General features: G+C 41.4%; 1 protein-coding gene across 1 annotated transcript; it reads left to right on the top strand.

The window, feature by feature from the left end:
• Window positions 1-36266: 36266 nt before the first annotated feature.
• MYLIP (myosin regulatory light chain interacting protein) lies at window positions 36267-57307 on the top strand. Its single transcript, XM_058555219.1, has 7 exons — window positions 36267-36502; window positions 37618-37808; window positions 49839-50024; window positions 51269-51466; window positions 51931-52095; window positions 53246-53666; window positions 55087-57307. The coding sequence occupies exons 1-7, from the start codon at window positions 36416-36418 to the stop codon at window positions 55174-55176; spliced, it is 1338 nt and encodes a 445-aa protein (XP_058411202.1). The 5' UTR covers window positions 36267-36415; the 3' UTR covers window positions 55177-57307.
• Window positions 57308-72089: the final 14782 nt, after the last annotated feature.

Below are 72089 nucleotides of genomic sequence, written 5' to 3'. Positions count from 1 at the left end.
TGACATATCCCCAAGCCCTTCTAATTGACTGCAACGCACTTCAAATATATAGAAACCTCCTGTTGAGCCCATGAGGAAAAAGAAACACATAGCCTGTTGAATGACTTACCTAAGGTAATTCAGCTCCTTAAGTGCCTTTTCCCTGCAAAACACTACTGTCTATCTATGTATACACCTTTTTCTTACCAGGACTCTCTCTTCTGCTTGGGGAATGGGGAAAAGCCCCAGTCAGCTTCAGGTGAGATTTTCACGGTTTTGCAGAACTCATTCTTAATTTTCATTGCCTTGAGGAACTCAGAAAACTCCTCTGTTATTTTTGTCACTCTGTTTACTGCATACCTTTACTGTCTTCTCTGCAATCTTGTTTTGAATCTCAACAGTCTGTTTACTGTAGACCGTCTGTGCATTGGGTTCTCTGAGAGAGTAACTCACTTGCTGGCGAAACTGTCCTTTATCCCCAGTGATAAATAGCAGTAGTAATAATAACAACAACAATAATACGGCTCACACTTACATAGCACTTACTATGCACTAGGTGTTATTCTAGGCACTTTACACTTAATAACTCACATTCACCCTCTGGGGAAGGTATTATTATCCCCATTTTGCAGGTGAGAACATTGAGGTTAAGTAACTTGATCAAAGCCCCACATCTGGAAAGCAATGGACCTGGAATTTGAACCCAGGCAGTCTATCAGAATGAGTCCTATAACCATCACACTCTACTGCCCTGGAGTACAATGAACACAGTGGATCAGCTACATTTAGAGCTTAATCCATACAGACACAGGGCCTGCATATGCCAGTGGAGAATTCCTTTGGACAGTACCAGGACTCTGTGAGCATCACGTAGCCCATCACAAACCTAGAGGAAGTCCACATTTCTGCTGTACTGCCATCATGCCTAGCATCAGCATTGTATGCAGGCACAGCCCAAGATATGGCTGTAGTCTGTACAGATGCTCAGTAAGTACTTGCAAAATGCAAAGACATTATTAAATACAAAAGAGAGACAGCAACTCTTTCATGGTTGTAACCAGTACCTCTCCCACTTATGAGATAAGGAATTATTTTATAAGGTCAACGTCGTTTTTCTATATATTCCTGTATGCAACATAATATAGTGATATTCTCAAAGTGAGTACAAGTGTTTGCTGCACAAAGCATATTACTCACAGGCCCTTTATTTACACTGGATTATTGTAATTTAAGTTGGCTGCTGTTGTAGTTTGATGTTCAGCCACTTGCAATCTTGGTTAGCCAAAATCAACTAAGAAGTTTGGAATAAAAATGAAGATTCTTGTTTCCAATATGTATGCACTATAGTGATGGGGTGTGGGGATGTCAATTTGATTACTTCATTATCTGTTACTTAAATATCTCAAAAAGAAATAGAGTCTGTTTCAGTCTTATCTTGTAGACTGTTATAAAACCAAATGAGATCATGTCTGTAAACTGCTTTGAGCTCTTTGGTAGAAAATACATTATAAACAGTGCGTCTTCTTATTATACATAATAACTTGTTGCTGGTAAAGAGCTCGAAATTACCTTATAGGGAATGCAATTTGGAAATTAATTTCAGTCTCCTTTGTACTTATTTTTGGAAATGGCAAATTTCTAAAATAAGAAATAGAAAGTTCCAGGGGCAAGTATAGACTATTAGAATAAAGTTTTCCTTTATTTAAAATTCTTCCCAAAACTAAACAAACAAAACCAACTGTGTGTGTGTGTGTGCATGTGCACATGTGTGAGTAATTCTCATGGAACAAACTGGGTCCACTGATTTCACAAAATATTCAATCGCTATATAGTCACGGGAGGAGAGGGTTACTGTTATCTCGCGTGGTTGTTGTTTCTGAACTACTTACTATATTGCGTTTCTATCACACACATTGATACGTATCCTGAGGTTTATGCTACATTTGCAAAACAAACTGATGAGCAAGCCAATATTCAAGATAATCTGAGTGACAATAATGTCACAAATGTGTCACAACTTTCTGACCATACCAGATCCCGGCATATTGGAAATTGCCAGAGGCCAATTCTGGGCCCACTGCACCGGTAACTGGGATCCAAGGTTGTCTGCAACCCTGCAGGCAATGTCATGAGCAGGCAGCGTGATTGTCATGACTGGTCAGGCAAGGCAGGTGCAGAGAGTCCTACTACATCCTTCTGAGAGGCCACAGTCCAGGTGTGAAGCTGAGGTGGGAACCAGAAGAGTGACCAAGGACCTGGCATGTAGAGCCCTGCATGGATTCAGCAGAACATTCTGTGTGGCCATTTCAACTGGCTTCTTTGCCACCCTGCTTGGACAAAGGCTTTCACCGCTAGGCAACTTACAGGTACCAGACGAACTCTGGCCAGATATTTTGGGCAAACAGAAGCAATTGTACAAGTTAGTATTGTAATTATTCCCTTTATATGGCTGGATAAAACATGGTACCAGAACTTTGTTCAATGGAAATAAGTTATTCCTTCCAGGATTTTCTAAATTCATGTCTCAATAGATTTCATTGAAACAGAGCAAAGTTACTCAACAGGACAGATATGGAAGTGTAGGCTGACATGAATGGAAAACTACTCTCAGTGCTATCTGATGGGTGTTGATAACCCCAGTGAGGCAATCCAAGTTAGGCCAAAGGTCTGTGTGTCCAGCGAGGTGAGGGGAGGTGCTCAACACAAAGTTAGGGTAGGGCAGGACTCGAGAGGAAGCCTGACCAACAGGAAGAATCATTGTTGTCTGTTTCACAACTCGACCTTGGGTCTAAAGGGTCTGGGTGGGGATGGCCCTGAAGAAGCTTACATTTCCTCTGTTTTTGGGCAAAGACAGACTCTCTCATTTGAATTGTAAGGCTGAAAAAAAAAGACCTTAACCATACCATTCAAAATATTTCACCTTGTAGAACAAATGCCTTTTGTTGAACCACGTGAAATTGTCATTATTTAAATGTGATCTTAAATATTTCATATTGCTCAAACTAATGTTCCTGTTGAGTGTCGTTATTTAATCATATTGGTATTGTTGATTTATTTATTGTAACATGAAAGAAATAGAAAGTAGTAAATGTAAACATATCATTAGATGATGTTTTTGACTCAAGAGAATGATCAGTAGAATGCCCTATCTTTGTCTAACCTCAAGTTAGACAAAGCCCTGTAAAGAGCCCCAAATTCAACTGAATATCATTTTAAGTATCTTTAAGTGTTGTATGGTCCTAAAAATATGAAAGAATGCAGGAATCCATCAAGTTCCAAGATCTTTAAAATGGCATTTCTTAGGATCCCATCAAGTTTAAAGGTGTAGAGAGTTAGAAGGAGAATATGTTTGTGTGTCTTAGGGACTTACTGACTTGAGTGGAGGCTGCAGGCTCCTAGTGGTAGACAGAAGAACAGGTCATGAATTTAACTTGAATCTAGGAAAGGGGCGGGTGATCACTCCCCTCTTGAACTTAAGGAACTATTGACAAAACACCTGTAAATAGGCTAAGCACCGCACCTTGGAGTCACAAAGGAGAATCCAACCAGCTTCCCACCTTAATCTCGATTAGTAGATATCATCAGTTGCAACAAAACAGGCCACAAGTGACCTGAGACCCTTCTGCTTGTGATGATGAACGTGTGGGCTACATTTCAAAGGACTCTGGAGCTAAGCCCGGAGGTTTCAATTCTCTTTCAGCTGTTGTCTTCCAACACCTGGAGGATACTTGCTGTCATCACCAATGATCACTTGTATTCCAAGTCCTTTCTGTGCAAAAGGGTGGGCTGCCAGGCCAACACTGGACTCTCACCAATATAGCCATACTGGCCAGGAGACTGTGGCTACAGAGATTCTGGAAAAAGACCACCTTGGCCCCAATGGACTGTGTCCTATGAAATTCTCTTGACCATCCTCAGGGATATACGCATCTTATTCTAAATCAGCCCTACACTACTTCCAGAGACCCTACACTACTAACAAGCCACAACCACACGCAAATTGCCATCAAAACAAGATGATGCGAGTATGCCAAAATATTCAAAAAACCAAACAATATGGCCCTTGGTATAAATAGACTTTATTATTCTCTAGTTAGGGAGATAAACTGACACACATGCCACCATTAAGGGGTTGACAAACTGTACTAAAAATGTAATATGTACTTAGAACATTTTTCAGTAATCTGTGAGGTCACTATCAACTTGATTTATAATGTCCTACATTTCAGATATTGACATTGAAACAGATGAAAAATAACTTTATTAAAGTTTTTTTTCATTTTTCCTTTAGAAAAAAAAAAGATGATGCTGACTTGTGCAAATTTTGGATCCCATTATGACCTCAGAAAGCCTAGAGGACCTTCCACAGCCTTGTGGCAGCTTCAGACTAAGAGGTAAAGTGGCATGCCCCCATGACTGAACCACAACCAAGTGCTGAAGAACTGTGTAGGGAGGCAGAACACACAACCTCAGGGCTGTTAGCATGAACTGGAAAACCGCCAGGACGTAAGTCTTGCTGACAGTTGTAGTTGGCTGCTCCCTAACTGGAAGGTCCTCATCCCCTTCTTCTCACCTCGACCACTTTCCTCAAGTGTCTCTTACAGTGACAGTGAATAACTATAAACCTTGGAAAGGTATGATCATAGCTTCATGACTACACAGATATAAATGTGTAGATTCATATACCCAGGGACCGGGTGGTGAGGGAAACCAGCCACTCCATAATCAAAATAACTTGATAACGCACATCATATATTTTAAATGTTTAAAACATAATTAACAAAAATACTCCTGATATTTCAAGGTCATAGCCCCTTTGTTCTTCAACAAATACCATGACTCTCTTTCTTTTAAAGTGTATACCTGAATCTCTTTTCAGACATATACCTTGATTTCAAAATGTATGCTTAAATCTGGTTTCAAAACATGTGTTAGAGTTTGTATTATGTGTTTGTTAACTTGTGAGTACAAAGACCTAACTAACTCCGTTGTGGGCTGCAGAACAATCTCCAGGATGGTGGTGAGGAGGGGTCTTAAGTTGTGCTCAAAACAGAAGAATTGTGAAAACAATGTGTTAAAAATTCAGATGAAGTCGTGACCTGGCTCCTGGCTTTTGAATGCCCCCCTAATTTCTTCTTGCATGCAGATATTTTTTAGGGAAAAGCAAAAGCCATATTTTTTTTTTCTATTTTTCACTAATTGCGGGAATGTTTGCTAACACAGATCTTCAAAAGACCTTAAAAGCTTATTTAATGTGTTCATAAATCCAAAGCATGAAAATGTGAACAAAAGTGCCATGGAGAGCTGATTCCAGCTACTGTCATCTTTTCATCTCTTATGTTAACAAGACCTATCTGTGTTGTTGCATTTACACTACAAATTGGAAGAAAGTTGATGTCAGACAGGCTGAAAAGGCTTTTAAATAGCAAGAGTGAGGACAAAGAGCAAAGTCAATTAGTCAAGTTATTTATTACAGCATTCATTCACTCATCCATTCAAGATTTACAGATGCCTTCTGTGGGCCAGACCCCATGCCCAGCACCATAGTTATAAAGCTTAGCAGGATAAGTACTAAATGACAAGCAAAATAATGGAAAGATATACGAGATATAAGAGAAGTACAGAGAAAAGATTGCTTAATTTTACTTGGGAGAAATTACTCAGAGAAGGTCTCTGGGTACTTTAGCTGGTTTTAAAGAATGAGAATTTTTTTCCATTGGGTTTAGAGGGAAGGAAGGAAGAAATTCTAGGCAAAGACAAGCACATGCTCGAGAGCACAGAGGCGTGATTCAGCATGGCACATATGAAATATCAACTATCACTGGAGCAGAGTTTGCAAAAGAGAGAGCAGCTGTAGAAAAGGCTAAAATTTTAGCTAATATCTGACCTTAAGTCAAAGTTATTTTAGAAGCAATGGAAGCTATGGAAGGTTTTCAAGTAGGGCATGCTCTGGTCAGATGTTTGTTCAGAGATATTAGTCTGGTGACAGGCTGGGGGGCTGGATTAGAAAGAGAAGAAGCAGAGAGGCAATCAGCAATAGTCCATGTGAAAGAGGTTGAGGCCTAAGCTAAGGCTGGAGCAGTGATCTTATATTCAACAAATAGTTAGGAGGTAGCACTGACAGGCTTTCTAACATAGACGGCTAGCGCAGTTAGCCAGGCAGAAAGTCAGGGTGGCCTGCCAGAGTTTCAGTTGGTGGCTTGTACTCATTATGGTATGCTAGACTAGTGCTTCTCACACAGCACTCGTTTTTTCTTTTCTATTTCCGATACATGAAAAACAATTTGTGATCCCACTCACCGCACATGACTAGTATATGGCTTGCACCATATGCAACTCACCATGTGATTTCGTCAGTTCTCAAACTGGTTATACTCTGTTCAACAAGATGAATCCACTCATCACACACTTAGATGTAACAACAGTGTCAAATTGTTATAAAAGCTTGTTAATGTTTACTCTCAAATTTCTGTACTTCTCTTCTTGTTGACTAGTAATAAATTGTTCACAAATGAGCACCAGTTCATGGACTATGCTTTGAGTAGCTACAAAATCAAAATAAATTTTAAATAGTCCCCAAATCTCAGTGGCTTAACACAATAGAAGTATGTTCTCTGCTCACTGCCCACTTAACTGTCTGAGGTGGATGCTCGTGGTTGATGGCTGGTTCTTCTCCACCTGGTGACTCAGGGACCCAGGCTCCTTCCATATTTTGGTCCACTGTCCTATAGGGCCTCCTCTTGGACTAGATTCATCTGGCAAAAAGGAAAGAAGATGAATGGGAAACACTTACTTCTTAAAAATTGTGGCTCAGAATGGTACATATCACTTCCACTCACACCCCATGGGCTAGAAACTCAATCACATTGCCCCACCTAACTGCAAGGAAGACTGGGAAATGTGGTCCAGCAGTATATCCAGGAAGAGGAGGAAGTGGATTTGGGGGGAACAGCCCAAAGACTTCTGCCACATGGCTATTCCAGATGGTACTCAGAATGGCTACTAACAAACCACTTAATTCCTTCCATAGAACGTGTTCAGCCTGGGATTGTGGTGAAACCAAAGTCGTACTACTCAGAGGAGCTCAAGGCTTCCCCACAGTTCTGAGCTTCAACATATCTTACAGCTCTATTTGGATTATGGACAGTTCAGATACAAGCAAAAGCACATCTATACGTGTGCAGAAGGCACAAGTGCATGCTTAATTAAATATGCAGGGGGTACCACATGCATATGCATGGCAGCTCAGAGGTAAAATCTAATGGTTCTCAGTGTGCAGGTCTGGATACTTTTTATATAAGTCCATAGATGTACGATCTTTATATCTATACACATAGCTTTTACTTCTTGGCTTCATTTGGCCGTCCTACAAGTCAAAAGCATACCTTTAAGCATGGGTCAAGTTGATTGCTCTTTAAGAACAGACCAGGGGCTTCATGAGAAGATCATTTCCCTACAGCAAAAACAGAGCCTACCAAAATGTCCAGTGTGATTTTAGACTTATTTGTCCTACACGCATTCACTGACTAGATAGCCTCTTGGCTCATTAGTTTTAAGTGCTAGAGTTAAATCATTCACATTTCACAGAAAATTTAATGTGTCATTTAAAATGTCACCAAAAGAAAGAAATCTAAACATATCGCCACTGCTCTCTGTATCATCTTTATTCTTTTTCCCAATTCAACAACTAGTTTCCTTTATTCCTTTTCCACTTTCTCTGCAATTACTTAAAAAGTGGAATCAGGGCAAATGTATTTTATGGGTCACTGGGTTAAATTCCAGACATGTAAGGAAAATATTGCCACCTGCCACCCTCAGAAACCACCTCCTGGTGCCCCTATGTGACATGCCATCAGATATTCCAGTATGATTGCGAAGAAGATGGTGGTCTTCTTTCAAGGTGCAGAGTTGGGATCCCTATCCTAGCTTCTCCATCTGTGAGCTCTGTGCCCGGGCCAGTTACTGAATCTGAGCCCCAGCTTCCTCTTCTGTGAGATCTGGGCAGCCTCATAGGGTTGTTGTCTTTTTGTTTTTGTTTTTGTGAGGAAGATCAGCCCTGAGCTAATATCCATGCTAATCCTCCTCTTTTTGCTGAGGAAGACTGGCCCTGGGCTAACATCTGTGCCATCTTCCTCCACTTTATATGGGATGCCGCCACAGCATCGCCTGACAGGCAGTGTATCGGTGTGCGCCCGGGATCCGAACCCAGGCGCCAGCAGCGGAGTGCGCCCACTTAATCGCTACGCCATGGGGCCGGCCCGGGGGTTGTTGTCTTAAGTAACACATAAAGCCCTTCAGACAGAGCCGGGCACGTAGCAAGCACTCATTGAACGGCGGCTCTACTATTGTGGTGGTGATTCCTGCCGACACAGACTTTGGAGGCCAAGCCGCACTCTGCAATCTTCAAGCAACAAAGAGACACTGCTGCACCCTTTCTCCCAACTACTGTTCTGTGGAAGAGAAGAGAGAAAGCTGAACTTGGTTACTCTCTTGCTATATGACAGGGTGTATTCACTTCCTGTGGCTGCTGTAATAAAACCACAAACTGGGTGGCTTATAATAACAGAAATGTAGCCTGTCATAGTTCTGGAAGCTAGAAGTCTGAAACCAAGGTGTTGGCAGGGTTGGTTCGTACTAGAGGCTCTGAGAGAGAATCTACTTCATGCTTCTCTCCTCCCTTCTGGTGGTTGCTGGCAATCCTTGGCATCCCTTGGTCTGTAGATGCATCACTCTAATCTGTCTCCATCTTCACAGGACGTTCTCCTCTGTGTGTGTCTCGTCTCTGTTTTCTCTTCTTTTAAGGACACTATCCATTGGATTAGGGCGTACCCCAATGTAGTATTAGCTCAACCTGGTTATATCTGCAAAGACTCCTTTTACAAATAAGGTCACATTCACAAGTTCTGGGGATTAGGACTTCAACGTGTCTTTTGGGGGACACCATTCAAACCATATCATAGGATGGCACAGAAAGAGTCATTGTTTCTGTTTAGTGTTCCATTTCCTCCAGTGCCCTGGAATACGTTTCACCCTTTGCCTTGGCAAAGGCATAGCAGGAAAGAGAGAGCATTTCCCATAGAAAACCTGAGTTCAGTTCACCTACACCAAGCAGCACTTGGGCCAGTTCCTCTGAAAGCAGAGCAATGCCTGGCAGGATCTTAAATGAGAGCTTATCTGCCTCTTTTTTCTTGACAAGTTTTGAAGAGGAGGACCTAGTGTTGTCCACTGGTTGTCTCTATATCTTTTCATGATCCTCTCTCTTGACTGACAGCGTGAAAATAAAAAAGAGCATGTGGAAATCCCTAACTACCCCTGAGGGACAGTGGCATGGGCACATAGAAGATTGTCCCCATGAAATATGCTGTCTTCTTCCAACTCTGCTCCATTCAGGTAGGAAGAAGCTCAAGGGCTTCATCAAATGGTGTCTTTATTAAAACTTGCTCAACTCTCTGAGTTAACACTCTAGCTTTAGATAGAATGGATAAGACTTCTTGGTTACGCTTGTCAACACCCAAAGGTTGGTACACATTGCCACACCTCAATTATTTTATTTTCTTCTTGGTCCATTAAACTCTTCTATATCTGTCATGAGAAATAACATTGGGAAAGAAAGATATACAGGGTATTAAAAATATCAAATTATTTGCATGCATAATTAAAAATATTTTTTTAGTCATTTAAAATAACATAATTGCTTTGAGAAAAGTTTTTAATTCTGAATTGTGAGCACATTGCAAGATCTTGGGCTGAGGACCAGGTGCCTGCGGCAGCCGTTTGAATTTTATCAAGATCAGCAATGAACCAAAAGCCCACGGTAGTAACCCTTACTGACAAGTTGTCTTAAAATACAAGAAAATAAGAGGGCTTACCTCCTCAAATTCATCTTGAGCACCATTTTAATTGTTAAAATGATTTTATCTTACAGATAATGAAAGGAAAGTAGACCATGGTGTCTGCATTACTGGCTTGTTGAATACTATTATTCAGACTTTCTTTGTAATTATAAGAGAAGAATAAAAGGCATACAGCATAGAATTCTTTGGAAGCAGCAATGCACTCCTATTTCCCATAAATATTTTATTGGATTCTTTTAAATTGCTCAGAACCTTCAAGAGGGGCTACTTTCACATCAAAACACTTTGACCAAATGAAGGCATAATCAATACCAATCTTTAAGCCCAGTTCAACAACAATATCTGATCTAAGGCACAACTGTGAAGTCAGCCTGCGAAAGATTAAAGCTGGTAGGCGGTACAGCTACAGGTTAATCTTACTTCAAAGGTAAGACTGAAAGGCCAGAAGACCAAAAAATGTGTGAAGTCTGGTAGGTTAAAGGCCTTTCAGTAGCTATAGTATGAAAAAAAAGTCAGAGCAAAGCTTTGGTTGAGACTAGTTAACTACGACCATAGAGGTAAGAGTTGAGTTTGGATGTTGCATTACTCTCCTAGTTTGTTCAGGCTGTTATAACAAAAATACCATAGACTGGGTGGCTTATAAACAACAGAAATTTATTTCTCACAATTCTGGAGGCTGGGAAGTCCAAGATCAAGGGGTTGGCAGGTTCAGTGTCGGATGAGGGCTCACTTCCTGGTTCATAGACGTCTTTTCCTGCATCCTCACATGGCAGAAGAGACAAGGGAAGTCTCTGGGATCTCTTTTATAAGGGCATTAATCCCACTCACAAGGGGTCCACCCTCATGACCTAAATACCTCCCAAAGGCCCCATCTCCTAATACTATCACATTGGGGGTTAAGATTTTAAGATACGAATTTTGGGGAACACTTTCAGTCCATAACATGTCCCAAGTGTATTCCAAGAAGCTTCTTGACTTAATTGTCTCTAGTGCTCAGAGATCTTTAAGATATGGCTGACACACAAAGGTAGGTACCAATGTGGTTAGATCAAGCAAGGAAATTTTTATATCAATTGAAAATATAACATTTTAGCTTTTCTTAGATCACTAGATACATTGCTATGTATTTACGCTGCATGAAATGTCCAGAGGAAGAATATCAAATCCACGTTATATTAGTTACACAGGAAGCCAAGCTATTATTCTTATTGTTGTTTTTGTATGATAAAACTTACCAAAAAATGAAACCATGACTTTTGTAAGAACAAACAACAAAACATCTAAAAGCACAGAATATCTTTCCTTTTAAAAATATTGTTCTAAATTAGGAGACTAGAACTGTTGTCTTAAAACTGAATTGCCTCCTCTTTTAGTCTAACATATTGCTGAAATTTATGGCTTTACCCTACAGTAGAATTGACTAAAATTTAGAATGTAGAGAAAGTATAAAGATTTTTAAATAAGCATTTAAAATCTAGGCACTGAGAAGTTTCTGAAGCAAATATTTTATTATAGTTAGGTAGTTAAATGATAGCTAAGGAGAGGGAAGCATTCCAAGGTGAGTTTTAGATGATATCTTAATTCATCATTGACTTCAAGCTAACGTGTAATATATAAGGATGAATTTTTCCCATTTGTTTTATTCACCACAAGAATATTTTCCATTGTAGTGCTGGGAAGAGCGGGATAATATCTTTCTTTGGCAGGCATAAAATGCCAAATAGTATCGTCAGTCAAAACTTGTGGTACAAGTATTCAGATCACAGAAATATACTGTGTGGTCATTTCCATTTTTATTTTCAGTATTGTAAATGGAAAATAACAGAGTAGATGGTCATCTCTCTGGTCTCCACCCTCACAGATGCTCTGCCAGATGTCTGAGAAAGCACATGGTAAATGTGTTACCTAGGGGATGGCATCTTTCAGATGTTCAGGCCCTGGGTCTCGAGTATGGGACAAAGGATCTGATCACATTGTGATCGTATTTCAACCAGCGGATGCCAGGAGTATTCCAGCTAGAGGTCTTGTGAATTGCCATAGCAGATGGTGCATGTCACAGTCTTCTCCAATGAGGACTCAGTTTTATTGCTGGCAAATGCAAAACAGTGATTGATGCAATAATAGCTGACAAGAATTATTCCCCCTAATTCCAGCCACTGTTTATTTCAGCACCAGTAAACATTAATTTCCTTAAGTAAACTGGGAATCACTGGTTACGGGTGGCTGCAACAGTGACAGAAAGAATTTTGTTGACTCCCTTGGGTCCTGGTAAGGAAATCCAATAAGAGCACACTCTTATTGTGGCCTGAAAGTTGATTAGGTCTCAGTCTACCCAAAGAAGCAAAACTTTCCATGCTAATTTCTGTCTGACTGCTGCCCCGAGATGAACATCAAGTTAATGAAGTATTGTACTATCACAATTATTTGTTGCAAAGTACCATCCTGATTTGACGAGGGTAGGAGGAGGGATGGGAGTGATCCTAACACGAAACCAGGGGTTTATTTATGAACCATTATGCCCGTGTCATTAATGACTAATTTTTCCATTTTGGAGATACAGCCAGGAGTAGGTTCACTTTCTGCTAAGCTGCTAAGGTTGTACTCACCAGTTACAAGAGAAACAAGCAAACGCGAACGCCACCTCCCAGTAGATTGCAAACAAGGAGTGGAAGAGAGATTCTGTTTCTCACCACTCTGCAGGGGTCACTGAGCATGCAGAGGGTGGGAGAGGGAAATGTCCTCCAAGCCTGTGGGCACATCTCAGGGGACAGGCAGCACTCCTGCAACAGGTCTCGGCAGGTGCCTCAGAGCAACTCAGACCGGGTGACTGCTCTATCGCCTCAGTCTGCCCCACAGAGAGAGGGCCACCAGGTTCTCTCTATTTAAGGAGTCATCTGTCCTTGAGAATCCCCAGGCACAAGCAAGCCACCAGATTTTTAAGAATATATTGCTACACACCAAAAATACTCCTTAGATTTTAATATAGCGTTTGCAAGCGAAATTCAAGCTGCTGCCCTAAATTCAAGCTGTATGGACCAGCTGCACACGTTAGGCTCACCAGCTTCAGCTAACTCAGGATAGTCTGCTGACCGAAGGAAGGAAGTCTGTTAGAAAGTGGTATTTGGTTGAGAAAAAGACACATCTCAAAAGTTCCAGGATTCGTCTGCTAAAACGCAGAGTTAGCATCCAAGCTCTCAGAGTTTCGCTGGACATTTGGAGAGCAGCCTCCGTGACAAGGTCAGTGAAGGTATGCTTTCCCCAGCTGTTTACTCTTGGGTACAACCTAAAAATGTCCTCAGAAAGGGAATTTTGACCCACTTCAGTTTATGAGGCATAAGATCACTTTCTGATTAAAGCTGCATTCCTTCAGAACCTCCTCTTCTACTGTATACATAGCAGGTAATTAATGCATGGATTCCTTCTCGTGGAGACGGAAGGAAAGAGGAGGATATCCTGGAGACAATTCTAGGAATGGGAGCTGCGCGTTCTTCTGCTGGCCCAAAATTTGTTGTGTGATCTTAGGCAAGTGTCTTTAAATCTCTGGGCCTACTCTCCCAGTCTGCACAGTGAGAAATTATGTCTGGGTCTCCCAAGATCTGACTCAGTGCTAAAACTCTAGAAATATCTAATTGTGCTATAGCCTAGAAAAATTGTTTAGCATTTTATTTTCAGATCTTATATCTAGAAATAGACTTTCGAAGTTTCCTTTACTTGTTGAATCAACATTTGCATAAAAGAACTTCCACAATAATATTTTAAAGGAATAGTCGCTCTATGCAGAAATGCAGGACTCTTAAGTGTTTCATCACATTACATATTTTTGTGTTCACATTGTGCTTTTCACAAGACTGTTGCTTTTTCCTTTTACTCTTGAACTTTAAAATATTGTTCATGATTATGTCAGCTGGGAGGCCACAGTTGTGAACCAGGATTGAGTTTGCCTGCATGAGAAAGAGTCAATGTTACCCTTTGAGAGTATTTCACTCTCTCCTGTTATAAATTTTGGATTTTACAACAAGGTGATAGTAAGTAAACACTTCTAACCAGTCATGGGAGGTTAAAACACACACACACACACACACACACACGTGTACGTATGTATGTATATATGTGCATATGTGTACATGTGTATATACAAGCCGTTACAATTTTCATCAGAAGTTAAAAGCAAATTACTGTACTCCATTAAATGATGCTATAGAAATATCTGTCATGCAAAACATATAATATTTATAAGAAAGAGGCTTTAGTGGGCAAAAATTCTAAAACCACAGATATCATATTCAAATCAAGACTTTAAATCCTTTTCTTAAATCTCTACCTGTCTCATTTCAGACCCCAGTAAACCAGCCTTACTTCTACTGGTCTTACAACTTGGAAAATGATTTGACATGTTTTCTAGAAGATTCTATCCAGAGAAGTTTCCCCACGATCTCAATATTATTATGAAAGTCTCACATTTAAGAAGGCTGCTCTAAGCAAGTCTAGATTCCAACAACTAGGGATTCTCCTCCCCCCACACTATACAACTCCAGACAGTTTTTAGGTGAGTGTGTGTGTGTCCATGTGTGCACACACATTCTCGCTCTCCTTTTAGCTTAAGCAAACCAAAGCAGTACATGCCAACTATTTATTTATAATTCCAGCATCCCTAAATAAGATTCCATAAAAATATTTTAACCTATTTTATCACAGTAGCTATAATACCAATCTTCCAGTTATATTCAGCATCTGTCACGTCACATTAATTTTTCATATGAGCTCAATTTTACTCATATGTCTATAACATAGAACCATTTTTAACATTTATAGTAGTATCATTTATGCACTGTACAAATATTTATGTAGCTCTTTGTATATGCCAGGTAATTTGCTGAACATTGAGTACTCAAAAAACAAACCCTCCCAAAAAAATAAAGATATTATACTAAAGGCGGTCACAAGCCACATTCTCATAGGCACTCGCTTCATCCAGATTTTGTTTCCTCACATTCCCTTCAGAAACAGATCCTAAAATGTATAGAATCCAAGCAATGTGTGAGGTTTGAGCCATATCTTCTTTCCACGCCAGGCTACTTTAAAAATATGTAGACTGTTGATGTGTGTAAATAAGGTCAAAATTTATACAGCAGATTCCAACATGCAAAAAAAAGAAACTTTGTTTCCTTTAATTGATCTTATCTTGCTCTTGAGCTCTCAAGTGCTTCATTTTTGTCAATTAAAAAGTGACGAATTATTTTAACATCCTGTGCAGAAAAGACTCATTGTAGCAGGCCTGAGATTGCCATCTTTAGAAAGCCCTGCTTGCAAGGCTGGCCCTTGGCTGGTGTCTGAGAATTTGGATTTGGGGAAGGTTTCCAGCATTTCCAGAACTGATAAGAATAATTCACTGTGCCTGCAATTTTTATGCAAACAATAGGGTTAACGCGGAACACCTACTTTCCTTTGGGGAGTCTGAAACTTTGGTACCTGCTGGACAGAGGGTGCCTATGTTATCAACCTGTAATAAAAACCCTGAGCACCAACTCGCTCATGAAATTTCCTGCACATGTATGGTACAACTCATCGCTGGAGGAACTAAGCGCGTCCTGTGTAACTCCACTGGGAGAGGACCCTGGGAAGCTCGTGCCTGGTGTCCCTGGACTTCGCCCCAAGTGCCTTTTCCCTTTGCTAATTGTGCCAGGGATCCTTTCACTGCAAGAACTCAGCTGTGAGTATGACTCTATGCTGAGTTCTGCTGGTCCTCCTAGCAAATCACCAAACCTGGGCGTGGTCTTGGGGACCCTCAACACACACACACTTTGAGTATCTCCCATGTGCCAAGCACTTTTCCAGCAGCTGAGGATACAGCCATGAGCAAAACAAAAGTGCCTGCCCCATGGAGCTTATGTTCTATTTGGAGGGTCTGGGAGGAGGATAGAGGAGGAAGGAGACAGGCAATAAAAAATAAACAAGCAAATTATATAATGTGCCTGATGGTAAGAAGTGCTATGGAGAATAATGAGCAGGAAAGGGGGCATGGGATGCTGGCTTTGCTGATTGCCATTTTAAACAAGGAAGTCATAGAATTCTTTGAGTTCAGAGCTGAGGGAGATAAAGAAGTGAGTCATGGGAATACCTGGGGACAGAGCCTTCTAAGTAGAGAGAATAGCTGGTGCAAAGGCCCTGAAGTATAAGCATGCTTGGTTCAGGAACAGCAAGGAGGCCAGTGTGGCTGCCAGGCAGTGAGCAATGAGGAAGAGGGGTAGGATAGGGGTCGGAGAATGCAAGGGACCAGCTCAGGTAGGCCGTTGCCAGCTTTCTGGCTTTTATTCCAAGTGAGAAAGGAAGCCATTAGAGAGAGACATTAAAAGATTAGTTCTTAAAAGCATGACTGGGGCTATTTGTGGAAGATACACTGTAGAGCAGCAAAAGCAGAAGCAGGAAGGACGGTTAGGCGATGATTGCAATAGCCCAGGATTTGTGGATGGATTAGATGTGGGGGGTGTGAAAAACAGAAGAGTCGATGAGGATTCCAGAGCTGTCAGCCTGAGCAGTTGATGAAGTTGACATTTACTGAGGTGGGAAACTGAGGAAGGAAGTTTGGCAGGGTGTGGGAGTAGAGGGGAATCAGGAGCTTGGTTTTGGATGTGTGAAGTTTGAGAAGCCTAACAATCTAGTGAAAATGTACAACTATTTCCATTTTGTAGATGAGGAAACTGAGGCTCAGAGAGGTTAAGTGATTTGCTCAGGGTCACACTTGCAATCATCAAAACTAAAATGACTCTCCCATGGTACAATAATGAGCACATTTTTAATAATAAATACATAAACATTATTTAAATAATACTAATAGAATATAATAAATACAATGTAATAAAAAACAAATATCGTTGTCATTAATACACTGCAGTTTATCAGTATATGGCTGGTGGCTAAGTAATCTATTAAGGGCTAATTTTCCCCAGAGGATTGTCTACTGGAAACAAAAGTTCTAGGACTATGCATTGCCATTTGATACTGTTGTCCAGGCTTGACAAATGATAACCTTAGCAAATGATAACCTAAAAGTACAATAAAGAGAACGGAGGAGGGGCCAGCCTGGTGGCGCAAGCGGTTAAGTGCCGCGCTCTGCTGAGGGGGCCCAGTGTTCGCTGGTTCGGATCCCAGGGCGCGCACCGACGCACCACTTGGCAAGCCATGCTGTGGCGGCATCCCATATAAAGTGGAAGAAGATGGGCATGGATGTTAGCCCACAGCCAGTCTTCTTCAGCAAAAAGAGGAGGATTGGCAGATGTTAGCTCAGGGCTGATCTTCCTCACAAAAGAAAAAAGAGAGAGAGAGAACGGAGGAAAGAGAAAAGATACTATTTTAAAACCTCAGAATGCTCCCACACTAAGAGGGTACATATGCACAAGGTTGTTCACTGCAGTGTTGTCTGTAATTGCAAAACACTGGAGCCATCCTAAATGCCCAAACAGGAGAGGGGTTAAATGAACTATGGTATACCCACACAATGAAGAACAATGAAGCTGTAAAAAAGGATAAAGAAGATATTTATGAGCTGATAAAGAGTGATTTCCAGGATATATTTAGTGAAAAAAGGAAGGTGTAAAATGATGTTCTATAGAATGCTACTTTTTACGTAAGAAAGAAGGAAAATAAAAATATATATAAGAATCTGCTTATTTTTGCAAAAACAAATACAAGAAAGATAGACCAGGAATGGATAATATTGGTTACCTACTGGAACAGGATGGAAGGGATGAGGGAGAAGTGCCACTTTTTTGAGTATAACTTTTGATACAGGTTTTTTTTTTTTGAGGAAGTTTGGCCCTGAGCTAACATCTGTTGCCAATCTTCCTCCTTTTTTCCTTTTTTCTCCCCAAAGCCCCAGTAGATAGTTGTATGTCATAGTTGTACATCCTTCTAGTTGCTCTATGTGGGACACCGCCTCAGCATGGCTTGATAAGCTGTGCGCAGGTCCGCGCCCAGGATCCAAACTAGGGAACCCTGGGCCCCCAAAGCGGAAAGCACGAACTTAACCGCTACGCCACCAGGCTGGCCCCTTTGTATGTAGTTTTGATATTTGATCCATGTAAATGTTTTACATACCCCCCAAATATTAATAACAATAACATCAACACGAATGAAGGAAAGTCCTAAAAAGGAAAACACACAGAAACAAGTGAACCCAACTGCGTTTCAGATGAATAACCAACCATTTGGTGGGGGGAGGGGAGAGCCAACCCAATTAACTTTTGAACACGGTATTTCAATTATAGACTCTCAGACTAAAGACAAAAAGAACTCTAAAAAGGAAGAACTCAGATTTTTCCTTCCTGTGTAGGGAAAAACTCAACTCTTCCCTACTGTGTTTCTCCCCTGTGAGTCTCCTTTACTACTCACACAGGACATTTCACTTATGACACTTCCAGTCACCAAATGTGTGGAGGTTTTTCCCCACAGCAAGCAATTCTCTGCAACACCAGCTGGGTGTCCTACGTAACTCAATTCTGACATTATCTACCTGGAGATAGTGTCAGATCCCACAGGCTAAGGGTTCAGTCCCACAAGACTGCTCCCACCCCACTTCAGATGCCAATGGCAAGCAGCAGGTCCCCAGATGACCCACAACTTCTGTCCCATTTGGCTACAAATCAGAGGTTCCCACGATGCCCTTCTCAGGTTGGATTAATTCACTCGAGTGGCTCACAAAACTCAGGGAAACTCTTACTTATGTTTACCAGTTTATTAAAGGATATGATAAAGGATACAGATGAATAGCCAGATGAAGAGATATATGGGTGAGGTCTGGGAGGGTTCTGAGCACAGGAGCTGCTGTCCCGGTGGAGTTGGGTGTGGATGTGTTTGCCAGCCTGGAAGCTCTCTGAACCTCACTGTTTGTATTTTATGAAGGCTTCCTCGCGTAGGCATGCTTGATCATTAACTCCATTTCCAGTCCCTCTCCCCTCTCGGGAAAAGAGGGGCGGGTGGGGCTGAAACTTCCAAGCTTCTAATCATGGTTTGGCCTTTCTGGTGATCAGCTGCCATCCAGGAGCTATCCAGGAGCCCACCCAGAGTCACCTCATTAGAACAAAGATGTTCCTAGTGCTCTTATCACTTAGGAATTACAAGGGTTTTAGGAACTCTGTACCAGAGACTGGGGGCAGAGACCAATACATATTTTCTATTATGTCACAAACTCTATACAAATACTGAACTCTAGTTAGTAGGTTTGTTTTTGCAGTGGAATTGCTGAGCAATTCTGAAAGTACTTTCAGTGAATTCTAGGATGGAGCCTAGACTGACAGTAGGTGCCAGGTTTCTCACTATCAGAAATAGGAGTTACAAATATGGAAAGGCGAAATTACAGAATGAATCTTGAGCTGTTGGATTGGAATCAGAAGTATCACTATAAACTCCTGGTTTTTAAGATAGGTAGGTAGATAGATATATGGTTGGATGGATGGGTGGGTGGGTGGGTGGATGGGTGGATGGATGGATGGATGGGTGGATGGATGGATGGATGGATGGATGGAAGGATGGATGGCTAGAAGGATGCACGGATGGATGGATGGATGGATGGATGGATGGATGGATGGATGGATGGATGGATGGAAGGTTGGATAGATAGATGGAAAGATGGAAGGATGGATGGGTGGATGGATGAAAGACAGATCTATAGACAGAGACAAGCACGTGTGAGGATTTGCATGAATACTCTATGCTGCCCAGACTCTTTTCAGAACTGGAGGATTTATTACCAAAAATGCTGGGAACATTGTTGACTAACAGCTCTCAGCTGTTACCCCTCTGTAGAATTGCCTCAGCTGAACAGAGCCACCTTGCCCAACTTCATGACTCCTTCTCTTGCAGCCCATGTTCAATGAATGATCGATGCAGGGGTATAAAGGTCTAAACCTCTCACTCCAACTCAGAACAACTCTGAAGGACCATCCAGGATCAGAGCTCCCATGGGGTTAGCTGAGGCCTTTGTGGATACCACATCAGAGCCCCATCTTCTCCCTTTGCCCTATCCTGCTTCCTTTCCTTGCATTCCACGAGAGTTCATCCCTGGAGTGCTCCCTAATAAACCTTCTGCTCACTAATGTCTGTCTCAGGGTTTGATTCTCAGGGAACTCAACCTGCAAAACACACACACACACACACACACACACACACAAATATCCTAGCTTGAAACGGCCTAGAAGCAATGACACCCCAGTGGCAATGAACACACTTAGTGCCCAAATATTAATTTCTAGACATTATTGTCCACTAAAAGGAACCAGGCCTCTTTGGAGAAGTGGCTGATTCCAGGGTTGGGAAAGAGAAAATAAAAGATGAGCCTGAAACATCTTGCATCAGAAAGAAATGTTTGTTCAAAGAAGGATGAGGCCATACCAAAAGGACACGGGAAACAGCTTGAAGGGTTCTCACTGGCCAAATCTGGTACAATTTTAGCATCAAAATAAATAACGATAGAGCCAGCCTTAATGGCCTAGAGGTTAAAGTTCGGTACTCTCACCTCTTCAGTGGCCGGGGTTCATTTCCCAGTCACGGAACTACACCACCCATCTGTCAGTTGTCATGCTGTGGTGGCGGCTCACGTAGACGACCTAGAAGGATTTACAACTAGGATATACAACCATGCACTGGGGCTTTGAAGAGGGGAAAAAAAGAGGAAGATTGGCAACAGATGTTAGCTGAGGGTGAATCTTTAAAATAAATAAATAATAATAGTAGCGAATTATGAGCCATTGAATAAAATAGGAATTCACAAGTCTATACTGTTGTAAGTACATAAATGAACAAATAAACGAATGAATGAGAAGGAAAAGCTCTTCCCTATAGTAGAATACCAAGAAATAAATGCAGAAAGAATGATGGAATGAGAATAATCACCATTTGACAAATCTTACAGCAATGATTGATTTGGGCAAGAATCATCAGTGGATGCTAAAAACTATTGGGTGAGAATTTGGTGAGGAATAAGATATCTACGTAATCTCATAACATCTCCCCACAAGGTCCTTATTGACTACAAAGGGGGAAATAGTAGCTTTACAGAGGGAAACTGGGTAGATACCACCTTAACCAAGTGACCCATGTTAACATTACCCGTAATAGAACAAACTGACATCCTGCCTTCTGATACAAATGCATTGAGGACACAGCATCATTTTAGTGGTATTCCTGCCAAAAAAGCATAACCTCAATCTAATCTGAGGAAACATCAGATGCACTCAATTGAGAGACATTATACAAAATAACTAGCCTGTACTTGTCAAAAATATCAAGGTCATAAAAGACAAAGACAGACTGGGGAACTATTCCAGATTAAAGAGATTTGGCAATGTGTGATCCCAGAGCGGACCCTGGACCACATTCTTTGCTTCCTCTACTTTATCTTATTTTTGCTATAAAGGACATTATTGGGACAACTGGCAAAGTTTGAATAAGGTCTGTTGATCAGATGATAGTATTTATCAGTGTTCATTTCCTGATTTTAATAAATCACACTGTGGTTATTTAAGAGAATGCCCTTGTTCTTAGGAAGTACACACTGAAGTGTTTAAGGATAAGGGAGAATCATGTCTGCAATCTACTCTCAACTAGCATAGAAAGATATTACACACACACACACACACACACACACACAAAGAACAATAAAGCAAATGTGGTAAAATGTTAACAACTGGGGAATTTGGATGAAGGACACACAAAACAATTCCTTTATAAGGAGCTCTTTGTACCATTCTTGCAACTTTCTGCATTTCTGAAATTATTTCAAAATAAAAAAAAATTAAAACTACAAGGGTCACTTTTAAATATCCTACTTGATTGCCTACAAAATTGAGGATATTGACTACTGGGGAAAATGAAGGCTTAAGACAAAATATTCAAAGGTTTGAGGATGTATTTCACTAAGGCAACAAATTTAAACAAGCTGACTCAGAAAATTAAATTAGTACGCTTGACCAGATTTTCAGTATTCCATTGCTATACACATGGATGCCATTTCAGATTGTATGCCATATAGGCTATGGTGCAATATCAAAAATATTTTTAAATATTGTAATTGGAAAAGTAGAAGATAATTGTAGGTACCAAATGATTACAACTGAAGCTACTTGCTATAGTTTTGGGATTGTTGATATGTTTCTTCAAGATTATTGTAAAGATGATTTAATACTTTGATTTGTCTGAACTTTTTTACTTTAGAACTTTTAGAACATTTTCACTTTTTAGAACTTTTTAATTTTAATATGGCAAAGGAAATGCAGAAATAATCTTAATATACATTCCTATGCAGTCACTGTACAGATATTTTAAGACAAGCAATAAATTTAATAATTCATTTGAAGGAGAGAAGGAAATATCACTGGGATAAATATACAGTCATTATTTGAATAAGTTTTATGCAATTGTTGTAATTAAAATTTAATATTTTCTATGTATATGTCAAGTTCATTTGCAAATATGTAACTTTGCTACACCTGGAGGCTCCATTGATAGTTTTATTTTTTAAATTAGAAACAATTGCATTAACCTGGTGTACATTACCTTAACCAAGGGATTGAGGTTAGCAATAAGTCATGTTGATATCTTGAATTCCCAGATATGGTGCAATGAGAGTGGCACTTCACCTCTGTGCATCAGGCAAACTAAAAGTGAAGGACTCTACATTCTACAAAATACTCAGCCAGTACTCTCTAAAACTATCAAGGTCATGAAAAATGAGAGTCTGAGAAACAGTCACAGATCAGGGAGACTAAGGATACATGACAACTAAATGTAACGTGATATCCCGGAGGGGATTCTGGGAAAGAAAAAGAACATTAGTGGGAAAGCTGGTGAAATCCAAAAAATGTCTATAGTTTCATTAATAGTAATGTACCAACGTCAGTTTCTTAGTTTTGACAGATGTACCACAGTTATGCACGATGTTAACATTAAGGGAAACAGTGAAAGGTATCTGGAAACTCTCTGTACTGTCTTTGCAAATTATTCTAAAACAAAAAGTTTACTGTAGTAATGATTCCATTAATATAAATATATTCATAAGGTTGCTGAAGTACAACTTGCTTTGAAAGATGAGCATTTATTCACTCAAAAAGTATTTAATGTATCCCTACTATTTATCAAATAGTTCAGAAAGGACTCGTTTAGCCTGCCGAATACATTATTAAACAATGAGAATTCAGATTATATTAGCCCAGATGACATCCCATTTTCTACTTTCAAGACCAGAGGAGAAAAAATTTTGAAAGCTTTGGTTGGAAGAAGAGGAAACCAGATAATGAAACTACAGACATAAAATAACAATCAGTGATGATTCTGTTCAAACTAAGAGTTTTGAAGAACATTAACTATTAAGAAGTTGTACTGATGACCTGGAAAATATCTCTGATTGAGGAGAAAAGGCCATGCTATTAGATTCTTTTTCATGACGATAGGGGAAAGTAGATTTTTTTTTTACCACATATAAAGATAACAGAGGTAAAATGCTTTGCCTCCTTGCTTCTATATAACTTTAGATTGTATGTCAGCTCACCCTTTAGAAATCTGTATAATGTACAGTTTAAGTCATATCAGGAAGGTGCAGTCTAAAAAAGGAATGACATTCTTTTACTGAAGAGAAGAAATTCTGGAATTGGCATAATTTTAAATAAGTATATAATTTTAAAACTCTGCATCTAATCTTAAAATAAGTATTGCTAGTTCAAAGAAACCATATGGCAAAACCTGTTTTGCTAATACCTGTGAGTCTTTTTTTTTTTGTTTTTAAGACGAAAGTTTAGCTAAGCCCAACAATACTGAAAATGCCAGCATAACAGTTTAGTGATTTTTTAGTAGTTATATAATAACACAAAATGCTACGTAGAAATAACCCTGATTTAGAACTGTAGTCCACACTTGATCATCTATAGGTATTTAGATTGAGTTATAGTTTCTATTCATGATCGAGAAGTGCATTTCTGCTGTTTAGCTACCATACCACCTCCTTGGATTATATCAATAGCCATGACTCTACTGAATAAATTGTGGTCACCATGCAGGATGGCATTGACAGACCTGCTTCCCAAGAGCCCAAGGCAGAAGGTTATTTAGGACAAATGCACCCAGTTCAATAAAATGCTAAATCAAGTTCAACAACAACAATGAAATGTAGCCCATGTTAAATGTTTTCTCCCATATTCAACAAAAAATAAAAGGAAAAAATATAAATTTGAAACCAGTAGAATTAAACTCAAAATGAAATATAATTAGTAATTAGAATTTCGACAATGAAGTTTCAGAACATATACACTTGACAAAAGTGATTTTAATTATTTGCCAAGTAAGTCCCACTAAAGATGAACATATTAGAGGCAGGTTCTTTTTAGGCAGCAATAGGAAATTTTGAAAATGATTTTGTACATAATCTAATCTAACTGCCTCCTTTTGCCCATTGAAGAAACTGAGGCCCTAAGGAGTTGTAATAATAGCCAATAATTATTGTAGGCCTATTGAGCACTGAGGACCTTGCATAATTGCATTTAGTCCTCAATAAATCAAACAAGTAAGCAAACTCCTCAAAGATTAGGAACCTGAGGCTAAGCAAGGTAAGTAGTTTACACAGGATCACATAGAAAGCTGAAGGGCAGGGACTCAGGCCCTTAACTATAGGAATAAGGAGCATGGCTAATTTTCTGGAACACTGTACATCAGACATGATTTTATTAAAAGCTGCACTTTTTTTCAGTTCAGTTGGAATCATTTTAATAATCTAAAATTCTATTAATTTAAAACTCCGTTTTTGGGCCGGCCCCGTGGCTTAGCAGTTAAGTGCGCGCGCTCCGCTGCTGGCGGCCCGGGTTCGGATCCCGGGTGCGCACCGACGCACTGCTTCTCTGGCCATGCTGAGGCCGCGTCCCACATACAGCAACTAGAAGGATGTGCAGCTATGACATACAACTATCTGTTGGGGCTTTGGGGGAAAAAATAAATAAAATTAAAAAAATATAAAACTCCGTTTTCTCCAAACTTCAAATTAGAGTTTAAAAGAAGGGAATGGAGAGTGAGATGGCAAGACTGTGGTTTAACTGCACACCATCAGGAAGAGGGGCACTAAGGTCGCTGGTGTCTAGAGCGATTTGCTCTGCTCTGGAGTAGCCCCTTTCTCGAAGAGAAGTCAGAGCTGTGTGCTCAGCCCTTGCTGGGAGCAGGCTGGAGGCTGGCTGTGATGAAACGGTGAGAAGACTTAGGATTTTGGCCTTGGTTAGGAAAGAAATTAAGGCTTCACTGGTGAATTCTACTAAACATTTTGGGAAGAATTAACTCCAATTCCACACAAAGTCTTCCGGAAAACACAGGAGAAGGAAACACTTCCCAATTCTGTGAGGCCAGCATTATCCTGATACCAGAACTACACCCCGAAATCCCTCATGAGCATAGAAGCAAAAATCTTTTACATAATACTATAAAATCAAATCTAGCAATATGGAAAAAGAAATTAGGTCTGTTTATATTTGTTTTACATTTTTTTTTTTTTGGTAATTTATTTCAAGCATCAAAACAAGTCTTACTCATGTCTTGTACAATGTCATGTAATTCTTTCCTCCGAAAGGAAGTTTTCATTTTTCGTTTGTGCAGGCTAGCAAGGCAGACAGCAGAGCTTCCTCTAAAGGCCTTCGATGCTTCTATGGTAGTCACACAGAGAGCTGGCAGAAAGGACTCCATATTCTATGACTCAAAAGAAAACACACATGGATTATATCACTGCATAGCACAATGTGTTCACAATTTCACTTCCAGTTGTGTTCTACACTTTAATCCTTTGAACTTTAAAAAACAGAAAATTAAGTATATCTCCCATCGTACATTAAGGAAAATATATCTGCTTTATATTTTGATAGTGCCTTCATGTAACTTATCTCATTTAAATCTTATAACAACCAACGTGTCCAGAGGACAGGTATTACTCCATATTACACTCTTATACTTGAGCCTCGGGCTGTGACTTTGATAGGGCTCGCAAGGTCTGCACCAAAATCCATGAGTGCGCTTTTCCAGCCTATCAGGCTGAAGGCTGGCAATCTTCACTGACTCCGTTTCCATTTTGCCCTGTGGATGTTGCATAAAGGACTTTGAAAGAGAACATATAGCAGAATGATCTCACAGTCGAGGAATGGGAAATACTGGACGCTGATAACAAATGACCTACTGTTTCACTTAGACCATAGGCTTTTTGAGAAAGCATCATTTTATTTCTCTCTGGAAAAATCTGAGACCTTGTCATATTAAAATATATACTTGGTGAGTGGGTATATAAAAACATCCTTCTGTGTGAAAATCTCTCTGGCATGATACAGCTTGTTCCTCAAGTTAAATTTGTTCCTTCCTTTGTAGTTGAAACTGCACGTTGGTGTTACAGGAAGAACCTTGAAAAGGTTCTGGCTTAATATTTGTCCTGGGGCGATGAGACGATATTATTATAATTAACAAGGTTCAAAGAATTTTCAGGTAATTAGAACGTATGGTGTTTTAAAAAATAAGAAAGATGCGTTTAGTAGAATTTAAAGACGACCAGAACTCCAGCTACTTTTCCAGTAACCTACTTATCCAAGTACAAATACTGCTAAACATTATTTGGGGAAATAACCTGAATAGTTAATTAGTACTTTGAATAAACACAGTGGGTAGAATAATATTAATATTTATCCTTTGAAGTGTAACTAATGGAGTTTCAGTCTTCATAGCAGAGGTCCATATCCAAGTTTTATTTCCTTGGTTAGTTTAAAATACCTCATTAATATTTTAAGTAATTCTAAGGAACTACAAAGCTTGAAAATTTTTAGGTATTATTTTTAGATAACAAAAGTAATGGCCACTTCTTAAAATAAAGTTTTAAGATACAGAAAATTAGGTGGTTCTTTTTTCTATTATTTCTTTTTATAAATTCCTGCCAACCAAAACAATCACAGCCAACGTTCTGGTGTATTTCCTTCCACTTTATTTTCACGTGTAGATTTGGTGTATATTTTACATCCTAGTATCACTCTGCTGGTTCATAAACTCAAATTGGCAGTGAAGGAGGGAGATGAGGAGCTATGATGGGGTCCTCAAGGCTCTGCTGGCTCCATCAGCAACTCAGGCAGATTCTGTCTGCTCTCTGTTCTCTTCCTATATTATTTTTGCTGAGTATGGGGGATGCTGAGCCCCGGGGGCTGCTCATTTTCAGACTCTGCAGGAGAGTCTTCCTCTTGGATGAAATATGCAGATGAAAGCTGAGAGTACCTTGAAGGTGAGCACCTAAGGGTTAGACAGGGCTGAGGTATTTGAAACTCATCTACACAGGACTTGCCTGCTACGTGCCACTTGCTGCTTGCATACTTTTCCTGCGACTTAAGTCTATGTGATTTTTCCATCGCCACAATGGGAAAAAGGAGAGTTGAAAACAGGAGGCCAAGCAGGAGAGCTGAGGCAGTGAGACAATACCATCAACTGACCAGAGTCTCAATTTTAGGGAAGGTAGAAAGGCTATTGAAACGAGTAAGCAGGCCAGAGGAATTGAATAGTTCCAGCGATGAGGGAAGGAACGGTGAGCAGGGAACTCTTCACAGTTTGATTTCTTTGGTGACAGCATCCAGCGAAGGCTTGCATAGCTTTGAATAACTGCAACGTGAAGGTTAGGCTGGTGAGGAATGGCCAGCCCCTAACAAAGCTGGCTTTCAACCCATCTAATTGCAATTTGATCACAGCAATTAAAGACACATGTTTTAGCCTTTTCTCCTTATGATCTCCAAACAAGATTCCAGGTCTGAAAGACTCTTATGCAACAACTGATTTAGAAAAACAGCAAAAGTATGCGAGGGACGTCATGGAGAAGGTCTGGCCTTTAAGAAACCTTGTATATTTCTTTGGAATGTGTGTGTTTGCTTATTACCTTATAATAAATATGATTATTCTCAAATTGAGGGATAGTCTACAAGATGTGTACTCTTTAAAATGCCAATGTCATGAGAGATTGACGAACTGTTCCGGACCAAAGCAGGGTAAAGAGGCATAACAACGGAATGCAACGCGTAACCCAGAGTTTTTCTTTTGCTATAAAAGACATTAATGGAACAATTGGTGAAATATGAATAAGGTCTGGATATTAGACAACAGTATTGTATCAATGTAAATTTCCTGATTACGATAATTGAATATGATTCTGTTAGAGAATCTCTTTATGTTTGGAGATTTAGATATTAAGTATTTGGATTAATATTTATCATTGAAGGGTTAAAGAGAGCATCATGTCTGCGTTTACTCTCACACAGTTCAGGAAAAGATTATATACATAAAGAGAGAGAAAGGTAAAGCTAATGTGATCAAAAGTTAATATTTGAGAACTCTGTCGTGAAATTCTTTGTACTATTCTTTTCAGTAAGTCTAAAACTATGTCAAATAAAAATTTTTTAATAATGAAAGACAGCTTTTAAACCTTAAAAATGTTCAAGATGGTCTTATTAGCATTACATAAATATCACTGTAAAAGCACCACTGTTAATACTTAGGATAGTTTTAGTTATTGATAATATGCATTTGCCTTTTCACGACATACACTAAAATTCTAACGTCAAAACAATATTACATTTATAATAAGGAACAATCTAACTGTCTTACTATATGAGTAACACCAAGAGCAGCAAATCCCGCCAGTCATCTACCAGCAAGAATTGTCCCCTAAGAGAACTGATTTATACAGCAGGACATCAAGTAGATGATAAAGTCACATAACATAGGTGAGTGATTTAAAGGAATAATATCATTTTACCACTGCACATTTGAATATCGCTTTTTCTTCTCTAAGTATTTTTGCCTGTATTATCTCATTTTATACCTTGTGTTCATGTATTATTTTAGACCTGCAGTTTTTCAAGTAAACATTTTCACAGATTGATGAGATTTTTAAATATATATATATTTGAAGCTGGTTAAAACAACTACAATCTGAGAAAGACCTCTTATTGACTCGAACTAGAAAATGGAAAGGAGGATTGTATTATTCTCAAAGCACCTAGAAATGTAAGTGTTGCTTATTCTTAATCTATCACAATCCTGAAATCAAACACCTGCCTTGGGCAATCCGTGATAAATCAAAATATTTTTAGTTATGACAAGAAGAGTGATATCAACCCAAGTGGAATCTTGTTTTCATGGGTATATATTTGTCCTACTCTACTACGATGAAGCTAGTTAGAACTTTGTATTACAAGTCTTTCCATCTAAATTAGATTCCAAGATAAAGAGATTTGGTGTTTGAATATTGTCTTCCTTGCATTTACCATTGGTGGCCAGATTCTGAGAAAAAGATGAAAAAATTGTTCCTTTTAGGTTAATGGAAAAGAAAAAAATAACAAAGAATTGTAACTTTTAGTATTTTGAAGGGAAGGTAGGTACAAACGTAAGGATTTCTAACAGGGATAATTTGTCAATTATTTACACGTTTAATTCTGCTGGACTTTATCTTCAAAATATGAGGAAAGTAAATGCAGTCATTTTTAACCATGGATATCATTTAGATTCCAATGTCACTCCTCTGCCTAACTCCCCCCCTTGCTTTCAAGTTCACTTCCTCTGCCCCTGCTGCAGCCACAGAGACCCTTCAAAGGCTTTTGTGCTGGCAATTTCCCCTTTCAGGAAGGCTTTCCCCACAGATATTCATTTACAGGACTCCATCTGTCTGTCCCTTGCACCCTTCGGGTCTTGCTTCTGTAACTTTCTTCATGAGCCTTCCATGGCCAATTTATCCAAAATTGCAAATCATAGCCCACCCCTACTCCTCATGCTTCCTGCCCCCCTTCCCTGCTTCATATTTTGCTTAGCATTTGCAGTTTACTGGCTTATCTTATTTATGGTCTGTTTCCCTTCCTGGAACGTCAGTTTCATGAGGGCAGTTTTGTTCTGTGCTCTATCACCAGAGCCTAACATTTGCCTGGCATATCATTCATTAATTGAATAAATGAATGAGTGAATGCTAAAAACCACATGAAGGTTAACAGCAATGAGTAATAATAATAGCAATGAGCAAATTTATGAACTGTGTACTGCCAAAGCTATCAGTTATAAGTATTTTGTTTGCTGGTTTGTTTGTTTATCTCTACTTTTCTACTATTTTTAGTGCAGGCAAATAAAAGATTATGTTCAAATTTCACAATAATGAATTCCACAGCAGACCCTCAGCTTAGTCAACACTTGCATATTCTATAAACATATGCTAGAAAGAGTTTTACTTTGGCTAACGAGTTACTATGTTGCCCAGTAAAAATGTGAACCAACCTTAATTGATGAGTTACTAATAGTTCCTTCCCCAGGTCCATATTAACAGATATATATTTGAACTTACTTATTATATAGAATACACATTAAAATGTGAAATGTGGGGGAGTATATGGACTTGCTGCCTTCCTGAATCCCATGGACTGAATTGTGTCCCCCAAAATTCACATGTTGAAGCCCTAACCCTCAATATGTTGGTATCTGGGGGTGGGGCCTTTAAAGGCAGTTAGGTTTAGATGAGGTCACGAGGGCGGTTCCCTCATGATGGAATTAGCATCCTTATGAGAAGAGACACCAGAGAGCTTGCTTCTTCTCTCTGCACCATATAAGGACACAGGGGAAGGCGGCCATCTGTCAGCCAGGAAGAGAGCCCTCACCAGAAACTGGCCATGCTGGCACCTTGATCTTGGGCTTGCCAGCCTCCAGAACTGTGAGAGAATAAACTTCTGTTGCTTAAGCCACTCAGTCTATGGTATTTTGTTATGGCAGCCTGAGCAGACTATGACACCGAACGGAATTAAAAACCAGATCCTCCGAGGTGGAAAACAAGAGGTCAACATTCCATACAGTTTAGGCAGCTGGATGTCTCATCTTTCTCTAGAATTACTCCTTGCAGTTACTATTATTGCCTCCCCGCTGGCCCCGGGGGGGGGTCTATTTACTTTAAAACTCAGACCCAAGTGAGGTCCTGAGGCCATTCCCACCAAAATCTGTACAAAGCTAGGACAGGGCTGGGGTGTTGGGCAAGTTTTTACAAATTATTAAGGGATAACTAGGGGCGGCTACGTAAAAACTAGGTAGATCCGTGCAAGACCTGGTTTGCTCCTTGGGCTTCACAGTAGACACCAGCTTTCCACCAACCACTGAGGAGCACGTGCTCCGACTCCTCTTCACCTGGAAGTCTGGACCCAAGGAAGGGCCTGTGCCAATCTGGGAAATGCCCACAACCTCCACCTAATTACTGCTGTGTTCCTGGGCCCTGGTAACTGAAAGGTCTGTTGTAGAGGGAAATGTAGGGCTAGGGTCCAAGGTCCCGATGCATCATGCCAAATGGAGAGAGATAAGACTGCGTCCCCTCATCCTGGGATGCAGATGGCTTCCTGTCCAACCCCTCCCAGGAATTCTGAACCAGGGGAGAGAAGAGGGAGGAGAAAGCAACTGATAGAGGGTGCTGGCTACTTAGAGCCATTGAGAGATTGCCAGGAGAAGTAGACTTTTGTTTTCAAGTCATTTTTAATCACAACCTCCAAGAACACAGCAAGAAGAAAATATTGAATCACTGAAGGAGGGGCGAGATTTGCGTATCAAGTGATATAAACTATGCAAATGTCAGCAACAATAAATGAGCTGGGCAGAGATGATGTCACTGAAGTTTAGTGAGAAGAGGCCTCATTCCAAAGCACTCATGGTTTTCATTGTCTTGTTTTCTATCTTGTTTACTAAAAGCTTGTGGGTTTTCCAACATATGTAGCTGATTTCATGTACTTTTGGTATTTCAATAGCATTTATAACGGTTGTCGCTTTTTCTCTGGAAAGTTGGTACTTCCTAATGTGCCACTGATTTTGGAATGGCCACTGCCACCAAGTTCTGTGTCACTCCCACCCACACAATACATCGTGTTGGCCCCTCTCCTTTATAGAAAGGTATGTTCAGAGGGGGAGAGGAGAGGTGCCACCACAGATCAGCTGGTTAGAACCCCTCCCAGTTAGGACAGCTTTGTGAATTTGAGACTTGGGCAGATTGGGCCTGTTCTCTGTTTCGTGGCTCCCAACTGCACCCCCAGCATCCACCCAACCTCATTCAAAATCAAAATGATGGTGAACCCTGTTGTGGGTGGATCAGTACCTGCATATCACCAGACTTGAGAAGCAACTGTAAAAACACGTGCCTAATTATTGATCATCTCCGTAAGTAAAAGATAGGTATCAAAATAGGAAACACGATATTTTTGTTGTTAAACAAAACATGCCAAGTTGGAAATGATTTCCCAGCTCTGAGCATCTCTCAACTAAATGATCGTGCCACAGAAGTAAGCGTATCAGAAAACGTGACATTTCAGGGCATTCTAGTAGTGAGAAGAAAAACAAACAGAGGAAAGGGTAGTATTTCAGAAAAGAAAAAAGACAGCTGAGAAACAGTAATAGCTGGAAATTTTTTTGTGGAGGTTGTTCTTTCTGTTTATAATTTTCCTAATATTCATAACACTGGGTTTAGATTTGGAACTCCCTACCCCAAGTGTCACTTGCTCTCTTGAAATGTCTCCAGAAGTTCATGTGCAGTATTTGATTATATCACAATCAAAATTTAGAGCACATCACATGCACAGTACAAAAGTAAAACATCAATACCAACTGGAAATGCCTGATAAAATTATAAGTACTTTATTTTTCCCTCGTACTTTTCAATCTTTTCCAAGTAGTCAACCATGAATATGAACTACTGTCACAACTAGAAAAAAATCATTTAAACTGCCTGCTAATTAAGATGATGCCATTTTATATGTTCCAGAATTTGTAATACAGGCGTTGGCTATTCTTTCCTCATTCCCTCTTTTACTCTTTAAACAGCCAGTTTTGGAAATGAGATGCTCTGCTTTGATGGTAGGCTAGGATCAAATTAAACTTCTCCTGAATTTCACAAGTCCAATATTTCAAACGAGAGATTTCAGCTCACTTGACACATTTTAACACACTTGGGTTCGATGAAGCATTGCTTATGTGAATAATTAGCTTGAACAATGTGTGAAAGCAAATGGATAGTTTGTGAGGCAGTCACTAATTGTTCTTCCCTCCACCCTCCTACAAATGAAGGTTGAGAGGGAAAGAGAAGATGGGCCTTTCCTTTAACGCAGCACAGGGTTTCTGCAGCAGTGTGTACAGTGTGGAGAAAGGAAGGAACAAGAATAGATATCCAGCCAGCCAGATCAGACCTAGTGCTCAACCACAAGAAAAATTTTGCAGCCAGACAACCATCCCATCACGTCCTATGAATATTATCTAGTGCTCAGTCATGAACCCTAGTATATGAGACAGAGAGAAAAACTTGGTGTTTGGGTGTGTTTGAACAGCCAGGACTCCACTGCCTTAGCGGACTCTGTCATTTAGTTATGGTTTCTATTTTAAAAATCTACCTTCATGCAGCTGATGTTTTTACTTTGCTGGTTAATTTTAATGCTAGCTTTCGAAGGTAATAGCTAATTGAGAGCAAAAGAAAAGAGACACAGATAAAATGCCGCACCTCTCTGGCTAATGCAGAACTGCTTCAGTCACAGCTCGATCTAATACAGTTACCACCCCCAGGCCAGGGTGTTCAGAGTCTCTTATTTTGGAGTTAGACCCAGCTGGGGCTTGAAACTGGCTCCAGACTTTTAGTAGCATTACCAGATGGTGGGATCCTCTAGAAAGGAATTCTACTGTGGGCTTTCTCTTCTCTAACTAGGTCTTTGGACATAATGTGCTTTCTTAGCCAGTCACCAGCTAACTGAGGCTTCTCACTCCTTAACTAACCAGTCTCTCGCTATCTCTACTCAAGGGAGAAATTAGGAAAGAAACAGAGAAAGAAAGAGAGAGGGAAAGAGAGAGATGATGGTCTCTTATTTCCTGTATATGTTAGTAGAAGACAGTATTCTTTTTCTTTTCAGTCATTAGGATTTCTCCCCCCTCCCCAAGCGCTGTTTTCCTGTTTTTAGCTTTGTTTTCTTTTGTTTTAGGAAATCCTTCTCCTCTTTAGTCTTATCGGGTGAATCTTAATTTCAAAAACAATTGGAATTACCAACCATCTCCTAGCAGGAGCATAATCTGGGTTATGTACAGGTTAGCCACTGGGACAGAGATAATTGGGACTCAGGAAAAGGGGTAAGGACAGAAGTCATTGGCAGGCAGTGACAGAGCCGACATTATAGATCTCCTTACAAACATAGGATCATAACTTGTGTATTTGGATTAGAAATATCCCCACCAAAACCAAAAACATAGGTTATTATTTTTTTTTTTGAGGAAGATTGGCCCTGAGCTAACGTCCATTGCCAGTCTTCCTCTTTTTCTTTTTTTCTCCTCAAAGCCCCAGTACATAGTTGTATATCCTAGTTGTTGGTCCTTCTAGTTGCTCTGCATGGGACGCTGCCTCAGCACGGCTTGATGAGCGGTGAGTAGGTCCACGCCCAGGATCTGAACCTGCAAACCCTGGGCCACTGAAGCAGAACGTGCGAACTTAACCGCTATGCCACCAGGCCAGCCCCAAAGTTATTTTTAAAGTAGTTTCTTCACAAAATGAGTATTTGGTTTTGGTTTTTGCTTGTTTTGTTTTTATTGGGTTTTTATTTTTGTTTTTTGGCCAACCAGTGTTTCTCCCTTTCTATTCATTTTCACGCCTAGTTCCCACTGATTCTGTGAGCTCCCAAAATTTGTGCACTCAATTCCCTTTTGCTTACCTTAGCCAACTTTTGTTTACCTGGCTTTGGGTTAGTCAGCCTAGTGGCTCATAAGCAAAAATATTAACCAAGACACCCAGCCTCCATCTTGGCCCTCACCTCTTCTCCCAGTTGTAAAATTTCTAGTGATTAAGCATAGATTAGATATCCATGATCCAAATGTTATCTCCTGGATAAGTTTCCTGGGTCAGCAAACTGGAATTAAGGGAATGAGGAACAAGAGCTGATCTAAGATGAGAATACTTCAGCAGCACAATATCGGTGTACTCATAAGACACAAAGAAAGATGTGAGAGTGCATATGTCTGTCTGCAACATTGCAGGTAAGGACTTAGACTATTTACAGTTTTACCCATAGTTGGCTTTAAAGACTATGGTAGGATCCTTCCCTGTAGCCTTCTGCTCTGATATCCTTCCTACTCCTTCAGAAATACAGGCCACTGGGACAGAGATAATTGGGACTCAGGAAGGGGGGTAAGGACAGAAGTCATCAGCAGGCAGTGACAGAGCTGACATTATAGATCTCCTGACATACAGAGGGTCGTTCGAATGCTTTTATGAACATTATCTCTGCTGCTCCTCACAGCAATGCTGTGGGGAAGGCAGAGCAGATACTGTGGTCTCCATTTTACTGTGGAGAACACGGAGCTTCAGAGAGAAGTTTTCTAAAGGTCCAAGGCTGAAACCCACATCTTCTCACTGCTGCTATAAAGAAACCAAAGAGGTAGGCTAAGTAATGTATTGGCAAAGAGGAACAAGTACTAAACGAGTGAAGAGTTGTAGATCTGTAATTATTAATAGCCACTACTGAGGTTACACCACCTGTTAGTTCCTGAGATGAGTCCCTTACCTTTAAGATGAGGATAACATCCGGGTGCCTGAGGGAAGGGACCCGCAGTACAGCAGGTGCTCAATTAATGTTTAACGAATGAATGAGATAAGACATGAGATAGGATGGCGACCTGAGAGGGCCTTAGTGCCCTATAAGGTGTTTTGATTCAGCACAACGGGTAAATAGAAGCCTCTAGAGAGAATTCATATAGAAGAACTAGATCCAGCTCCCTGGCTTACTGGTCAACTGCAAAAACTTTTATACTCAGATTTTGTTTTTTCAATGACGAGATCTAAAATGAGGAACAACCGCTCCGCCTCCCAACAACCCACCGTGGCAAACCCCAGGGGAAAATACTTTTCCTTAGACTTTGGTCCCTTTCCTTTTTGCTTTCACCTCCCGAAAGGCGCTTCTGGAGCGACCCAAGGCTTCTGAAGAACAGCGGCAGCTTGGAGGCGTTTAATCGTTGTAAATTCAAGCCCGACAGAAAGGCGTCCCCGCCTGGGAGCCGCAGGCGGTCGCTGGCTCCGCGCAGCGTCGCCCAGCGGGCAGAGGCAGCGGCTGCGTGCCGGCGCCTCCCTCCTCCCGCGGCACTCGGTGCCCGCAAGCTGCCACCTCCCCGGACGGCCCGGGGCACTCAGCCGGCGCTGGGAGGTCCGGCCGCGGCCGAGCGGGCGCTGCTATTGGCTGCCGGGGCGGCGGAGGCGGGACTAGGCGGCCGTGATTGGCGGGGGCCGCAGCCGAAGGGGGCGGGGCCGCTATATCCGAGGAGTCCTGTCGCGGCGCAGGCAGTCGGGTTGTCGGAGTGCGGCGCCGCCGCGGAGAGCTGGAGAGCCGGCGGGCGGACTGGCGAGGGGGTAGCGGGGAGGGCGCGGCGGCCGCGGGGCGCAGGGCCGGGGTCTGCAGGGCTGCAGCCTCCCGAGGGCCAGCCTCGCCGAGCCCGGGGCTGGGTCTGAGCGGTGGCGAGGCGGCAGCCCCGCGCACACCAAAGAGGAGGCGGCTGTGGTGGCAGCGGCGGCCCCAGCCATGCTGTGCTATGTGACGAGGCCGGACGCGGTGCTGATGGAGGTGGAGGTGGAGGCGAAAGCCAACGGCGAGGACTGCCTCAACCAGGTGAGGACGAGGAGCCAGGCGGGGGGGGCCCGGCCGCTTCCCGGAGGCCGAGGGGCCTCGCGGCGGTGCCGGGCGCCAAGGCGCGCCGCTTGCGAGGGGCCGGGTGGCGCTGCAGCGGCGACCCGGGGGTAGCGCGCCCCAGGCGCCCGGCCCGCGCCCCCTCCTCCCCGCGGGCGTGGGGCGCGCGGCCCCCATCCCGGCGCGGCGGGAGCGCGTGGCGGGAGTGGGAAGGATGCGCCCGGCGGGCCTGCCACCCTGCCCCCCAGCTCGGCACTTTCCCGGAAAAAGGCGACTCCGCACACCTGCCGCAGGTGTGTGCGTGATACCGCCTGTCGGGTCCCCGCGGGGCCTGGCAGCGCCACCTGCGTCCCGGGATGAGGTGGCTGGAGGCTGTCGCAGGTCCCTGGGATTGCTTGCCAGACACCCGGGCCCTTGTCTCTTGCTGCTGCTCAACTGGACCATTCACCTGCATCTCCCGATTTGCGGGTGACGAGAGGATCGAAGGTTTGGATGATCCTACACTTCGGTTGTCTTTAAGCACGCGTTTCCTTAAGAGTAAAGAACAGTTCCAAACAGTGCATATTGGTGTGGCAGGCAGCAAATTGGGTCTCAAGTGAAACGCTGTGCCCTCCAACGCCCTAGACCTGCAATGTTTGGAAAACCTCTTGTAAAGCTTAGCTGACACTTGTGGCATGTTTCCTCAATGTGTTTGTTTTTTTTGGAGTCCAGATGGTTAAAAATTGTCCAGATAATAAGCTGCCAAATCAGCTGTGCAGATTGTGCTGGTGGAGGGAATTCCGGTGATTGGAATAAGAGGGAAAATACCCTGTGATTCCCCTCCTCAGCCTTTCTGGAAGACTACTTTTGAGGAGTCCTTTTTCTCTACTGCTATCGGCATGTCCTGGGTATTAAAGGAAGCACAAGGCTTTATACTGCATCTCATGGTTTAGCATCCCTGGGGCCTTAGAACTTTGTTCTTCCAGCTTACAACAGGAATTGTAACACCGTTGAACTTTGTAAAAAGTAGGTAGGAATCAGACTCGGGTCTAGTCCTTGAGTTTGCTTTGACAACACGGACCATTTGCTCATGCATGCTGCATTCATTTGTGTTTTAGGTGTGCAGGCGTTTGGGAATTATAGAAGTTGATTATTTTGGACTGCAATTTACGGGGAGCAAAGGTGAAAGTTTATGGCTAAATCTGAGAAACCGGATCTCGCAGCAGATGGATGGGCTAGCCCCTTACCGCCTTAAACTTCGAGTCAAGTTCTTCGTGGAGCCTCATCTCATCTTACAGGAGCAGACTAGGTAAACTGACGTGAAAATAAACCAGTGTCAAATAGACCTTGGATTCCATTTAGAAAGGGCCATTGCACCTTCCAGAGATGTTCACAGGCAAATTTTTTTTGATAGAGAGTGAGCTGGTTCATAACTTAGAAGTTTTCCATGGCACAGCCCTTTTGTTGAGGTGAAAAGGGTGCTGCATAGTTGGCCTGGGGTACGTTTTCTAACCCTTCATGTGGTTTTTCTTGTCTTTATAAACAATAGGAGAGCAGAGTTGAATCCTTACAAATGCTTGAGATAGTGCCACAAGGCAAAAAAAAAAACAGACAGACCCAACTGACTTCCTGATTGCAGCGTCTAATGCCCGATAGTAACCTCTGCCTCAGCAGTGTTACTCTCGGTCATTGTGCACTGTTCTAACAGCAGGAAACTGTTCCTCTTGGGTTACTCAAACTTGGTCAACTGCTTCAGCCTAGTGTCAGATTACAGTATGTAGCGAAGAGTTCTGTCTGACTTAATGCAGAATTTTAAAAGTTTTTTAAGTTTCTTGAAAACTCGCTAAATTCTTTTTCAGGCCAGTGTAACTGAACGCCAACCCACAGATATGTTACACATGATTGTTGAGTTCAGATGATTGAAATTACCTCCTTACTTCTAGAAAACCACCAGTAGTGGTGGACAAACTGGAGTATGTGGTTTCCTTTTTTCAGACAGAAAATCTTTTCTCCCCTGGACTGGCTGTAATACTTTTCTCAAGGATGAGCCAAACTGGGAAACTGGTTTTTAATATTTATTGCTGAAATGCAAGAGACCTGAGTCTTACAGTGGCATGTCAAAGTAAAGGAAAACAACTACTTTTAAACACAGCAAACTTTGAATCTAAATTCTAATGTTTTTCATAATTGTTTGGCTTGGAAATTTGCCACGCACATGAAAAATGTGAGTGTGAAAATTTTGAGTAGTGATGAGTGAGCAGTATCCTTGGAGAGTTTTTAACATGTCATTTTTTGTTTGTTTGCCAAAGGACTGTTAGAAACATATTTTGAAATACTATTCATTTGAATTTGAAATCTCTGCCTAGTTATGGAGCTTTAAAGGGTGAGGGAAATGTTCGATTTTGTTTCTGAAGAAAGTTGGTGTGTTGAATTGAATTCTTAGTGCTCTGGAAAATGTCTTGCAGGATATTCAAGTGACTGCATGTTTAAAGATGTTTTAGCTGTCTATATTAATCAGAAAAGGCTGGGGGGTTTTTTGGTTTTTTTTACTTAAAGCTGATTTGTGAAAGTTTTCACTTTGCATTTCAGTGTGATAACTTGCAGTTGAGTAAGAGAAAAAATGTATATTACACAATATAGTGGAATCGTCACTGTGTAGTTTTATCATAATTTGCAGTCATTTCAGGGCTTCCAGATACAAATTTATTTTGATGACACAAATTTATTTTTTAAATCTGCAGAAGCATGGAGGACCAAATACATCATTTAAACAATGGCTGCAGTCATCATAGTATAATACATTTGTATTATGAGTGCTTACAGACTTTGAAATTTGCTACTAGATGGTCTTTGTGCTTTCCTGTAATTGAGTTAATAACTGTTATCAAATCCGTTTTATTCATGCAAGAAATATTCATAAAATTAGAATTGGGATCAAATTTTTTACTTTTCAATTGACTTTGGCTCTTGAGATTAATGCCTAATGGCACTTCAAAGAATGCACGTCTAGTTAGACTAGATAATTTTAATTGATTTTAATTTCTTTTTGAAATCTTATTGAAAAATTAGTGGGATCTAAACTTTTGACTTGCTTTTAAAATGTTGGTGAACTGAACTTGTTTTTGTGGGGTTGTCTGAAACACAGAATTTTAAGAAAATGCCACCTAAAGTTTATATAGCATTCTGCTTTAATAACTAGATAAAGAGATTTGTAATTAGCATTTGTACTTCTTAATTAGGATCAGAAGTTGTACTGGGTCCAGTTTAGTTACAGTTAGCATTGTTTTTATGGGCATGATACTATACAACAAAAATACTTATTTTCCCTAATGTTATGTTAGCAAGATAAAGCTGGTTGATAAACTTTTTGATGTTTAATTATTTGTTATGAAATATTTATATAAAATGCTGTGAAAATAAAATAGATCTGTTTATGTAGTGAGTAAACTCAGTCCAGTGATGAGAGGTGGTTTTTTTACTGTCTCTAAGTCATGAGGGTAGATTTAGTATTTTGAAAGTGACTGGACAGTTTATTAAATGGTGCTGAAATGTGGTGGCCGAGTTGTCCTCTGTGGACAATTAAAGTAATTGTAAAATTATGGATAAAGCCTGCTCACAGTAGAGCTGGCCTACCTGGGGGGCAGTTAATGTATCAGTTTGAATCGGTTTAGGGAGGCCGCTGTGAGGATGATGGGCAGGAAGGCTGGTTTGTAATAGGAGAGCACTGGGGACAGGCAGAGCCCTGCATTCTTGGTCCAGCTCTGCCTCAACTACCGGCATATACAGACTTCCACGACTGAGCCCAGCTCTTCATCTCAGCTGAAAGCCCAGGAAGAGATTGTCTCTAAAATCCTTTCTAGCAATAAATTTATCATTGCTCTGCTTCATCTCTATATTATTTTCCTTAATGTTTTCCTAAATATGTTTTTCTGAAGACAGAAAAAATATATCATGTGTCTGTTTAAATGGGTAGATAAGAGTTAATCTAGTCTCTGATTGGGCCTAATTTTAGATTTGGTTCTCTACCCAGATTATTAGGTTTGCTCTTGAATGAGCCTCGAAAGCAACCGGAGAGTCTTATTTAAGACTCAGCTGGCACATTTGAGAGACAGAGACAGCAGGTATTTTCAGCAGATGTTTGCCATGTGGTAGATTAAAACTAAAAGTGAAACTAATGTGTTGTGGAAATAGATCTGAAATAATAATGATCTTTGAAATTCTTGCCTTTCAAAGGCTCTAGGTTATTCACAGCAATTCAGACCAGATTTTGTCAACATTTTCAAAACCAGAGATTAGAGAATTATATATATACTTCTTCTTCAGAGATGATAATTACACCATCCACTGCCAATAAAATCTTGCTATTTCTCCTGACTTTGCCACATTGTAGCAGAGCTCTGTGGTCTTTGCTAAGGGCAATCGTGGAACACCTGAATTCTCTTTCCCAGAAAACAAGTCCAGCACAAGGGCTCAGTGAGTCCGGAACTAACATTCACGGAAATGCTGTAATCCTGAACGTTGAGTCTCATTAAAATTTCAATGATGCGAGCAGTGATGAGTTTGACTCGTCCTTCATTAAATCCCCCCATCCTTCAGACCTCAGCTGGGTCATCACTCCTCAGGAAAGCCCTCTCTAGGCCTGCTCAGAAGACTGAACTCTCCCAAGACAGCGTGTAGCTTTTCTTTATAGCATTTAATGAGCATGTAACACTACATTTACTTATGTGACAATTCGTTTATTGTCAGCCACTCTCATAATCTAAATTCCGCTAGCAGGGAGCTGATCAACATTGTATCCCCAAGTGCCTGGTGTGTAAATATTTATTGAATCAATGAATGAAGAACTTGGAAATAATGGGGTTAACTAATACTGGTAATATAAATTTTCTTATAATTCTTGAAATGTTTGCCAGTTTGCCTCTTTAAACTGAAAAGTTTGAGACTATCTAAAAGGAATCTCACCATTAAATGTTTTGTAGTGATTATTCTCCATTAAGAATTTGCTCAGTGCTTGGCATCCTTATACTTCCTTCTCCACCCTACCCCAGGCCTTTTGTTTACCGTGGCTGTTAGCTCTTATCTAAAATGAACCTCTGCTCTCCTGGACCTTTTATGAAGTTCAGATAGTTTTCAAGCTACAGGCTCACCATATCTAATTTCAACCAATTTCTAGGTCCTAAGTACTTATTAAACTCAGTTTTTCCCTATCTCCCAACAAAAATCACTTAGACATGTGAAAATCCAGGGAAGATGGCATCATTGAAACCCAGAAAGCAAATGCCACATGCAAACTATAGGTAGATAAGAGGTAATAATCTCAAAGCAGTTCAGAGCTGAATCACACTGGTCCTAGCTAGGGCCTGTAGTCATGTTCAGTCTTTCAAACATTGCCAGCATTGGTAAAGTTGCTTATATAACTTACCTTTGTGTGATTCAGTGTGGGTAAGTTCTATGGGATGCTGTGGCAGCAGTATTTATCTGTTATAAAGGTGTCATTTATGTTCTTCATGTTAATTACATGCCTAAGAGTAGAAGAACGCATTGCTTTTTTTCCCATATGCCCAAACACAAAATAGGCCCCATGAAAGTGAAAAAGGTAAAAACAGACTTGTATATGATTTCTGAAGCAAGTATTAATTAAATTTATGAATTCTAATTTATCACGTTTTTCTTTTTGCTCAGAATATAGGATATTTGTGTTATTGTATGTTTATTTTAGCCACGGATCTCCCATCTGGGCCCCTTCAGGCTCTTTTTGAATTTCTGATACGTATATATTTGCATGAAGTATCTGAAGAACATTGAGAAATGGTTATGTAACCAAAATGAACTTTTTAATATGTGATTTTAAATAAAATTTGAATATTTAGATGGCACTTAGGGTCAGACTCAGATGACCAATGGTGCAGCTCCTGGGGCACCAGGTACATTTATTCTCTTAGTCGTGTCCCACTGCAGCCTGGTCCCAGACTTAATAGCACTCCCCACCTGTCTAGACTGTTGAGAAAGAGATTGTAGTTAACGCTTTTGAACTACAGGATTGCCTCGCTTGTTGTTTGACTAGGATGGGAATCTATTATGAGTGGATAATCATATTTTTTAGAAGCCCAGATTTTGTGCTTCTAAGTAATAGTATTCTTCTGGTGTGGGTTGTCATCACTTTTGAAATGGGGAATTGCCCTTACTGTGCTTCTAAGTAGTACTATTCTGGTGTGGGTTGTAATCGCTTTTGAAATGGGGACTTTCCCTTACCCTTACCCTCCAAATCTTTTAACTGCTTTGGAGCCTGAGGAGGAACAAAAATTTCTCGGTGATTCCCATTTTGCATTTTGGGCTTTGAGAAGGATCTCCTTAAGCCTGAATAGAGACTTAACTTGGTAATTATTTAGCCGTGACAGCTTTCTCCATCGCAAGCCCTCTGTGAAATGTAGTAGATTTGATGGTTCATTTTAAGTACAGCTCTTCGTTTGAATTCTGAACCTTGACCCCTAAGGGATTTTCACTAGTAGTATTTGCTCAACCTCTTACTATGAAAATTTTCATTCATACAGAAAAGCTGAAGGTTTTTACAGTGAACACCCAATACCTCCACCTATAGTAACAGTTTACTTGCCTTATCACATATTTATCCATTTATTGATCCCTCTACCCATCTATCAATCTGTCTTTTTGATGCTTTTCGAAATAAGTTGTGTGTGAGTATACTTTCCCCTAAATACTTCAGTGTGCATTCCATTAACTAGAACTTGATATTTGCCTACAGTTCTTTTTTTGCTTTTGACATAAAATTTACACATGATGAAATGCATAAATCCTAATTATACCATTTAATGAGTTTTGACAAATGGATGTACCTGTTTAAACAGAACTCTTATCAAGATTTAGAATATTACCGTTACTCCAGAAAGTTCCTCATGCCCTTCTGCACACAGATCCCGCCCTCCCTCCCCACCCCCACCCCCACCCGCCCCACTAGGCAACCAGGGTTGCTTGTTTTTCCACCATCTATTAGTTATGCCTGTTCTACTTCGTATAGATGGAATCACGCAATGTATACTCTTGTGTCTGGCTTCTTTTGTTCATCATAGATTTTTTGAGATCCACCATATCGTTGTATATATCAGTGGCTCGTTCCTTTTTATTGCTGGAGAGTATTCTCTTGTATGAATGTACTACTGTTTATTTATCCATACTCCTATTGGTGAACACCTGTTTTCCAGCTATTATGAATAAAGCTGCTATGAAGATTCTAGTACATGTCTTTTTTGTAGACATGTGTTTTCATTTCTCTTGAGTAAATAGCTAAGAATGGAATAGCTGCATGATAGAAGAGATAATCACTTAGTTTTATAAGTAACTGCCATACCTTTTCCCAAAGCAGTTGCACCATTCTGTACTCCCATCGAGAATGTATGAGAGTCAGTTCCACCACATCTCTGCCAGCCTTCTGGTGGGTGTGTTGTGGTTTTAATTTGCATGTCTCTATGGATTAATAATGTTAAATACTTTTTCATGTGTTTATTGGCCTTTTGTACATCTTCTTTTGTGAAATATCTATTCAAGTCATTTACCGATTTTTATTGACTTGTTGCCTTAATTTTTTTTTTTTTTTTTTGAGCAAGATCAGCCCTGAACTAACATCCATGCTAATCCTCCTCTTTTTGCCGAGGAAGACCGGCTCTGAGCTAACATCTATTGTCAATCCTCCTCCTTTTTTTTTTCCCCCAAAGCCCCAGTAGATAGTCGTATGTCATAGTTGCACATCCTTCTAGTTGCTGCATGTGGGACGCGGCCTCAGCATGGCTGGAGAAGCGGTGCGTCGGTGTGCACCCGGGATCCGAACCCCGGGCTGCCAGTAGTGGAGCGCGCACACTTAACTGCTAAGCCACGGGGCCAGCCCCTGTTGCCTATAGCTTTGAGTTGTACAAATTCTTTATATATCCTAGATGCTAGTCCTTTGTGAGATATATGTTTTGTAAGTATATTTTCACCTGTGGCTTGCCTGTTTTCTTGATGCCTTTCAAGGAGTAGAAATTTTTAATTTTGGCAAAGTCTAATTTATTCATTTTTTTTTTTCTTTTATGGTTTTTGCTGACTTTGTCCTGAGAAACCTTTACCTACTGCCAAGTCATAAAGAGACTCTCCTCTGTTTCATTTTAAAAGCTTTATGGTTGGGCCAGCCCCAGTGGCCTAGTGGTTAAGTTTGGCACACTCCGCTTTGGCAGCCCAGGTTTGGTTCTGCACCATGGGGGCTGGCCCAATCATAAAGCAGATTGGACGTGGACCTACACCACTCATCAGTGGCCATGTGGTGGTGGCGGCTCACACACAAAAAGAGGAAGATTGGCAGCAGACATTAGCTCAGGATGAATCTTCCTCAGCAGAAAAAACTATGGTTTTAGCTATTGCGTTTAGGCCTATGATCTATCTTGAGCTGATTTTTGTTTCTGGAATTTAAGATACAAAACTAAAAAACTCTTATAGCAATTCTGTTTTGATTTGATAGTTTTTAAATATAACTTGGCAGTCAGAGTTTGGTTTAAAATAAACTGATGTGGGGGCCGGCCCCGTGGCTTAGTGGTTAAGTGTGCACGCTCCACTACTGGCGGCCCGAGTTCGGATCCTGGGTGTGCACCGACCCACTGCTTGTCCAGCCATGCTGAGGTGGCGTCCCACATACAGCAACTAGAGGGATGTACAGCTATGGCGTACAACTATCTACTGGGGCTTTGGGGAAAAAAGGAGGAGCATTGGCAATAGATGTTAGCACAGGGCCGGTCTTCCTCAGCAAAAAGAGGAGGATTGGCATGGATGTTAGCTCAGGCCTGATCTTCCAATCAATCAATCAAGCAAATAAATAAATAAAATACATACATAAATACATAACACACACACCCACACACACCCTGATGTGGTTAAATGACTCATTGGATTGAGGCAGCATACCGGTGATCTCAGTGGGGGTCTAACCAGGTGAGGAACAAGCCAGCCATTACTGTTGATGGCCAGGTTCAGTCAGGTCTTTGGGGGAGAAATACAGTTCGATTATAGGGACCTGAGAGTTTTAAAAAAAAGCTACTTAGCCATTTTAAAGATGTTTTAGGTTAATTACTTAAATTCTGAGTTTAATAGTGAATATGGATATAGTTATTTTACTTTTGTGTCATGAAATGCTCTTCAAAATGATGTAACTGGGAAGATAACTGGAGGGCAGTAATTGAGAGTAACTGTCCGTGACAGCGGATCCACAGCTCCCAGTTGGCTTGCAGAAAGTTCTGCTTTGATTGTATCAGATGATTTCTTTATGAGACAAGCCAGTGTTGAGAGGAGAATTCTCTGATTACAACTCGTAAAAGATAAATGACTTAACTTCATTCCTTAAAGCTATGGAAAGGAATTAATTTTAAAAATAGAGGAAATTTGAAGTACTTTGAAACCAAAATATATTAAGAGTGTGTGATGTTGTTTTTAAAGTTAAAATTTGGCATATCCTTATATTCATTCTATTTTTTTTTTAATCTTCCATAGTGCTATAGTCAGTTTGAATTCATTTGTACCTGTGATGCAAAGACAGGAGTTAGCCAGAATGTTTCACTTTGGGCCCCCAAATGTGATCCATATATTGAGAATATCCTCTTCTTAGTAACTGGGTAAAACTTGAAGAATCATGAATTTCAAGGTATAACCAGAACAGTGTTTAGAAAATGCAGTTTGAGCTTATGTCTATAGTACATATTCACAGACATTTGCTCAAGACAAAGAAAACAGGTTTTTTTCAAAGACTTTCTTTCTGTTTGTGATTCCTAAATTGAATTAGATGCGTCAACCACTTTTGATCGTTAGTTAAAAAAAAAAAAAAAAAAAAAACTTTTCACTGCAGACATGACTTCTTTGACCACATCTGCTTGTTTTGATGTTATTGGTAACCTTTCACCCACTTTAAGGGATGGAGTTAAACTCCATGAGCAAGACGGTCATAGGCCAGATAGTTTGAGAGAAATTAATAGGAGAAAATACTTGTTTCAAATCTACCCGTAAGTATTGAGCCATCATTGGATTCCTTGTTGGAAATGTGTCTCCACACTCTGCCATCCGCCATCTTGGAAAGAGTATGTTAAATAGAGTCTGCTGATGGCTCACTGTCACTTCTCCATTGTGTTCCTCTCCTGGAGAGCATAAACTTGTCACCCAAAAGCCAGTTTGTGGCTGGAGTTGCTTTGATAGGACGTGTTCCTTCACGATAAAAGGCTGTAAGTTCCATCTTAAAAGAAACTATCAGACATGTTCACACTGTACCCCCAGCGCAGGGCTTGGCACAGAGGCAAGGCCCGACAAATACTTGTTGACTTGAAATGAAAAGACTGCTTTATGGCCAGGAAACTGCAAAACGCAGGAAGGGCCCGATCAGAAGGTTGATGTAAACAGTAAGGAGGAGGACTTTTCTGCTTGCAGGGTATGGATTGCGGTCCAGCCGAGAATGCGGAGTATGTAGAAAAGGCCAAATGTCTGCCCAGCCCTTCTCTTAAATTCTGACCCACATGTGAGAAAGGATCAGCATTACAACTCGGGCTGCTGACCACCTGTTCATATTCTGTTACTGCTTCTTTGCCTTTGATTTTGGCAGCTGTCTCTCCAGAAGTAGGCGTGGATAGTTTGGAAAAAGAAATTGGATAGATTTTAATATTCTTCTTTTGCAGGCTGTACTTATTCCTTGATAAAGCAGAAACTAGTCTCTAATTTGATGCTTGGGAAGTAAGTTGGAAGACATTTTCACGTAAGCAATACTTAAATTGAGAAGACTTAGATTGTGACTTAAAATCTTGCAGCACATAATTTCTTCTTTGATGTAAGCATCTATTCAAATTTTCATTTCCTACTAACGTGCCCCCTGATGAATACAGAGACAGAGACACATTAACCATGAGGAAGTTTACCAAGTGGTCATCGAAAAGCCTTTTGGGGGCTGAAGCTGTGTTATGACAACAGGATTTTATGGGAATGCTAGACCTCAGTCCTCAGATAGCTTTTTTTTTTTTGAGGAAGATCAGCCCTGAGCTAACATCCATGCTAATCCTCCTCTTTTTGCTGAGGAAGACCGTCTCTGAGCTAACATCTATTGCCAATCCTCCTCTTTTTTTTTCGCCCCAAGGCCCCAGTAGATAGTTGTGTGTCATAGCTGCACATCCTTCTAGTTGCTGTATGTGGGATGTGGCCTCAGCATGGCCGGAGAAGCAGCGCGTCGGTGCGCGCCCGGGATCCGAACCTCGGGCCGCCAGTAGCGGAGCGCGCGCACTTAACTGCTAAGCCATGGGGCCGGCCCTGGGATAGCTATTTTAAAAGAAGTTATTTTTGTGATTATTTCTTTGCCCCAGTAGGGACCCCCCTTCTCAGTTTAGCAGTATGTCAAAAATACTTTAAAGACTAGCAGATGTTTGAGTTAATAAAAACCATGCTTATCTTCTTTCAGTGCTATTATGCATTCTTACTGTGATTTCTTCACAGGGGCTTCGAATAAAGAAAAAAACTACAGTATTTGGTGGTTTGATAATTTTAAATATTTCCTTATTTTAGAAGGCACGAAACGTTGAATTTAAACATTTCTTAAAGGAAGATTAATGGCTCTTGTCAGCCTGACATTCTGAGACTCTCAGTGGAGCCCCTCCTTGTATTTCTAGCCTCACTTTCTCCTGCTTCCTCTTCTTACATTGCTCATGTTATCCCCTATGCCTGGAATGCCAGACACGAGACTAGTGTATAAATAAATGCAGTGGCAAGGCCGGGACTAAGGGTATCCAGCTGAAGTGGGGAGCTGGACTTATGAGCTCTCTTCAGAGCTTCACCCATGGTCATAACTCATTTGTTAATGGAAGGATATTGTGGCGTTTAAGCGTGTTTGAGAGGCAATAACAAATCATCAAAGGAAGGTTATACCTCTACATTTGCTAGAGACAAATTTTATAACCTAGCCCGATCTGTCTGTGGCAGTTTAGATGCTCTCTTGAGAGCCTTAGACAATTCGGATTAGCAGGCAACAGTATCTGAAGTTTCCTAGGAGTTTCTAAGTGTGACTTACCTCTTAGAGTATGTAGAATATAGGATTGTATGCAATTAGGATGGGCTTAAATGGAATGAAACTAAGGTGGGAATATAAACTATTATAAATAATAAAAGTATGCAGTACATTTTACGTACATTTATAGCACTCTCTGATGTTAGAGACAGTTAAGTCAGCTTACATGCAGCTAACTGTACTAGAAGTTAGAATATGTCAAATACTATAATAGAGGAATAAATAGTTTGCATGTGATATAGATGAAACGGTATCTAATGAGGGGACAGAAAGAATGGCCTTCAGGACAGAGGGAACAGTGAGACCAGAGACTCCAGAGCATAATGTGCTTGGTTATTCCAAAAAGGAATTATCCTTTTCCTGGGGCGCAGTGGCTGGAGGGAGTGACAGGAGATGTGGCTGGAAAGCTGAGGCCAGACGGTGGAGTATCCTGGGTTCGTGCTAACAGTGTGCTTCCTCGGCAAGTGGTGGGGAATCCTTTGAAGGATTTTGAGCAGAGAAATGGCAAGTTCATACCAGAAGCAAGCAGCTGGGCGGGCGGATTAGCACAGAGTCTAGAAGAGAGATCAGCTTAGAGGATATTGTAAATTCTCTGACAGTTGAGAGCTGCAAGTAGGGCAGAGGAGGTAAAAGTGGGAAGAATGGAACTGGATTTAAAAAGTTTTCAGAGACGGAAAGTAGGTGGAAATAAGATTCAGAGTCAAAAGTGAGTCTGTGTTTTCCACTGGGAGAAAAAGTGGGTTTGGGAAGGAAGACAGTGAGTTTGGTTTTGAACGAGCTGAAATTGGGCCACTGAAGAACATCCAAGTGGAGAAGTCGATGGGCAGTTGGACATTTGAATATGATTCTTAGAAGTTGGGGCTAAGACTAGAGATTTGGGGGTCATTTGAATAAAGGTGAGGATCTGAAGACATCAATTCCACTTCAAGATAAAGTTTTTCTGATTCAGATAATTTCTTTTAAAAAATTATAATGCAAAAACTTGTGTGTAAGTATTTTACATTTTGTAACTTGAATGTTACTGAACTTGTCTTAATTAGATTTGTTTTGTTTGGGTTACACTTTTTATTCCAGGGAAACTTAGTGCTCAGACTTATTTTGATTTAATACACATGATAAAAAGGTTTCTTTAATGATGAGCCTTTTCATGGTGGCTTTTTAAATTGCTTTGCTTTCCTTCCTTAAAAGGGATTGTGAAATTGCTAAGCAGGTTGAGTGTGACACCAAGTTAGCCCCCCAGCATAATCTCATTCTCACGTTGCTTTGCAGGCATATCTTTTTCTTGCACATCAAGGAGGCCCTCCTGGCAGGCCACCTCCAGTGTTCCCCAGAGCAAGCAGTGGAACTCAGCGCCCTCCTGGCCCAGACCAAGTTTGGAGACTACAATCAGAACACCGCCAAATACAGCTACGAGGAGCTGTGTGCAAAGGAGCTCTCCAGTGCCACCTTGAACAGGTGAGGCTGTGATTAAGGCTAGTGTTTATATTCATAGATCTATTCAAATTTATAAGAATTTCCGGAAGAAAATGAATCTATGGTATATGCAGATAATTTGTGAGGTTAAGACTAGGCCATTGCCCAATTTAACCAATTATTTTCAAAAGTTACTTAAGCCTTGTATCTGAGAAACTGATAAACACAAAACATAATCCACACCAATAAATGCCCTTATATGAAGTGCTATATAACGGGAATTTTAAAAATCTCTGACCTTTTAAGAAAGCAAATCTCCTAAAATAAAGTCAGTCATGTATATTAGTATTTTCTTCATCAAGCAAGTATTAAACCAAGAGGCCTAACATAGGTGTTTTAGTTATCTATTCCTGGGTAACAAGTTACCCCGCAACTTAGTGCCTTAAAACAGCAAACGTTATCTCACGGTTCTGTGGGTCAGAAAGCTGGCCTTGACTTGGCTGGGTTCTCTGGCTCAAGGTCTCTCAGTTGGTGGAGTTTGGTCTCATCTGAAGGCTCAACTGAGGGAGAGATCCCCCTCCAGGTTGATTCATGTGACTTGCTGGCAGGCCTCAGTCCCTCACCATATGGGCCTCTCCCAGGGGCTGTTTTATAATGTGGTAGTTGGCTCCACCCAGGGCAGGCAATCCAAGTCAGAGCAAGAGAGATTATAACGTATCAGAAGTGAGTGGCATCTTATCACTTCTGCCGTATTCTGTTCATTAGAAGCAAGTCATTAATCAAGCCCACACTTGAGGAAATTACACAAGAGCATGAGCAGCGGGAGGTGGGGATCTTTAAGGACTGTATTGGAGGCCGTCCGCCACAATAAATAAATTAATCCTGTATTTTTTTCGGTTGCAAGTGATTTAATCAATCCCTTATAATGCTATGTTACAATGAATCTTTCATAAAGTAAATGTAGACAAATGCATGGAAACTTCCTACATTTAAATTTTTTATGTATATGTTTAGAGATTTTCCGTAATTCTTCCAATTCGTCCCCATCCAGCATCCCCCAAAGTTTTTTCTACAGAATATTTAGTAGTTGAGACCTTGAACCATGTGTTAGAACTATTTTACGGTAAGTTTGCTAAATAAATGAAACATCAATAATATATAGCTTTAAGTTTTTGTGATTCATAAATGACAGTGTCAGTATAATTCACTAGTGAAAATGATTTATCGCTAAAGACTGCTTAAGTTAATCTCTCTGTATACCTCTCTGCCCTTTTGATGTCCTGCAGCATTGTTGCAAAGCATAAGGAGTTGGAGGGGACCAGCCAGGCTTCGGCTGAATACCAAGTTTTGCAGATTGTGTCGGCAATGGAAAACTATGGTGTAGAATGGCATTCTGTGAGGGACAGCGAAGGGCAGAAACTCCTCATTGGGGTTGGACCTGAAGGAATCTCAATTTGTAAAGATGACTTTAGCCCAATTAATAGGTAACCCAAGTCTTAAATTTTTTTAGACTTAAGTGTGTGTATACTTTTGTGGCTCTGATCATGAAAATAGAAAATGGAGAGGGTTTTACTAAACAGTCATCCTTTAGGAATACAGTGTCTCATTTTGCTACATACGTTAATTTTATTCAGGCTTTGATAACCATTTAATTATTTTTTTTAAATACTAACTCAAGTATACTGATGTGGCAGAGTTAATATTTTTCAAATAGGTCGTTCACTGCTATACAAATCTCTTTTTCACCGATACACACACCCAAAACTTGCTCCCCCACCTCTCTGCACTTACCCACAACTGCTTTTCAATGTGCCTTATAACTAGAGGGCAGAGTGTTTATATGATAGTCCCAAACCGAGCATCTGATTTTACTGTTGGGTCATGAGCACATGAGAAGTGACAGATCTTTCCTTCTGGGCTTGCTCACTTTTCTCTTTCCGTCTTTCAGGATAGCTTACCCTGTGGTGCAGATGGCCACCCAGTCAGGAAAGAACGTGTACTTGACTGTCACCAAGGAGTCTGGGAACAGCATCGTGCTCTTGTTTAAGATGATCAGCACCAGGGCAGCCAGCGGGCTCTACAGAGCAATAACTGAGACACACGCTTTCTACAGGCATGTACCGCTGTTTACCCCATAACCTTAGCATCCGTCCAGAGCTCTAAGGTTTCCAGGTGACAACAAGGCTCCTACAGTTTGTGGTATTGTTGTGTCAGTGAATCTTGTACAGAATTTAAGAAATCAGCTGCTTTCAAACATTTTGTTTCTGGCATAGTGATGGAGTCCTTATCAGCATGGTCTTGCTTTTCCCACAGAAAGTGCATGTGTGTGAGCTGCACAGACATATCCAGCTGTTTACCCCTTACCTTATTTCCTCAACTCACTGAGATAACTCCCCCTGAGATAACCGAGTGGTTGGGCCTGTTTGCCCGTTGCTTTTGCCCTTTTCCAGCTGGGTGACATAAGTCATCTTTCCTTTCTGGGAGAGCTGTTATCCTGAATCCTCACCACGTAGGGAGGATCTCTTAATAACAATATTGATACCCTCCTTTCAGAGGGTGTTTTAAAGTAGAATTGTGATTGGACTCAAATATTTGGAAAATTAAATCTAAGAAATTTAATTGGCAGGCAACCTTAACCTTCGTTGTTGTTGTTGACGAATAGTTGCCCTGAGCTAACACCTGTTGCCAATCTTCCTCTTTTTGCTTGAGGAAGATTCGCCCTGAGCTAACATCTGTGCCAGTTTTCCTCCACTTTGTATGTGGGTCACCACCACAGCGTGGCTGATGAGTGGTGTAGGTCTGCGCCCAGGATCCGAACCTGCCGGGTCACTGAGACAGAGCATGCTGTACTTAACCACTACGCCACTGGGCTGGCCCCAACCTTAACCTTTTTATGTTAAAATAGGCACACAAATTGTGGAGCAGAATGCAAAATTTGTAGAAATTTTTAATATAAAGCCAAGATTTCAAAGAAAAATGCCGTTTCCCTTGCCACAAGCTCTTCGGACGGTAGCTCATGTCCCCGGGGGTGAAGGAGCACATTCACTGTCCTCTACGTTAACGGCGGCTTTCTCGGATGAGAAACATAGAGGTAGAATCATTGGAATATCTGTCACGTATAAAACTGGAAGAATTTACCTTCTGGTGTGCAGATAAGAAAATTAAATGTCTGCTGACACGGATATTCTTATTCACGCAGTGTGGGAAGGTCTGAGTCGTGGGAGTGCCCGGGCTTGAGGTGGATGTTCAATCTCTCCCCGCAGGTGTGACACGGTGACCAGTGCCGTCATGATGCAGTATAGCCGAGACTTGAAGGGCCACTTGGCCTCTCTGTTTCTGAATGAAAACATTAACCTTGGCAAGAAGTATGTCTTCGATATTAAAAGAACATCAAAGGAAGTCTATGACCACGCCAGGAGGGCTCTGTACAATGCTGGCGTTGTGGACCTTGTTCCGAGAAGCGACCCCAGCCCCCCAAACTCTCCCCTGAAGTCCTCGGAGAGCAGCATGAACTGCAGTAGCTGTGAGGGCCTCAGCTGCCAGCAGACCCGAGTGCTCCAGGAGAAGCTGCGCAAGCTGAAGGAAGCCATGCTGTGCATGGTGTGTTGCGAGGAGGAGATCAACTCCACCTTCTGTCCCTGCGGCCACACCGTGTGCTGTGAGCGATGCGCCGCCCAGCTCCAGGTGAGGGGTGCCCGCTGGCCTGCTGCTCCCCGGCAGGCTCCCTTCTCCCTCCGGTTCATGGTGAATGGGTGCCTGCTCTGTGCCAGGTGCTGGCTCCGTCATGCACAAACGAAGAATGTCCATCTCCACCTGGAAAGGGCCTTTGTATTTGGTGACTCAAACGGTATTGCCCCTTGGAAGCATTTTGGATTAGTGTACCATTTTCAACAGTGTAATTGCTCTAAATCATAGACTTTTTTGAAGTTCTGGAAACGAGGCTCAGATTCGCAAGGTAATGCATCTAGCTGGTGGCTGAGCCGAGAACTAGAATCCAGGCCTCCTGAGGGCTGGTTCAGGACTTCCTCTTCCATTTCCTGTTGCTGCCCATTTTCTGACACTTAGGAGGATGGTCTTTATTATTTACTTAAAATATCTGGTTTCTGACACTTAGGAGGATGGTCTTTATTATTTACTTAAAATATCTGGGAAAGAATACTTAGAGTTTTGGGTTATAGTTAACTCTCAGTTATCCGCGGTGGTTGTTTACTCGGTGATTACTTGTGATTAATTTCCTTTTTTTTTACTGTGCATATGCCTCTAAGGGGCCCCTTGGGTCAGCTCTCACTTAGCAAGTCAAACTAATTTTAATATTAATACCAAAAAAAGCAACTCATATGTAATATTTTTTCCTTTCTTGCACCTTACATTTCCTCTTACAATAATTTTTAAATTTGTTTTCACTTCTCAGAACTGTTTGCTAAATGTCACCATGGTTTTATGTAAAATTAGCCCGAAAACGCATCTAATACTACTAATTTCAGAGCTCTTTTTAGGGCTACATAATGAGCCAACAGGATGCTACTGCGATGAGTTATTCTCCCACTAGCAGTTGTGGATTTCCTTTTTCTGCCCACGTAGTCTGACCCTCGTGCCTAAGGCTCCCCTTATGGCTGAGCAAGGGACGGGCTTGTTGAGAAGCCAGCCAGGGATGTGGAGCTGTGACCTGTGACATGGAGCAGAGCTATGCTCTCTGGCCACGTGGCATCAACCCAGTGATGCTGGCCTGAGTCAGCCAGCTGAGCCAAGGACACACAGTCTCTGGAAGTGTCTCTGGCATCCCTATCTGGGGGGTCATAATCTGCCCCCGTAGGGCCCACAGTCTTTAGGAATCACTTACTCATTGTGCCTTGTTTAGAGTTTGACTTACAACCTAATTAATTTCCTTCAGTTTATACTTTTTCATAATATTCATTTTTAATCCCTTGCAAAGCATGAACTTTGAAACCCATTAGAAAGCAATGATCTCTACCAGCTGAAAGCTAAAAATAATTGTGACCACACCTTGTTTAGAAAACAGAATGTAATAGGTACCCTGAGTGGACGCTGAAGACACAGATCCTCGAAGGTGTGCTAACAGGTCCTGTCGGCTTCTCTTTTCCAGTTGTGTCCGGTCTGCAGGTCGCGGGTGGAACATGTTCAGCATGTCTATCTTCCAACGCACACCAGTCTTCTCAACCTCACTGTCATCTGATCTGTGCACTTACTGGACATGCCATGTTTCCGTGAACTGCTCTATCATAAACTGTAAAACTGATAGATTGTGGAGAAGATAAATACTTCAATACCCATCTGCCATACAACGTTAAACAAAAAAAAAAGGAAGAATAAAAAGAAAACAACTACTCCTCACTTCCAAAACATACCACGTGAGAATCAGCACCTCCAGTGGTGGGAATCAGGAAGAGCTCTGGGACGCAGACACATTCCTTAGACTTGCATTCTTTTTATGATCAAGTAAAGGAATAAGTAAAATCTTTGATGTCAGTTAAGTGGCAGCACAGCCAAAAAGTGGGTACCTTTTAGGAAATAGTGTAAGTCTCCTTAATGTATCCCAAGGTAAGTTTCCTACCTGCAGCAAATTTTATAAGAGTTAGTTTTAAGAATTTTCTTGGTTCTTTTTGTACAGTCATGGAGCTCAGAGCATTTTTAATAGAAAAATTTTTCTTAATGAAATAGTCGTTGTTTTAACGTCATTTCTGTTTTTATACCTTGTTCAAGAATGATTGGAAGGCAAACAGATTTAGAAATCAATTCTGTGACTTTCAGAAAGTTGACAACAAAGTTCTCAGATTTAAACCAGTCTGGCTAACGGAAAACAGATAACACGATGTGGGTGGCTTCCTAGTCCTTTTTTCTCCCCCTCTCCTTACCCTGCTCACCCCGCCCAAGCCATTCAGTTATAAAATGCTACCAATTTGGTTTATAAGATTTCTGTGGAGTCGTCAAGCACTCCTTGGGCCTTTTGAGTTAGTGGAATGTTTTATTTTAAGACTAAAAAGGGAGAGCATGTTGCTTGGGAATGGAGAGCATTGCTTGCTGAGATGCAGCGTAGTGGTGTACAGACTAGGGTGGTCCTTCAATTCCCCCAAGCATTCTACTCCAGCTTTGCCCAGTGGGCTCTCTCGTGCTTGAGCTATCAAGCCTTCTGCAGCCTTATTGTAGGTATGCTAGATATTGTATACATGTTTTTTCTTTTTTTTGTAAATGCTTAAGTATTCACTTTTGCTTGTCCCCTCTATGTATTTTAGAGGGCTTTTGGAGTTGCTTCTTTCTGTGTTCTCAATCATGTTTTCCACTCCCACTTGGGCATTTTGGACTCTGGTAAGCTTGTTGGTTTTCTAGGACGTCGGGAAACCTAGATGACCTTATTGGGTGCAATACTAGCTAAGTCAGAGCTAGAAACCTACACTGTCACTTTACGGAGATTTCTGAGGATACTTTCATATTGCCTTAATGTAGCAGTAATGTGTTTATGCATTTGTTTCTTTGCACAGACATTTTGTCAAATATTAAAACTCTACTTTTTTATGGCACATATTAGCATATAAGCCTTTATTCCAAGAGGTATTTATTTTTTCACTTGTAAAAAAACAATGTTTCCACATAAAGAACTCTGTTATATCCTAGAGGACTTCTGTCTTTTATATTCAGGACAATAAAGACTTTAAAGCAAACCCTGGTGTTTGTGACATCAGTTACTGTCATTTAAGCCAGTTTTATTCATCTAAAAGAAAAGAGCATTGCGAACATCATGGTTGGTATCTAATTTGGTCCTATGTGGAAAATTTGAAGATGTTTAGGATATTGGCTCCGATCTAGGAGAACATTCACCCACTTTTCACTCATTTATGTTTTCTGGTGATAGGATTGGAATGTAGGTGAAAATGGGGTAATGTACACAAGCCGATGAAAAGTAAAAATTGAGGAAAGGACTGGCAGTTATTGCAGAAGGAAGGGAAGGGCGAAGTTGGAAGTCAACAATTTAAGCCCAGAGGCTGCTGCTAGTGCATTGCCTGGTCAGGACAGGTGAGCGCCAGTCTTGGTCCCAGCAGAAAAGGGCTCAGGCTACAGACTCGAGGGCTATGTTCCTATAGGACGGCTAACCTGCGGCTGCTGGGACCTCAGTGCTCTAAGCATGCCTGTGTGTGCTGCTTTGTGCTGTTCAGCAAATGCTTTGTGGAGTAGAGGACACTGCACGTAATATACATAACTGATAATTATCTGTAGCAGTTAACAAGGTAATTTCAGCTGCTACAAAAGTTCGGTTCAGTACAAGTACAATTATTTCAAGTAAATAATTTTATAAAAATTGAGAGATTTGTTTTCCGCTGTTCCTATACCTAAGTCAATCTTCCATCAGTTTCTAGGAATTAACTCATTTGTTCGTTCAACACATTTATTAAGCACCTACTGAGTTATTGAGTGCTGGAAATTTAATAATGATCAAGACATGAATGATACAGGATGCTTGTATCATGTACTTAACCTGTAACTTATACTATTTTCTCTATGTATAGAAGTTACATAATATTCAAAATCATAGAATATTAGCACTGGAAGGGATCTTAAGCATGGTAGTCTCAAAATGCTAGCCAGATTAATGGAAGGAAGGAAGGAAGGATGGCTGTGTGGATGGATGGACAGATGTGTGGATGGATAGGTGGATGGATGACAGGCCAACAAATAAATAAGATATTGTTCACCCCACTAGAGTATGGATTCCTGAAGCTCAGTGACTAACATAAAACCACTGTATTATAAGGTGGTATAGTAGAACAGTAAGTAAAGGGCTATGGAGGCACAGAACATAGTGATTAATTCTGCTTAGGGGCCAAGTGTAACTGTGCTTCACAAAGGCCCTTTGAGCTGAGCCTTGACATTCTAATTGGATTTTACCAGGTAGAAAAAGAAAGTGTATGACACATACAGGGCTAGAATGCAGTTTGTTGGGGCTGGACCATCCCCTGTTGTCAATGGAGTGGTAAGAAATTAGGCTCTGAAAGAATGTGGTTACAGTTACGGTAGTGGGGACCTTGAATTCTAGGTTTAATTTGGACTTGATTATCCACTGCCTTTAGAACTTCCTTTTGAGACAGGAGAGTGATAATCAGATCTGGTTCTTGCACAGAGAACTCCTACCACAGAGGAAAGGATACACAAGAGTTGGAAGAGAACAGAGGCAGGGAACTCAATTTTGATCATCTATGGACATGAAAACAAATCAAAAGACTTCAGACATGTCAGTATTTAGTGAGACAGACAAGTCATAACAATTCTGCTTCTAGCTTGGAATAGATAGTCTTTAATAGAGGGACAAACAGGAGCAAGCCATGGGAGTAGGAAGGAAATTGAATTTGGTTTTGGCCATGATGCGTTTGAGATTCTTGGTAACTGGCAAACCTGGAGTTGGTTGAAAACTTGGGCTGGAACTTCTAGAGGGTGGTAAAGGTCAAGAGAAACATTTGGTGGCCATTACATTTAATTGGCATTTGAAGACGTGACAATATAAGGAGTCATCTGTAGGAGGAGCGTTAAAGGGGAAAAAGAATAGAGCTGAAGATGGAACCCTGAAATAACCTACATCTAAAGTGGACGGTGAGATGATGGAGTCTGAGAAAGAACAGACGACGAGATAAGGAAAAATCGAGACTGAAAGCTAAGCCAGGAGACAACTTCAAATGGGCAGGTGAGTACGTCAAAGACTGTGACAGACTCAAGGAGTTGGAGTGCTGAGAAAGGGCCATGCAATGTGGCAACATCAGGAGGTCCCAGGTTCCAAGGAAGAGTGGGTGCATTTTGAGAAGTAAAGGGAGACTAAAAGGTTGCCAGCCTGTGGTGAGCTGAGTACGAACGTAAGACAAGGATGTGGAAATGATACATGGAGGCCAACATGCAATTGGTAGTGAGATGGGATAAGTCAAGATGGTACCATAGGAGGAGACTGGGTCAAGAGAAGCATTTTGGTTTTGTATTTTCACTGGAGGACGTGGGTAGGCATAGTAGAAGAGACAGCCATGGAGAGGGTGAGTCAAAAGATACAGCAGAGAGGAATAAATGGAGAGCCTGAACCTTGGAACTCGGGAGAGACTGAAGCCTCAAGCGGCTGTTCTGCCAAAAGATACAATTTATGGGACTTGAACAAAAGCATTCTTTCATCTTTTTATTAAAAGTTATAAAAATTAGTAGTGAAGCTAGAAACGTTTTTCCCCACCCTACCCCATTCCAGTATCTTTACTCTGTATTTATCCTGTCACAGATGAGCTCAGATGTGATGCTGGTACATTCTGAGGGTTGTCCCCTTAACTCTGCCATTGAACACTGAGGATCAGAAGCCCCACGGGTGACTACCCTTGGGGAAAGCATGAACTCTTCCAAGAAAAAGTTGAAAAGAAATGCCCTGTAGAACAGATGTTTGGATAAATTTCCAAGCACAAGCATGGGGAAAAGTGCATGTCTGAATGACTGCTGGTATGCCTGAAGAAGGGGGTGCAAAGGATGCTTGGGTGTCGAGAGAGCCCAGAATAAACCAAGAAGGCCAAAGCTTTTAATACAGTTTTACAAAACAATGGAAAAAGAAGCCTAGCTGGAGTTTGAGCATAGTCAGAATTTAAGACAAAATGCAGTCATTTTTGTCTCTCTCATTGCTTATATTTAGTGCCTTCTCACAGAAATCCTAAAACATTGCAAATTACTTTTATTCACATTTGTAGAATCTCCTTGAAATGAGTTTGTTAAAAACTGCAAGATATTAAAGAGTTAGCCCTATGCCTTTTGAAAACAGAACTATGTCAGGACCGCAGAAATTACACAGATTTAACAGACCTGCCAGTTGCTTAAAGAAAAAATTCAAGCAAAAGCTAAAAATCTGTTGTTCATAAAGCTTGTGCTAATACTAAGGGGAAGAAAAAATCCAAAGGCATAAGTAAGCCCTCCATCAAGGAGCAGTTTTTCTGGTTGAGAAGAAAATTCCTATACACGTTTGTGGAACAAAAAGATAAATAGTTCTAAGACCAAAAATAAAGCATAGACATGTATATGCATATATATACTCGTAATTTTCCATATATATATAAAATAATGCATATACATGTATATGCATATATATACTCATAATTTTCTGTCATAGACTCTATTCATAAATATTTAGGGAATGTGAAGGAAGGAGACCACTGTGGATTGGGTGAATTAGGGAAGGCTTGGGGCCGGCCCCGTGGTGAAAGTGGTTAAGTGCGCGTGCTAGGCTGTGGCGGCCCGGGGTTCGCAGGTTCGGATCCCGGGCGCGCACCGAGGCACCGCTTGTCAAGCCATGCTGTGGCGGCGTCCCACATAAAGTGGAGGAGGATGGGCCTGGATGTTAGCCCAGGGCCAGTCTTCCTCAGCAAAAAGAGGAGGATTGGCAGATGTTAGCTCAGGGCCGATCTTCCTCACAAAAAAAAAAAAATAGGGAAGGCTTTATAAGTAGATAAGTTGTTCTTTGTCTTGAAGTAAGTACAGAATTTGGGTGGGTGGGAAGGCAAACAAAGCCTGAGAGTGTGGAAGAGCCCACAGGTGAGGAGCAAAGGGTATGAGAGAAAAGACAGGAAGAAAACTGAGCCAGTTCATAAAGAGACGTGACTTCTGGAATAAAGGTCTCAAGTTTGATTGATGAGCGTGTAAAAGCTACTGTAAGGTCTTTCTTCATCTGTTGATCCACTCAGCTCTTCATTCATTAGTTTGTGCATTGATTTATTAGCTCAGCAAATACTTATTAATCACCTAGTTTATATCAGACACTCTATTAGAGCAGTAGTTCTCAACTAGGGGCAGTTTTCTCCCCCAGGAGGCACTGGGCAATGCCTGGAGACTGTTTTTAATGGTCACACTGCGGGTGGGGTGTTAATGGCATTTGGTGACTAGATGCCAGGGATGATGCTAAACATCCTACAATGCACAGGACAGACCCACCTAACAAGGAATTTTCTGGCCCCAAATTGCCCCAAATCTGGTCAAGATTGCTGCTGTTGAGACACCCTGGGGTAGAGGGTACGGATATCCGAGATCAAGTCCTTGCCTTCTCTGGCTTACCAGGGGGAGTTGACACTGTAAACTAGTAATTCTAGTCTACTAAGCTCCACAATCAAGGCAGGTACTGGGTGCTGTGGGAGAGCAGAAAAAGATGCCGCTAACTTTGCTTGGGTTGGGAAAAATTTCTGGAAGAAAGTCACACTGAAGATGAATCTAAAAAGATGAATTGAAGCTTGCTCAGATAGGAAAGGTGGGTGAAAGGAGTGTGTTCGAAAATGTGGCGTCTTTGGGACCAGTGGGCAGTTTGGCATAACCGGAACATAGGTGTGTGGTTGGATGGGTTGGGGTGGAATGGTGAGAGATGGAGCTGGGAAGTTAGGTTGGGACCACATCTAGGAGCGGGTAAGGGCCCTGCCAATCTCTACCCCAGCCCCTCTTGGTAAGGGCGATGTACACAAAGGTCATGGAAGGGAATCTAGAAGTAGCTGGGTTTCACAATTCTGTTCACAGCACTCTTGTCCGTAGGTTTTACTTCCTCGTCTGGGCTCTGGTAAGCGTGTGTCCTCTGAGTTTTTAGTAAAGGTAATAGCAAAATAAAATCCTTGCTAATAATTTGCCCTAGAGATGGAAGCTGTCAAATCATCGTTCAGAATTTAAAAGCTCATCTCAATATTCCTTCAGATGAAGAAAATGGTAAGATAAAAATATAGCACAGCTTATTAGTAACATCTTACCCATTTTTTTCCCTAAATGGTTAGAACATGCCGCCTTTCCCTGCTCTTTACATCAGCGTTTCCGTTATTAAAGCTGTCTATTTTTCAGTTCTAAATCCTGGGAGGATTTTCTCCGTGAATTTAACATGACTGAGGAAACTTGCTCCAGGGTAAAACTTTGCTGCAAATTATCTAACTGAGACTAGGCTTCTCAATAAAGAGACCAAAAATGAATCATGGCCCTTTTGTCACTTCCAATGTGGAGTTACCTTTCTCCTTCACCCCCAATTTCATGATTATTCATAATGAAAATAGGCCAGTTTTATAAAATGATTGCACGAAACAAATGTCCTTTGTGTTCAAAACTGGATGCTGCTGCTGGTACGGGCCCAGAGTGTAAGCGTGGGAGGGTCTCAGAGCAGGGTAGAGAAGAGAGGGAGTTACATGTGCAGTATGATGCCCATAGGTGGTGGGCTCTACGACAGCCCTAGAGTCAGGTTATCTGGTCAAGTTCAAGTCCCTACAAACGTATAACCCTGACTTTCCTGGGTTTCTGTTATTGTATAAGCTCTACCAAAAGCAAGTGTAACTCACGGGTGAGCCAATTACACTGGAAAAGCATACTTAAGGCAGCATTATAGATCTTTCTCAGTATTCCCCCTTCTGCTCCCTCCCTCTCTGCAGGAGAAAGTGGAAGATACACCACTACACTGTGGTCTGTGGGAGCCTTGAGCCCCACCTCGATTTCAGTAATTGATTCTAGAAAGCTTTTCCCTCTTCATATCAGCCCTATGTTTGAAAGCTCTTTTTGCTTTTGAGAAGAAGTCACACTTCTCCTCTCCCCTCTGGTATTTAACCTGATTTACACACAGTACTTAAGACTCTTCGGTAGGGTCCCTTAGCGCGGGTGTTCATAAAGGTTCAGCACCAGATGCCAGGCCGTTCTAAGGGCTTCACAGGAATCATGCTCATTTTATCCTCGAGACACACTGATGAGGTAGGTACTCTTCTTATAGGCCTCATTTTATACATGAGGACCTTGGGCACAGAAAAATGAAGTGGCTTCTCGAGGTCACAGAGCTGGAAAGAGGGAGAACCAGGAGTCAAAGTGTGATACTGTGACTTATAATAAGAAATATACATTTGGTGTTGTCCCCGTTTCTGGCACAGAGCTCCCCAAACCCTTGAAATTTCCTAAATGTTGAGAATGATAAATGTGTCTTTTGTTATGTTAATGAGGTGACTTTTGGAAGGCACCAAAGGATGGGAGCTGGATGCCAGTGGAGCCAACCATGTGGGGACTTTCTGTCCCATCTGCCAACCTGCAGGGAGGGGAGAGAGGTGAGGGGCTGGAAGTTGAATTAACCACAAACGGGCAATGAGTTAATCAATCATGCCTATGCAATGAAGCCTTAACAAAAACGCAAAAGGAAAGGGTTAGGGGAGCTTCCGATACTGAACCTCTTAATCTCAAGTTCGTGTGCCTGATGCACAGCAAGCCAAACACTGAGAAGGAAGGAAGATTTACTCGAATTGGCCAAAACGAGTAGGTGGGAGTCTGGGTTCGCTCAAATCCCCCTCCCCAAGAACAGAGAGCAGGGGGTGTTATAGAGCCAAGGGGCTTGGCAGGAGGGGCTTCAGGGAAACAAAGGGGTCACTCCCGAAAAGCCCCTGGGCAATCTGACTTCTGCACTTCAACAGCTGCTGAGGGCCGCCATCCGGTGATCTGAAGGTATTCTCTTTCTTCTGCAAAACAAGCTCACAAATCTTTGAGACCCCTGAGTCACCCCTCAAGTTAACCAGGAAAAACAGCAAATTAGTGTAATATCTACAGTGCCCCTCAGGTACCCGGCCTCCCTTCCAGGTTGGTGAGCACGTGGAGGTGCTGCGAGAGTGGCCCGCCTGCAGAGGGCATGGAACCTCCTCACGCTTTCCTCGTACTTTGCCCTACGCCTCTCTTCCATCTGGCTCTTCCTGAGTTATACTCTTTTATAATAAACTGGTGATCTAATTAGTGAAATGTTTCTCAGAGTTCTGTGAGCCACTCTAGCAAATTAATCAAACCTGAGGAGATGGTTACAGGAACCTCTGATTTATAGCCAGTCGATCAGAAGTATAGGTAACAACCTGGACTTGTGACTGGTGTCTGAAGTCCAAGGAGAGGGTCATGGGAACCTCCAATCAGTAGCCGGTCAGTCAGGAGCAGAAGTAACAACCTGGGATTGTGACGGACTAGTGTCTTAAGTGGGGTGGGGGGAGTCTTGTGGGACTGAACCCTTAACCCGTGGAATCTAACGCTATCCCCTGGTAGATAGTGTCAGAATTGAGTTGGCACGCTGCTGGTGTCCACGAATTGCTTGGTGCTGTGTGGGAAGTGCCACCCACACAACACCCACGTCAGAATTGGTACCAGAACCAATTTACAAATACAGGCCATTGGAGCTCTTAAGCCCCACCCAACGCTGCTTCAAAATTACACATGGCCTCAGATGGTTTCACACAGAACATCAGACGGGACATAGCAAACAAACTGTTTTGTTTACTTGTTTTTGTTTTGGTTTGGTTTTATTTATATTTATTTATCTATTTATTTTTTGGTGAGGAAGAGTCACCCTGAGCTAACATCTGTTGCCAATCTTCCTTTTTTTTTTTGGCTTAAGGAAGTTTAGCCCTGAGCTAATGTCTGTGCCCAGCTTCCTCCATTTTGTACATGGGTCGCCCCCTCAGCATGGCTGACAAGTGCTAGGTCAGCACCCAGGGTCCGAACTCACAAACCCAGGTCACTGAAGTGGAGCCCACTGAACCCAACCACCACGCCATGGGTCCCGCCCCTGTTTTGACTTTTTAAGGAGTGTGACTAATGGCCCAAGTTCTCTCCACCAGTGCCCCTGAGTTTGAGTGTACAACTGTTGATCGCAAGAATCCCATTTATGGTTCTTACACTTCCCCTTTGAAGCAGCCCAATTCCACCCCATGAAGCAATTTTACAACAATTTTTTTAACTACCACTTGTTTTTTAAGGGGAAAAAAAACCTTAAAGAGTGAGAAGGTATATAGGTAGAGCCAAATGGGATTAGGATTTGGGGATTTCCAGTGCTGTGTTTTTGACTGACTGAAAGGGTTGTTGAAAACAACTAAAGGATTTAAGTCTTGGCAAGCCTTTGCACTTTCAAAGTATCAATGTTAATACCCATTTCTTTGCCAGCCCTCCTCAGCTGGCTTCAAATTTCCACCACTAATCCCTGGAGAGAGAACAAGAGCGTGGGCTGGTTAGGCCTTCGAGTTGGAGGGGAAAATCGACACATGTCGTATCCTCTTTCTGTATCCAGTATGGTGGACCCCCCAAGGGCAGCCCTGTTCCAGGCCCATGCCCACCAGGAAATAGGCCAAAACACTAGCACCAACTCCACAAAGCATTCCTGAGAAATGGATACTTCACTCAAGACTTTTAGGAAAGATGGGGATAGACTTCATTATACACGGGGTGTGATAAAAATTTCTAAAATCCCCCAGGCAAGCATCTTTGTTCTTCCTTTCCAGACACCACAGACACCAACAAAGAGAGGAGGAAGGGAAATGAGCCTAATAAATACAGGGAAGGAAAATGTGGAAGAAGAGAAATATAAAAATATTTAAAGACATATTTTTCTTTAAATTCAGGTGAACCAAATATTTTTGATGGCTGGGCTAGCAAAGGGGAGTCAACTGGGGGATGACAGTGAAATAAACTTGTGAAATGAAAGTATTTACTTCTTCTCTTCTCTTCGGGGTTCTCTATTACTTATGAACCATGAGGATAAATTGCAATGTCAGGAGAGTGAAGATGGTGGAATTCATTCCTTTCCATATTTCTCTGATGATCTATAAGTAATTTGTCAAGAGAAGACACAGGCTACACCTCTTAATACAAGACTTCATTGTGATTTCTCACAATGATGTGCGAGAAATCATTAAGAGTTATCAATAGATTTCAAGCTTTTCAGATCCCAAGTTGCTCAACGACAACTGTAAAAGGAAGAAGCTGTGAATCTGCATGTCAGAGCCTCAGTTGACTGCTCTCTAACTTGAATATCAGTGGCGTGGGAATAAAAGAAAGATCAGGTTTGAATATAACTATCTAGCTTGTTATCCCGAATCATCAGTGTCATCTAGTTTTTAACGGAAACCAAAGATTCTTCTTGTCTCAATGCCACTATGTGTCAGCCACCAGAGCCACCACCACCTCAGGTGTCTCCTGCACCTGGATAAGGCATCCAGCTGATTCATTACTGTCTGACACATTGCCATCTGTAAACACATCTGCTCAGGGCACTCTTCACATAAAACACTCAGTAACTCCCCAATGCATGCAGACCTCAACCCATACTCCTTGGCCATCAAAATCCTCCGTCGTTGGGCCTCTACATACCATTCCAGACTGGGTTCCCATTCCACCTATCATCCCACCCACTATTGAGACTGGAATAAGCTATTCAGCTCTTCTGAATGTGCTTTGCAACTCCTCTCTCCTCACTCCTGGACTTTTGCTGAAACGTTTTATAATGCCTGGGGAGCTTTTATTCCTTGCCTCTCTGCATTGTGGCTATATTCACCTGGTCTAAACGTTCTTCAGGGCCCAGCTTAAATCTCACCACTTGCACAAATTCTTCTATGAATCTCCCCTCCTCTGTCAAAATGAATTTCTTCTTCCATTACAATTCCAGAACACTTTGCACCAACACATAGTAAAGGTTTTTCATTTGTTTGCTAATTAATGTATATGCCTAGATTACATTTCCTCCATTGCACTTATTGTTGTTTAGCATACTACACATTTACTTATTTATTTCTTTTGTTGTCTGTCTCCCCACCAGAAAGTATAGGGATTTTGTCTGCTTTGTTTATTGCTGTATCCCCAACGCCTACAAGAGTGCCTAGCAAATAGTACGTACTCAATAAATATTTGTTAAATGAATAAATGAATGACTCATGGGAGCATAGAGGTCTCAGACTGTCCTGCTCATCTTTCCATCACCCTAGAGTGGCTGGCAAAGTGCTTTGCACAAGCTTCTTGAATCTGACCAGACTGAAGAGCCAGCCACCTGGATCTGGCTGTGTATATCTCCTCTGCTTTGAAAAGGAGATGTAGATTTAACTGCACTCATACAGCTGTGGTGCTGCAAGGCTTGCAGACACCATGGAAAGTAAGACTCTTACAGGAAAACTCTACATTAATGGGCAACCCTAATTGCTAAATCTAATTAGAAAGAGGAAATCAGTTAAATTAAGAATGCTTCATGTAAGAGAACGCAATAAGAAGCTGTTGGGCAAAATTTTTCATTCCTCATTCACTTCAATCGGCTTCCTTAGAGAAGGCAGCAAGATAGCAGGACTTCAGCAAGAGTGTTTTATGCTGTGCTCCCATGACTTCAGAAACCAAAAAGAAAGAAAAACCTGGTCTTTGGTCACTAGGTCCCTCTTTGGTATGTGCTTGGTGTGAGGCTGCCACATCGCCTCTCCTAAGATCGTAAGGATTCTCGCTGTGAAAGCTCAGGCTCTGAGGCTTCAATTTTTGCCAACATGTTTCCAATTTGGAGGGCTCACCCTCCTAACTGAGCAAAAGCACACCCGTCCCCCACTGAAGCAAGTGGCACAGAAGCACTGTGCAATTCACCACTATTGCCGAAGAATTGACTTATATTGTCTTCAGTCATTTGGTCTGAAAAGATAGATTTTTCCCCCCTTAATATTTGCGATTTTTAATGCATTTACATCATCACCTTCTGCAGCGGCTTAAGTATCACAGGGCTCCCTCCTTTTTTCCTGAGAAATCCAACAAAAATATATTAAAATAAAGAGATACAATAATATGAATAGCTATAAGAATTACCAACATCAATTCCAACAGAAATGTTATATGTGACTGTATATATTTATATTCAGAAGGAGGGTGGTAACTTTAATATCAGCTCGATCAAGATTCTGGGTAAGCTCTGCCACTTGCTAACCATGTGCATTAGGCCAAGCAATGCAAGCTCTCTAAACTTTGATTTCCGTGTCTGCAAAATAGAGGTAAAATAATGCCTGTTCACAGTTATTTGGCAGAGATGAAATGAGGTCATGCTTGTATAGCACTTAGCACTGCACCTGCAACATAGTAACCACTCCATAAGTGCCAAATGAATACATTAATAAACTGCCAGTCACCCTCCAAACCACTGGGCCACACATGCTCCATTTCTGAGACAATGGGACTTATTCCCATCCCCCAAAAAACAGGGTTCTAAGGCTCCTATTTACAGCTGTGCTGGTTGCAACCTAACAGGCACCAGGCTCATGCCCCAAGGATTTGTGTATTGACTGTTACATTTTACTGCATATCACAATGACTTTCTTACAGCTGGAAATAAAGTATCATGAGGAAGGGGAGACTTTTTCTACTTTGCACAAAGGTACCATACGAGCAAGCGCTGGCCCTGGGCAGTTAAGACAAGCGCGGGCACCAGCTGCCTGGAGGAAAGCAACAGGGTTCAATGACTAGTTTTAGCCACAGGTGAGCTCATTTGTAGGACTCTAAACACTGTAAGCGTTGTTTAACGGGGCTAAAAAGCTGCTCTCACTTGACAGTGTGTAAATGTAAGCTGTTGTGTTTGTTGTCCTTATTATCGTCATTATTTTATCCTACTATTATTTGTTGTGTTCAAACTCATCTCAGAGGCCATGCCTGTCTCTTAAAATAGCTCATCAGCATCTTCCACCTATTGTAATAAATACCAAAAGGCAAACTCAAGTTAGCACCACACCATCCAGAAGCCTTTAGCCAGTCCTCCCTGGAATAAGGCCCTCGGCAGACTCAGCCTCCCTCTTTGGACTGAGAACAGGTCCTGAACCTGGACAGAGGACTTGAACTACCCCAGCCTGCTAGCTGAGGGACGACAAGAAGGAGGAGCAAAATAAAGGGTTGTGAGTCCTGAGGAGCCAAGTAAACCACAGGGCAGCAAGCAGAGATGGTCTTTTGGGTGGCTGCCTGAGCAAGGTGTCCTGGGAACCCTGAATAGTCCCAAGAACAAGCTAGGCCATAGCTCCAGAGTGGGAATCTCTCCCTTCTTCAAGCCCCCATCACGTGCTGTTTGTAGCTCCCTCCATTAGACCTATGTGTTGCCTGCTCGCCCTCCTGGAAGCGTGTTCATGAAGGGCAAAGGGGTAAAGAACCATGACTCTCTCTTGCTTGTTTATACCACAATGGTAAGTCCATGCTGGTTGACCATAAACCTTCCCACCCACTTTCATAATACACTTTTCTGTATCTTGATTGTAGTGGTGGTGGTTACACAACTCTACCCATTTGTCAAAACCCATAGAACTGTTCACCACAAAGAGTGACTGTTATTGAGTGTAAATTAAGAGAGAGAGGTTATAGCAGACATCATCGTTGCCTACACGACAGTCTTTCTCCCACGCCCTGCTTCCTCACTAACCAAATCCTGATTTTATTCAGGCATCTATCTGGCTTAGGGGAGGCTGGACCCTCCCACTCTCTTGGAGATACATCTTGATTAGTCTAAACCAATTGGTAATCCGATTCCTCTTATCGCTGATTTGTTTAAGAATGGCATTTGATAGAATTCTTGCCCATCTAAGATATGAGGGTCTGGAAGCTTCTGCTCAAGTTCTGTTTTCTCTTTAAAAAGGGGCTTCAGGACGGTCATGTGCTCTTTTCTTTTCTGGCTTTTGGTATTGTGTGAGGTTGTGATGCCTGGAGCTGCTACAACAATCTTGTGAAGATGAGGGGAGCCAGCACACATGCAGAGGACTGCAGACCAGACAGAGGGAAAGAACCTAGGTCATCCTGACAGCATTGAGCAGCTGAGTTCACTGATCCTAGAGAACCAGCCCATTCCTAGCACCTCCTGATTTACTGCTATGGGAGGTAATACATTTTGTTCTTATTGCTGAATTGCTTTATTTGGTTTTCCTATTACCTACAGCCAAAACATCATGATTAATACACTGATCCCATGCTGTTAGAAATGGGTCAAGTGTCCTCCTGGAGGCTTGTATCCAACAGCAAACACTCAGCAGTGGTCTGTTGTACCATCACCAAGATACATTGTGTTTATTTTGTTGCAGAAATTGTCTCTTGATTACCAGTCAGCTTTTGCTACCCGTGGAGACACTTGTACCTAACTCAACCAATAGAAAATGCTAGAAACTTAAGCCAACAATGCTTTAAAGCTGTCTAAATTTGTCTTTCTATTTTATTGTTGCGATTTTATGATAAATTTCCTTTTTCTCCACTTCTTCTAAGTTCTTTCCTGCTGGATGCTAAACACTTCATTTTCAGTTCCTCCTACATGTAGTCTCGTGCTGAGTCTGCTCTCAGTGGGCCCTTCTGATGACTTTTTATTTTCTTCATCTGTCTAAAGCTTCGTCTTTCTTTGGTATTTATTTTCATCTGCATTGTTCCTGTCCTTCTTTTCTTGATCTTACATAAAATCAAGGCTGTCCACTGAAAGCTATGTTTAAGAATCAATGTTAAGAAAACAATCTTTAAATCTTTTGTACCTTTTAAAAAACCAATTTATTTGTCACCTTATTGTTTCATCTTTATTTTTCATGTTTTTCTCATGATTAAAAACGCTTATCATCTAGGTCATTGGAAGTCTCATTACTCCTCTTGAACTCTTTTTCAGATTCGACATCTTTGTCCTTTATCAACTCAGATTTGATTATCTCCTTATTAATCCTGCAGAAAGGGCTCCTCCCCTACACTTCCAGCCCCACGATTGCAAGATAAAAAAATTATCTGCCACAGGAGTCTTGGAGACAATGTGCCAAGCAGGCAGTACATCAAGCAGCCAACATTTATCAAAACTCAACTTTTTTCGTATATCTGTCTCTAAAATGCCTAGTGTAATAATTTGTTGAGTAGATGCTCAATAACTTAAATTGTTTTGAATTAAACCAAATTGAATTTTTATAGTCACTACTAGATGACAGGCAACCTGTATGAATTTTGGCTATTTTGGAACTCATGGAAAAGGACATCAATACTAGCAGCATCTTGAGATCCCAATACCTATATTCAAGCAAGTCGGGACAGTCAAGAGCTGAATATTTATTATATGAATTATATAGTTTTAGTCCATTGCTTCACCTTCTGCTTGCTGACACCTCTGGCACCTTTCATTCTAATAAAATATCTAGCATGTATAAATCAATTAATTAGTTAAATGCCAGGAGTTTGACCCTAATGAATAAAGGTATGGGGATCTTGGGAAAATTGCAATATCCAGGATCTTCTTAGACTTCATGGGGTGGGAGGGAGGATGGAATTTGTATGAAGATTCTCAAAATGTCCACTCAGTTTATTATTATTATTGATTGCAGTATGATAACATGCAGCCTTTTCATATCTTATTTTTGTTCCTTCTATCATTAGCCCTCAGTTCCCACCTCTGGCGGCAGCCAGATTTCATTTCATTTATTTGCTCATTCTTTCATTTATTCATTCAATAGTTATGTATTGAGCATGACCTGGAGGCCAAGCACTGTTTTGGGTGCTCAGGATATATCAGTGGACAAAACAGACAGAACTCCTGCCCTTCTGGAGCTGACATTCTAGTGCAGGAGACACTGGAATGTAATAAATCCATAAACTCAGGAAGAGCTCAATTCTTTTTACATAAGTAAGGCTGAGTAGGGAAATGCTGAAGAGGTGCCATTTGAACTAAGGCCTTCCTTATTTTAAAAGAAGACTTCTTATTTTTGGACATTCTTTAGATTCTCTAATAGAAGCGTCTTGCAGAAAGGAATAGAAAGGCTGAAGTTTAGTGATGTTGAGATAGGTAGCTAGGTAATCCTGAGCCGGGGATCATGGCTGGAGGCCTTGCTGCATCAGTGGAGCATCCTACTGGCATCCAGACGTGAGCAGGGGATCATGGCTGGAGGCCTTGCTGCATCAGTGGAGCATCCTACTGGCATCCAGACGTGAGCCGGGGATCATGGCTGGAGACCTTGCTGCATAAGCGAATCGCCTTGCTGGCATCCTACAAGATGCAGATAAAGGGGAACTGAGACCTGCCTGCGCCACCACCAGAGTCTGAGGCCATCAACCACAACGATAAAAATGATGAGTGCACAAACAGCACATACAAAGCCTTCTGCTGTACACCTCTAGAGGACATTGACCTTTCTTTAATTTACATACAAATTCCATATGCATTAACCCCCCCCTTCCACAGGGGATGACTGCCATGACAGTTCCAGAGATTCCCCTAGAAGGTCAAGAACTCCCCCTCCTGATGTGTGGGTGGAGGAAAGACCATCATTGGCAGATAACCAGATAATGCTAATTCCCTTCTAAACAGCCCAAATAAAAATAAAACTAACCCAAGGCACGGGGCAG

Source organism: Diceros bicornis, chromosome 14 (genome assembly GCF_020826845.1).
Source record: "Diceros bicornis minor isolate mBicDic1 chromosome 14, mDicBic1.mat.cur, whole genome shotgun sequence".
NCBI classification, from domain to species: Eukaryota; Metazoa; Chordata; class Mammalia; order Perissodactyla; family Rhinocerotidae; genus Diceros; species Diceros bicornis.
This window is presented reverse-complemented; position numbering and strand designations above follow the sequence as displayed.

Coding starts and splice junctions, on each gene's coding strand:
- MYLIP (XM_058555219.1), top strand. CDS start 36,416: ATGCTGTGCTATGTGACGAGGCCGGACGCGGTGCTGATGGAGGTGGAG. Junction 50,025..51,268: donor TCCAGTGCCACCTTGAACAG/GTGAGGCTGTGA, acceptor GATGTCCTGCAG/CATTGTTGCAAAGCATAAGG. Junction 53,667..55,086: donor GATGCGCCGCCCAGCTCCAG/GTGAGGGGTGCC, acceptor TCTCTTTTCCAG/TTGTGTCCGGTCTGCAGGTC.